This window comes from Cololabis saira, chromosome 20 (assembly GCF_033807715.1).
Source record: "Cololabis saira isolate AMF1-May2022 chromosome 20, fColSai1.1, whole genome shotgun sequence".
NCBI lineage: Eukaryota > Metazoa > Chordata > Actinopteri > Beloniformes > Belonidae > Cololabis > Cololabis saira.
Window position 1 is genome coordinate 3,701,180 of NC_084606.1, and position 71,486 is coordinate 3,772,665.

General features: G+C 35.9%; 1 protein-coding gene across 1 annotated transcript; it reads left to right on the top strand.

Annotated features, from left to right (window-relative positions):
* The first annotated feature begins 3,479 nt into the window (after positions 1–3,479).
* LOC133420403 (arfaptin-1-like) lies at positions 3,480–52,761 on the top strand. The gene is made up of 8 exons (XM_061710093.1): positions 3,480–3,588; positions 14,220–14,315; positions 20,645–20,729; positions 34,919–35,034; positions 38,229–38,450; positions 40,059–40,216; positions 41,419–41,593; positions 52,110–52,761. The coding sequence occupies exons 2-8, from the start codon at positions 14,241–14,243 to the stop codon at positions 52,263–52,265; spliced, it is 987 nt and encodes a 328-aa protein (XP_061566077.1). The 5' UTR covers positions 3,480–3,588; positions 14,220–14,240; the 3' UTR covers positions 52,266–52,761.
* Positions 52,762–71,486: the final 18,725 nt, after the last annotated feature.

Sequence of the window (71,486 nt, forward strand, 5' to 3'; positions counted from 1 at the left end):
ACCAAGGCAAGGTTTGATCATACATTACAGCAAATTAAAGATTTTCAAGTATCTCATTTCTTAGTAGTGAATACAGTTCTGCTGCAGCATATGCATCCAAAGGAGCATCCCAGCCATTTTCATCCATAAGGAGAATGCAAAGCTCAAAAATTGTTTCATCACAGGGGTACTGCCCTTTTGGGGTGCATTCCTCCTTGCAAATAGCTACCGTATTGGCCCGAATATAAGACGACCCTGATTGTAAGACGACCCCCTTTTTCAAGACTCAAATTTGAAAAACAGACTTTTTAAACACCAAATTAAATTTTTATACAGAAAATAATTACAGTACATAATCTTAAACAAATATTATAACAATATATTCGAGAGAAAAAGCATGTTATTTTGCCTCATTCAAATCATGATCTTGAAGTTTGCATCATAACTTCTTCGACACACTTTTCTCCAGATTGTTGCTACGTTTCTCCTTTTCTGTTATCTCTTCTGTTATTTTCTTCTCTTTTCTTTCTTACCGCTATTTTTTATGTTTCTTATTCATGCTACTGCTATTTTTATTTTTCTTCTTGGTGACTAGGGGTTTGCTTTAGCCTGGGGAGTAAATTTCAGCATTCGCTTTAAAGATATCTGGCGCCATCTAGCGGTGTTAATGGGTATAATGTCTAGACTCCGAATGTAAGACGACCCCCACTTTTTCAGTCTTATTTCAATGCAAAAAACACCGTCTTATATTCGGGACAATACGGTATTTCCTCCTCCAGAACAGGCTGGAGTTTGTCCTCTCCTGCATACAGCTGTGGCATGCTGAACATGAGAACAGGGCGTCCTCCACGCATCCCATGTGCACGCCTTGGTCTGATTTGGTGGGTATTCCATGTTCTTACAGCCTCATCCAGTTCATCCTGCATGACAATAAAATTCAATTAAAACTCAAATTAAAAAGGATAGTATATTTTAACAATCTAGACTGGTACGCACTGGAGAAGCCATCCTTATGTCACACTGGGTTTTTTCACTTTTACATCAACAATATGTTTGAAGACACTGCTACAGGAAACTTTTTGTGCACACCTAAATAGTGTGATGGGCCTCTAACTGTGCAGGCATTTGTACAACCAGTAGGTGTCGCTGATAAGACCCGTGTGTACACGTTGCCATGACAATACAAAACATTTTTGATTTTCAGCAGCATGCGGATTCTCTGATTGTATGAATGTTTGTCATTTTGATTCATAAACAGAATACCGTAAATAATCATGTCTTTTATTTAGCAATTACCTGGATAAGGTTGAGGAAGCAGAACCGCATCAAGTTTTTGTCCAATAAGTCACCTGTGAAATATCCATCATCTCTGAGGGCCTGAAAAATGTCCATCCAAAATTGCACACTCTGTTTACGCAAGATCCCCCACCATGACTCTATCCGCTGATTGGCCATGCTGCATCCGTAAATAAAGCTTCCATCTCCCGCATAATGGTCCTGGTGATTCCTCCGCAAGAACAGCTGCATTTCTCTGACATGCCCATTTTCCGTACCTGGGTGCGCTCGGACCCTCTGTGGAGCCTCCGATGTGTGTCACTGTTACGTGCCACAGAGGTAGGATTTTCTGTGGCTCTGCATTTCTCTTCCACCTTCTCCTCCCCTCCCTACCACTCATTCTCTGCAGGTGAGGTCCATAACCAGCAGCCATTCACCACCCATCTCCCATTGGCCAGCCTCTGGTTCCCTGTCTCTGCCCTCCACCAATCATCTCCACCTGTGCCCTCCTCCAATCAACTCCACCTGTGCCCTCCTCCAATCAACTCCACCTGTGCCCTATAAAAGGGCTGTTTGCCAGTTCCTGCTGGCTCTCTCTCATAGCAAGTTGATGGTTGCTTGCTTGCTTGCTAGAGTCCAGAAGCACATCCTGCTGTTATTGCTATTATTCTGCTTCATAGTCTGGTGTATATGCCCTGCCTTGGGACAGGTAAGACGGGGGCCCCTATACACAGGCATCACGTAGTAGAATCTATGTTTAGTCACATTAGGTAAGGGATGGTTGCCACTACTGTATTTTTGTCCCACTGGTTAGTGTAGTTAGGCAGACAGGCTTTTGGTTTCCTTATTAGACAGTTAGATAGAACTGTGTTCATCCTTAGCTGCTTATTTGTTATTTTGGCAACATCCACGTCCCCTGGCAGTGGCATACTTTTGTTTTGTTACTTGGTACACTTGTAAATATTGTAAATATCTTGCTGGAGTGAAAGTAAAATCAAGCACACCAGTTAAAAATCCTGTGTTGTCTCTGTTATTTGCACCTTTTTATGCTTGGGTTCCCTACTGGTTTAAATGTCATGCTATGTGACCCTTGGTCCCAACACCTGTACATGGCCTGACCAGGGGTTTCGTAACAGTCACTGTGTTTATAAAGTAGTCTGCGATTACTTTTGGGTCACTGTTTGTGTAATATGCTTCCATCCACATTATGTGACGGCTAAATCCGTCAATGCAGCCATTAATTCCAATGCCATACGGCTTCAGTTTGTCGTAAGAATCCATATGCCACAGTGCGTTGGGCCCCCTGCTGTTGTACTGCCGACGTCGGAGACGCCGCGCTCGCCGGAGCTCCACTCCCTCTGGATCCAAAATCTTCATGATCATCCTCATTGTTTCCTGAGAAACAACAAAACCTCTTTGAATGGCACGCAGATGTAACCACCGATAGCCTTGCAGTCGACCACTACCAGTCAGCTCCTCTTCCACAAAAGACATAATTTCTTCCAAGTCTGTGGTTCCTTCTTCGAAATAGACACAGTCGTTTGCACAATCGCTTTAAAGTCATTATACTGATAATAATTCCATGCTGATGTGCCAAAAGGTGAAGTATTTCCTTATTTGTGAAACCGATACCAAAATATAACTTCACAAAATGCTCAATATTCCTCATTTTAACACAGGGAGAAGACTGCTCAGAGTTCTCATAAATTACGACTTTATTCTCGTAATTTTACGACTTTATTCTCGTAATTTCAATTTTTTTTTGTCTTAGTTTGGCCCTAATACTCCGTCGTACTAATACTCTTCCATGAATTTAAATGTAATATGAAAAGAAAGGAAAAAAAAAAAAAAAAAAAAGGGGATTCTTGTAAGGAACAAATACAAAAAACAGAAAAACAAGGTGCTCTAAGAATTAAAAGGTGCATATGAATAACAAAATAAATTAAGCATTTAAATCCACTTAATGGGGCTTAGAAAAGGAGAGGAATTATTAAATTAGAATAACAAATAACGAGCTATGTTTATACTCTTCCGTATAAATTGATATTTGTCCATAAATGAACGAACCTGGCGCTGTCCCCGCCCCCGCGGGGCGGCCCGGGACCAACATCGAGCGTCCCCGCCCACAAGACGCTTCCGGGAGTTTTGATCTTTCTGACTTTTGACTTTAAAGCAACTTTTTACAAAACGGTTTAAAAGTCACTTTTGCAGCGTTTGGTCAGGAGGAGCTGGCGGAGGAACCGGAGAACTAGAGACGGAGAGGAAGGAGAGACGACGGGAATAAAAGGAGGAAGAAGAGGAAGAGGAGGATCAGTTTGATCAACAGCTGTGAAGGTAAAACTAGACTGTCCGCTCGATTCTGTCCCCGCTTTAGGATTAAAACACCTTTTTGAGGATTAAAACACCTTTTCAAGGATTAAAACACCTTTTCAAGGATTAAAACACTTTTTCAAGGATTAAAACATATTTTCAAAGAAAAATTTCGAGAATTAAAACAACTTTTCAAGGATTAAAACACCTTTTCAAGGATTAAAACACCTTTTCAAGGATTAAAACACCTTTTTCAAGGATTAAAACACCTTTTTCAAGGATTAAAACACCTTTTCAAGGATTAAAACACCTTTTCAAGGAATAAAACCCCTTTTCAAGGATTATAACATATTTTCAAGGATTAAAACCCCTTTTCAAGGATTAAAACACCTTTTCAAGGAATAAAACCCCTTTTCAAGGATTATAACATATTTTCAAGGATTAAAACACCTTTTTCAAGGATTAAAACACCTTTTTCAAGGATTAAAACACCTTTTTCAAGGATTAAAACACCTTTTTCAAGGATTAAAACCCCTTTCTTTTCGAGGATTAAAACTATTTTTCAAGGATTAAAACACCTTTTCAAGGATTAAAACACCTTTCTTTTCAAGGATTAAAACCCCTTTTCAAGGATTAAAACACCTTTTCAAGGAATAAAACCCCTTTTCAAGGATTATAACATATTTTCAAGGATTAAAACCCCTTTTCAAGGATTAAAACACCTTTTCAAGGAATAAAACCCCTTTTCAAGGATTATAACATATTTTCAAGGATTAAAACACCTTTTTCAAGGATTAAAACACCTTTTTCAAGGATTATAACATATTTTCAAGGATTTAAACACCTTTTCAAAGATTAAAACACCTTTTCAAGGATTAAAACACCTTTTTCAAGGATTAAAACCCCTTTCTTTTCGAGGATTAAAACAATTTTTCAAGGATTAAAACAACTTTTCAAGGATTAAAACACCTTTTTCAAGGATTAAAACATATTTTCAAGGATTAAAACACCTTTTTCAAGGATTAAAACCACCTTTTCAAGGATTAAAACACCTTTTTCAAGGATTAAAACCACCTTTTCAAGGATTAAAACACCTTTTCAAGGATTATAACATATTTTCAAAGATTAAAACATCTTTTCAAAGAAAAATTTCGAGAATTAAAACAACTTTTCAAAGATTAAAATACCCTTTTCAAGGATTAAAATACATTTTCAAGGATTAAAATACATTTTCAAGGATTAAAATACATTTTCAAGGATTACAACACCTTTTCAAGGATTAAAACACCTTTTCCAAATATTAAAACCCCTTTTCAAAGAAAAATTTCGAGAATTAAAACAACTTTTCAAGGATTAAAACACATTTTCAAAGATTAAAACCTCTTTTTCAAGGATTAAAATGTCCTTTTCAAGGATTAAAACACTTTTTCAAAGAAAAAGTTCGAGAATTCAAACAATTTTTCAAGGATTAAAACACATTTTCAAGGATTAAAACACCTTTTCAAAGATTAAAACATCTTTTCAAAGAACATTTTCGAGAATTAAAACAACTTTTCAAGGATTAAAACACCTTTTCAAAGATTTTTCAATGGGCCAAACTGACAATTTTAAAAGAAAAACCTCCAAATATGAAGCCCAGCCATCCTGAACTGTTGAACTAAATCCTTCCTGGAGGATTCTACGACATTTCTGCAGAATAAACGATTCCAGTTCATCCAAACTTCGTTGATTCCGCCCAGATTAAAATCTCCAGATTAAAACCTACAGGTAAAACCTGCAGATTAAAACCTCAACTAGATTAAAACCTCCAGATTAAAACCTCCAGATTAAAACCTGCAGATTAAAACCTGCAGATTAAAACCTCCAGATTAAAACCTGCAGATTAAAACCTCAACTAGATTAAAACCTCAACTAGATTAAAACCTGCAGGTTAAAACCTCCAGATTAAAACCTGCAGATTAAAACCTGCAGATTAAAACCTCCAGATTAAAACCTGCAGATTAAAACCTCCAGATTAAAACCTGCAGATTAAAACCTCCAGATTAAAACCTGCAGATTAAAACCTGCAGATTAAAACCTCAACTAGATTAAAACCTCCAGATTAAAACCTCAACCAGATTAAAACCTCCAGATTAAAACCTCTAGATTAAAACCTGCAGATTAAAACCTCCAGATTAAAACCTGCAGATTAAAACCTCCAGATTAAAACCTCAACTAGATTAAAACCTGCAGATTAAAACCTCCAGATTAAAACCTCAACTAGATTAAAACCTCCAGATTAAAACCTCCAGATTAAAACCTCCAGATTAAAACCTCCAGATTAAAACCTCCAGATTAAAACCTCTAGATTAAAACCTGCAGATTAAAACCTCAAATAGATTAAAACCTCTAGATTAAAACCTCCAGATTAAAACCTCAACTAGATTAAAACCTCCAGATTAAAACCTCCAGATTAAAACCTCAACTAGATTAAAACCTGCAGATTAAAACCTGCAGATTAAAACCTGCAGATTAAAACCTGCAGATTAAAACCTGCAGATTAAAACCTCCAGATTAAAACCTGCAGATTAAAACCTCCAGATTAAAACCTAAACCAGATTAAAACCTCCAGATTAAAACCTCCAGATTAAAACCTCAACCAGATTAAAACCTGCAGATTAAAACCTCCAGATTAAAACCTCCAGATTAAAACCTGCAGATTAAAACCTCCAGATTAAAACCTCAACCAGATTAAAACCTCCAGATTAAAACCTGCAGATTAAAACCTCAACTAGATTAAAACCTGCAGATTAAAACCTGCAGATTAAAACCTCCAGATTAAAACCTGCAGATTAAAACCTCCAGATTAAAACCTAAACCAGATTAAAACCTCCAGATTAAAACCTGCAGATTAAAACCTCCAGATTAAAACCTAAACCAGATTAAAACCTCCAGATTAAAACCTCCAGATTAAAACCTAAACCAGATTAAAACCTCCAGATTAAAACCTGCAGATTAAAACCTGCAGATTAAAACCTGCAGATTAAAACCTCAACTAGATTAAAACCTCCAGATTAAAACCTGCAGATTAAAACCTCCAGATTAAAACCTGCAGATTAAAACCTCCAGGTAAAGAGAGGCTGCAGTTCCTCTTCTAATCGCTGGATTTCAGAAGTGACTCCATCTCTTGACTTTGAGGATAAAATGTCCAAGTTTGCAGCAGAAGTGTGTGTGTGTGTGTGTGTGTGTGTGTGTGTGTGTGTGTGTGTGTGTGTGTGTGTGTGTGTGTGTGTGTGTGTGTGTGTGTGTATATATATATTTTTATTTATTTATTTTTTCATACATGCACATATATGTATGTATATATATTTTATTTTATTTTTCATATATATATATATATATGTGTGTATGTATGAAAAAGAAAATTATTTATATATATATATATATATATATATATATATACTTTTTTTTGACTGCTATATTATGGTGAAGAGGCTCCGAGGCGTGATGAGCAATATTCTTGTTTTCTTCGTGAGATAATTATTTTCCTCTGCAGCTACAAATAGAGTTAATATTTTTTCCTCAACAAACTAGTTTTATTATTTCTTCGTTTTTTCCGCTGCTTGGGCCATGACACCAGCTTCTGCTGAGCTCTGGATGGGTTACCATGGTAACGGGATACCAGCTTCTGCTGAGCTCTGGATGGGTTACCATGGTAACGGGTTACCAGCTTCTGCTGAGCTCTGCTCCACGCCCCGCCCCGCTTTGTATCCACTACGAATGGGGAAGGAGGGGGAAGTGACGTATGCCGTAAAGCAGTCAAAGCCGTAAAAATGTGTAGTTTTTTAGTTTGGCAGGGTTCCTACCATGCACCTCAAAGTTACATAGTCCAGTGAAGGAGATACAGACCCCTCAGACCATGACAGAGGAGAAATTAAACCTGTTGGAAGTTGATGTTCCATCACAATAACTCTGGAAATATTATATTAAGGTGGAAAAGTTACGTAGTGTCGCTTTAAAGAAAACTCCCAGACCCTAGTGGTCTGTAGAGGACCTGCAGGTCTGGATCTGGACCCTGGTGGTCTGTAGAGGACCTGCAGGTCTGGATCTGGACCCTAGTGGTCTGTAGAGGACCTGCAGGTCTGGATCTGGACCCTGGTGGTCTGTAGAGGACCTGCAGGTCTGGATCTGGACCCTAGTGGTCTGTAGAGGACCTGCAGGTCTGGATCTGGACCCTGGTGGTCTGTAGAGGACCTGCAGGTCTGGATCTGGACCCTAGTGGTCTGTAGAGGACCTGCAGGTCTGGATCTGGACCCTAGTGGTCTGTAGAGGACCTGCAGGTCTGGATCTGGACCCTAGTGGTCTGTAGAGGACCTGCAGGAGGGGAAAAAAGAGGAAAAAAGAAGAAAAAAAAGAGGAAAAAAGAGGAAAAAAGGAAAAAAAGAGGAAAAAAAGAAGAAAAAAGGAAAAGAGAAAAAAAGGAAAAAAAAGAGGAAAAAAGAAGAAAAAAGAGGAAAAAAGGGGAAAAATAGGAAAGAAAGAGGAAAAAAAGAGAAAAAAGAGGAAAAAATAAGGAAAAAAAGAGGAAAAAAAGAGGAAAAAAAGAAGAAGAAAAAATAAGAAAAAAGAGGAAAAAAAGGAAAAAAATAAGGAAAAAAAGAGGGAAAAAAAATAGAAAAAATAGAGGGGAAAAAAGGAAAAAAGAAGGAAAAAAGAAGGAAAAAAAGAGGAAAAAAATAGAGGGGAAAAAAAGGAAAAAAGAAGGAAAAAAGAAGAAAAAAAAGGAAAAAAAGAGGAAAAAATACCCTAGTGGTCTGTAGAGGACCTACAGGTCTGGAGTTTTTAACCCTTGTTCTGTCTTTGGGTCAAAATGACCCGATTCTTCTTTCCTTCTTTCCTCCTGCTCTCTCCTTCCTTCTTCCTTTCCTCTTTTCCTCCTTTACTCATTTTTCTTCCTACCTCCCTTTCGTCATTCGTTCCTTCCTTGTTTCTTCCCTTCCTTACTCCCTTTCCTACTTCCTTTCTCCCTTCCTTCTTTCCTTCCTTCCTTACTCCCTTTCCTATTTCCTTCCTTATGCCCTTCTTTTCTTCGTTCTTCATTCCTTCCTTCTTTCCTTACTCCCTTTCCTACTTCCTTCCTTCTTTCCTTTTCTCCTTTCTCCCTTCCTTCCTTACTCCCTTTCCTACTTCCTTTCTCCCTTCCTTCTTTCCTCCCTTCCTTACTCCCTTTCCTACTTCCTTCCTTCTTTCCTTCTTTTCTCCTTTCTCCCTTCCTTCCTTACTCCCTTTCCTTCCATCTTTTCCCCCTTCCTTCATTCCTTCCTTCTTTCCACCCTTCCTTACTCCCTTTCCTACTTCTTTCCTTCTTTTCTCCTTCCTTCCTTCCTTCCTTCCTTCCTTCCTTCCTTCCTTCCTTCCTTCCTTCCTTCCTTCCTTCCTTCCTTCCTTCCTTCCTTCCTTCCTTCCTTCCTTCCTTCCTTCCTTCTTTTCTTCCTTCCTTCCTTCCTTCCTTCCTTCCTTCCTTCCTTCCTTCCTTCCTTCCTTCCTTCCTTCCTTCCTTCCTTCCTACTTCCTTCCTTCCTTCCTTCTTTCCTTTTCTCCTTCCTTCCTTCTTTCCTTCCTTCCTTCCTTCCTTCCTTCCTTCTTTTCTCCCTTCCTTCTTTTCTTCCTTCCTTCCTTCCTTCCTTCCTTCTTTCCTTTTCTCCTTCCTTCCTTCCTTCCTTACTCCCTTTCCTATTTCCTTCCTTATGCCCTTCTTTTCTTCGTTCTTCATTCCTTCCTTCTTTCCTTACTCCCTTTCCTAGTTCCTTCCTTCTTTCCTTCTTTTCTCCTTTCTCCCTTCCTTCCTTACTCCCTTTCCTACTTCTTTCCTTCTTTTCTCCTTCCTTCCTTCCTTCCTTCCTTCCTTCTCCTTCCTTCCTTCCTTCCTTCCTTCCTTCCTTCCTTCCTTCCTTCCTTCCTTCCTTCCTTCTTTTCTCCCTTCCTTCTTTCCTTCCTTCCTTCCTTCCTTCCTTCCTTCCTTCCTTCCTTCCTTCCTACTTCCTTCCTTCCTTCCTTCCTTCTTTCCTTTTCTCCTTCCTTCCTTCTTTCCTTCCTTCCTTCCTTCCTTCCTTCCTTCCTTCCTTCCTTCCTTCCTACTTCCTTCCTTCCTTCCTTCTTTCCTTTTCTCCTTCCTTCCTTCCTTCCTTCCTTCCTACTTCCTTCCTTCCTTCCTTCTTTCCTTTTCTCCTTCCTTCCTTCCTTCCTTCCTTCCTTCCTTCCTTCCTTCCTTCCTTCCTTCCTTCCTTCCTTCCTTCCTTCTTTCCTTTTCTCCTTCCTTCCTTCCTTCCTTCCTTCCTTCCTTCCTTCCTTCCTTCCTTCCTACTTCCTTCCTTCCTTCCTTCTTTCCTTTTCTCCTTCCTTCCTTCCTTCCTTCCTTCCTTCCTTCCTTCCTTCCTTCCTACTTCCTTCCTTCCTTCCTTCTTTCCTTTTCTCCTTCCTTCCTTCTTTCCTTCCTTCCTTCCTTCCTTCCTTCCTTCCTTCCTTCTTTTCTCCCTTCCTTCTTTTCTTCCTTCCTTCCTTCCTTCCTTCTTTCCTTTTCTCCTTCCTTCCTTCCTTCCTTACTCCCTTTCCTATTTCCTTCCTTATGCCCTTCTTTTCTTCGTTCTTCATTCCTTCCTTCTTTCCTTACTCCCTTTCCTAGTTCCTTCCTTCTTTCCTTCTTTTCTCCTTTCTCCCTTCCTTCCTTACTCCCTTTCCTACTTCTTTCCTTCTTTTCTCCTTCCTTCCTTCCTTCCTTCCTTCCTTCCTTCCTTCCTTCCTTCCTTCCTTCCTTCCTTCCTTCCTTCCTTCCTTCTTTTCTCCCTTCCTTCTTTCCTTCCTTCCTTCCTTCCTTCCTTCCTTCCTTCCTTCCTACTTCCTTCCTTCCTTCCTTCCTTCTTTCCTTTTCTCCTTCCTTCCTTCTTTCCTTCCTTCCTTCCTTCCTTCCTTCCTTCCTTCCTTCCTTCCTTCCTTCCTTCCTTCCTACTTCCTTCCTTCCTTCCTTCTTTCCTTTTCTCCTTCCTTCCTTCCTTCCTTCCTTCCTTCCTACTTCCTTCCTTCCTTCCTTCTTTCCTTTTCTCCTTCCTTCCTTCCTTCCTTCCTTCCTTCCTTCCTTCCTTCCTTCCTTCCTTCCTTCCTTCCTTCCTTCCTTCTTTCCTTTTCTCCTTCCTTCCTTCCTTCCTTCCTTCCTTCCTTCCTTCCTTCCTTCCTTCCTTCCTTCCTTCCTACTTCCTTCCTTCCTTCCTTCTTTCCTTTTCTCCTTCCTTCCTTCCTTCCTTCCTTCCTTCCTTCCTACTTCCTTCCTTCCTTCCTTCTTTCCTTTTCTCCTTCCTTCCTTCTTTCCTTCCTTCCTTCCTTCCTTCCTTCCTTCCTTCTTTTCTCCCTTCCTTCTTTTCTTCCTTCCTTCCTTCCTTCCTTCTTTCCTTTTCTCCTTCCTTCCTTCCTTCCTTACTCCCTTTCCTATTTCCTTCCTTATGCCCTTCTTTTCTTCGTTCTTCATTCCTTCCTTCTTTCCTTACTCCCTTTCCTAGTTCCTTCCTTCTTTCCTTCTTTTCTCCTTTCTCCCTTCCTTCCTTACTCCCTTTCCTACTTCTTTCCTTCTTTTCTCCTTCCTTCCTTCCTTCCTTCCTTCCTTCCTTCCTTCCTTCCTTCCTTCCTTCCTTCCTTCCTTCCTTTCTCCCTTCCTTCTTTCCTTCCTTCCTTCCTTCCTTCCTTCCTTCCTTCCTTCCTTCCTTCCTACTTCCTTCCTTCCTTCCTTCTTTCCTTTTCTCCTTCCTTCCTTCTTTCCTTCCTTCCTTCCTTCCTTCCTTCCTTCCTTCCTTCCTTCCTTCCTACTTCCTTCCTTCCTTCCTTCTTTCCTTTTCTCCTTCCTTCCTTCCTTCCTTCCTTCCTTCCTTCCTTCCTACTTCCTTCCTTCCTTCCTTCTTTCCTTTTCTCCTTCCTTCCTTCCTTCCTTCCTTCCTTCCTTCCTTCCTTCCTTCTTTCCTTTTCTCCTTCCTTCCTTCCTTCCTTCCTTCCTTCCTTCCTTCCTTCCTTCCTACTTCCTTCCTTCCTTCTTTCCTTTTCTCCTTCCTTCCTTCCTTCCTTCCTTCTTTCCTTTTCTCCTTCCTTCCTTCCTTCCTTCCTTCCTTCCTTCCTTCCTTCCTTCCTACTTCCTTCCTTCCTTCCTTCTTTCCTTTTCTCCTTCCTTCCTTCCTTCCTTCCTTCCTTCCTTCCTTCCTTCCTTCCTTCCTTCCTTCCTTCCTTCCTACTTCCTTCCTTCCTTCCTTCTTTCCTTTTCTCCTTCCTTCCTTCCTTCCTTCCTTCCTTCCTTCCTTCCTTCCTTCTTTCCTTTTCTCCTTCCTTCCTTCCTTCCTTCCTTCCTTCCTTCCTTCCTTCCTTCCTTCCTTCCTTCCTTCCTTCCTTCCTTCCTTCCTTCCTTCCTTCCTTCCTTCCTTCCTTCCTTCTCTCCTCCCTTGACCACAGACATCACCAGGGTTAAACAGAATGATAAAAACCACAGTAGTTTATTTTACATGAGTGTTGTTTCAGCTTCCTCTTCCTCCAGACGTACAGATGACTATTGTTTGGTACAGATGACTATTGTTTAGTCAGGAAGTTATTTTTATTTAATATCACGGGTTAAAGTGCAGTTTGTGGATTTAATCTGTGAGGACGGTTGGGCTGATTCCAGTTAACTGGTAAGAGAACAAAGTTCACCGTTTCCCTTAAACACTCTGCACTTTGCTCCTGCTGGATTAGTGCGGTTTATAAAACGTCCAGGGTTTGGTGTCGGACTGGAACGCTAACACGTTAATGATTATAATAATTACAATGATGTCACGTCTTTATTTGTTGCTGCCGCTCTCTTCTTTAGTTTGGTTTACACCAGGGGTCGTCAACCCAAAATGTTTTAGAGCCATATTGGACCAAAAACACAAAAAACTAATATGTCTGGAGCCGCAAAAAATGAAAAGTCTTGTATCAGCCTTAGAATGAAGAAACACATGCTGCATGTTTCTATATTAGTTAGAACTGGGGGAAGATTTTTTTTTCATTATGCACTTTGAGAAAAAAGTCAATGTCGAGAAAAAAGTCAAAATTTTGAGAAAAAGTCGAAATGTCAAGATTAATAAGGAAAGGAAACAGGAAGAAAAAAAGAGAAAAAAGGAAAAAAAGAAGAAAAATAAAAAAAGGAAAGAAGATAAAAAAGAAAAAAAAAGAAAAAGAAAAAAAGAGAAAAATAGAAAAAAGAGAAAAAATTGAAAAAAGAAAAAGAGAAGAAAAAAAGAAAAGAAGACAAATAGGAAAAATAGAAAAAAAAAGAAAAAAAAAAGGTAAAACATTTTTGAAAAAGCTCCAGGAGCCACTAGGGCGGCGCTAGAGAGCCGCATGCGGCTCTAGAGCCGCGGGTTGCCGACCCCTGGTTTAGATAGTGGCTGTTGTTTTCCAGGTTTCAGGATGATTTAAAGTTGTTTTCCAGGTTTCAGGATGATTTAAAGACGTCCATGTGGTTTGTTTTTGTGAAACAAGCCGAGCCCTCATTCATGGTGTAAGAAGTGGATGTTGTGTGTGAGACCGACCACTAGGGGGAGCTGGAGTCACCAGTAGGACACATGGGAGTCTCAGAGGATCTGTGTTTGTGTGTGTGTGTATATATGTATATATATATATATATATATATATATATATATACACACACACATACAGTACTGGAGTTGTAAAATAAATCAGGGGGGATGGTGGATTTGATCATCTGGGGACAGATAATTTGTGCTGATTACAAATAATATAATATATTACAAATAATAGCAGTGACCAAAACAGCTGCAGAAATACTGCAGGAATGACATAGCAGCAGTTAAATGCAGCCTTCTGTAAGCTTTAAATATCCACTGGGCTTACATCAAATACATCAAAACACAACAATAAAAAACACTTTTCTGAACTTATCAATATGACTCTGTCCTTCACAGGATAAGTAACATGGATCACTGCAAAAACTCACAATCTTAACAAGAATATTTGTCTTATTTCTAGTTAAAATGTCTCATTTTAGTAAAAAAATCTAATTACACTTAAAACAAGAGTCATCACTGGAAAAAACAACAATTTTCACCTGTTTCAAGTAGATTTTCACTTGAAATAAGTAGAAAAATCTGCATGTAGAACAAGATTTTTTTGCTTGTAATAAGAAGATAAATCTTGTCCCACTGGCAGATTTTCCTACTTATTTCAAGTGAAAATTTACTTGAAACAGGTGAAAATTGTCAAATAAGTTATTTTTCTGGTGATGACTCTAAATGTTGAAATATCAGTAAAACCACATTCATTGATGAAATGACATAAGGGGTGAAAGGGGGGATGGCAGTTTTACAGGGGGGATGATTTGGACAGTTTTTATTTCAGGGGGGGATGATTTTGATATATGTATATAGTATTGAGACCTACACCTATGATGAAAATTACAGGCCTCTCATCTTTTTAAGTGGATAATTTGCACAACTGCTGACTGACTGTATATATTTGTCTATAGTAGTAGAAAAGGATAGTAGTCTAATTTTCTGAGCCAATTTTTCTATTAAACATCAGGTAAAACCGTAATAAACGGAGGCCACATAGCTGTCTGCATTGACTGCACGGATACTGGTGGTCTGAATGCTTGTTTTTGTCCTCAGCAGAGAGAAAAGAAGAGGAGGATGATGGAGGAATCAGAGCCACGAGGGGACGATGCTGAGGTGACAGACGGCACCGAGGAAGATTCTCCTCCAGAGGTGAGGGGTAGGGATGGGCGGTGTGGACTAAAAAATGGGCATTTATCACGATAACGATAAAAATCACGATAAAAAAATACCAATTTATCTCCATCTTTTAACTATAAATCTATCTCCACATTCAGTCTTTGGAGCCAAAACACTGCTCTAAAAGATACTAAATACTAAACTACACCAATTACATTGAATTAATAAAAACCAATTAAATTAGTCCACCTGTACTGCAAAACTAATGACTCAAATGAAACAAGTTTGAAATGTTAGAACAGATTCAACATTTATTCAAAAGGCTTAAACAGTGGGATAACTGTGCAAACAGCAAAAGTAACATTGTCCTTCAAGTTTTCTTAGCTTATAAAATCACAAAGTAGAAAAAAATACAACCTGATAAATAAAGAAACAGGACAAATAAATAAAGGTTCACTGAAAATAAAATCCAATCAGTGATGACCTCTTCTAATATAAATAAAATGTGCAAATTAACCACAAATTAGATACTATTGCAATTGTTTTCCTAATAGTCAAACATTATATCAAAATGTAACAACCATTTCCTTCTGTTTTTACAGACTCTGCACATATTAGATGATGTTTGCTCCTCGTCTCTCTTTATAAATCCAAACCAGTTCCGGATAATTGAGCTGGAGCCTCGTTTAACGACGAGCTCCTCGCTCTCAGAGCCGCCATGTTTGTTACACAAAAACATCATCAACGGGAATTTATCCTTTTTACCGTGAGATACAAATTCTTACTGTGGGGATTTTTTTGACGGTTTATCGTGAACGGTAAAATATCACCCATTCCTGGTGAGGGGGGTAAAAACCTGAGCTTTACAGCTCCGTTACTTCTCTGTGGTTCACATCACTGGTCAATGAAATAACTGAAATTCATTTAAAGCTGCAAGCAGCGATGAACGGTCCTCCACCCTTGTGCAGGTTCAGGCTGCAGTGGAAGCTTGTATGACTTGATGTAGATTCTTCAGAACTGGACATTTAGTGGATGAAACCACCCACGACTCTCTATATAAAACTATTCAAAAGATATTGGAGAAAATAGGAACTATCACATATGGACCAATCAGATGAGGGGGGGGGACTAATGTGCACCAAGGTGAAGGACTCAAAACCGAGTCCGATGACTAGGCCTGTGTTAAAAAAATCGTTTTTTTTCCGATTCTAAATCGATTCTCATATTAATTCCTAAAAATCGATTCTTATGTCTAAAGAATGATTTTTATATTTTTTTTTATTTTTATTTTTTTCTCTAAGCTAAGCTTCAGTAAGCTAAAATGATTTCTTCACTGCATGAACTGTTGCAATTTCTTTCTTTTTTGCACTTTAAATGGATATTGAAAGGCCTGTTTGAGTTATTTATTTCTTAGTTATTTCACAATAATTATTGTTATTACTAGTTACTAGTTATTTTACAGTCATATAATTCAGGCAACAGCTCAAAAAACATTTTAAATAACACTAAGCCAAATCAATATCGAATCGAATCAAATCATGATAATCGATTCTGAATATTAAGAATCGGAATCGAATCGATTCTTGACATTTGAATCGATACCCAGCCCTACCGATGACACCACCCACATGTCTTTATCACAACCCGTTCAAAAGTTGTGGCAGAAAATAGGAACTATCAGATATGGACCAATCACATGAAGGGGGGGCGCGCTTTTTGGTGTCTATCGTCGCCACGGTAACGCTTTTGAAAGAGAAAAGTAATGTGTGTGGTCGCAGGATGGAGACGCACATTTTGATGTATAACACACCTGGGTGCACGTTACAGTTTGGGCTGAATTAATTGCTGAAGAAATGGCATAAATTGCTCCAAAATGACACAATTAATTCAAAATGTTCAAAATGGCCGACTTCCTGTTCGATTTCGTCCATGGCGCCAAGAGACTTTTCTTTAAGTTGCGACATGATACAGGTGTGTACCGATTTTCGTTCATGTACGTCAAACCGTATTGTGGGGCTTGAGGCACAAAGTTTTCCGGGGGGCGCTGTTGAGCCGTTAGGCCACGGCCATTAATGCAAACCATTAAATATCACATTTATCACCAGGCCTGGTTTGCATGCCAAATTTGGTGACTTTTGGGGAACTATCAAATATGGACCAATCAGATGAAGGGGGGGTGCGCTTTTTGCCGTATATCGTCGCCACGGTAACGCTTTTGAAAGAGAAAAGTAATGTGCATCGTCGCAGGATGGAGACGCACATTTTGATGTATAACACACCTGGGTGCACGTTACAGTTTGGGCTGAATTAATTGCTGAAGAAATGGCATAAATTGCGCCAAAATGACACTATTAATTCAAAATGGCCGACTTCCTGTTCAGTTTCGGCCATGGCGCCAAGAGACTTTTCTTTAAGTTGTGACATGATACAGGTGTGTACCGATTTTCGTGCATGTACGTCAAACCGTATTGTGGGGCTTGAAGCACAAAGTTTTCTAGGGGGCGCTGTTGAGCCGTTAGGCCACGCCCATTAATGCAAACCATTAAATATCACATTTATGTCCAGGCCTGGCTTGCATGAAAAATTGTGACTTTTGGGGCACGTTTAGGGGGAAAAAATGCCCTGATTTAGTCAGAAGGAAAACAATTCCTGCAGATACAACAGGGTTATTTCTAACCCTGATATAAGTTAAATAAGTGACTTCAGCTGATGCTGAAACTACTCTGGTCTGTGAAACACCAAGTTCCCCGGAGGATAAATCAAACCAGACATAGTAAATCCAGGTGTTTTGGAGTGAATCTTCTTCTCTCAGAGCTGGTGTAAGAACCGGGGACGGAGCAGTTAATGTAACCTTTAGAAAGAACAAACGTGGAGCTTTCTCTGCGTCACCACGGTAACCACGGTAACCTCAGTGAGGATTAATCTGTGGAACACTGAGATACAGTTAACATGTGGAGCAGTTATTACAATTCAAAAGACCTAGAAATACAAATGATTAATACTTATAAAACAAAGGTGTAATACACATAAGCATGTGTATATGTGTATATATATTTATATATGTGGGTCAATGACGAATAAGGATTTTCAACAGGTTAATTTTAAAATAATAAAAAAAGAATATCTATTGCAGTAGTTCAAACATTAAGAATGTTGTGTACACATAAATTCATATAAAAATGTTTAATTGAGTTTTTTGTCAAGATGAATTGGCACTAGCCTTAAAAAAAGGTCATGGTGCAACCATGATTCATATTAAAATAAATTAATTTCCTTAACATCTTTTTTTTTACAAGTTTTCAGTATTATATTATACAAAAATGGTTGTTTTGTTAATAGTTGTTCCACATGATATTTCATAAAAAGGACGTCAGTCAAACTTTGTTTGTGTATTATGATGGAAATATAAATAAAAATGTGTTACAATCTTACACACTACAAGACACTTCAGAAATCATGCCAGATAGAAGAAGATTGATTTAAAATATTTAGAGTGATTTAAAAAAAACAAGAGTCATGGTCGGACGGTCGCACCACATGACATTTTGACGCTTAAAACAACAACAAAATCCCAAATAACTCGTATTTTTTGTAAAATTCAAGTGAGTCCATATGTGGGACAGGTAGTACATATATATGATATTTTTTATCCATTTAAACCTTTTTTAAATTGAAAAAAAAATCTGTTTTTCAGAAAATATAGGCGCCATTGACCTATATATATATATATATATATATATATATATATATATATATATATATATATATATATATATATATATATATATATAGGTCAATGACGCCTATGTATGTGTATGTGTGTGTGTGTATTCTGTATGGAATGATATTTAGTAATGACATGTGGAATATACTGTATACTGTAGTTATTTTGTTTATACTCGGGCAACTTCTCATGGATTTATTTATGTATTTTGTTTCATTTTCTAAATCCTAAATGCACTAGTTTATAAAAGCTACCTTTTTTTTGTGAAAAGCGTAGGCGTCATAAGTTTATTAGGCTTCAGTCTGCACCTATTTACCATTTACACTGACGAGGCTCGTGTCGCATTCAGGAGCAGCTGGAAATTTGAGCTTCAAGCAGGAAATGATGCTGAATCTTTCTCTCTCTCGGCTCCAAGTTTCAACAGGATATAACAGGGGTTGGCAACGTGTGGCTCTAGAGCTCTTTAGCGCCGCCCTGGTGGCTCCTGGAGCTTTTTCAAAAATATTTGACCTTTTTTTTCCTTTTTTTCTTCTTTTTTTCTCCTTTTTTCCTTTTTTTCTTTTTTCTTCCTATTTACTTTCCTTTTTAATCTCGACATTTCGACTTTTTTCTCAAAATTTCAACTTTTTTCTCGACATTTCGACTTTTTCTCAAGATTGTACTTCAACATTAATCGTGACATTTCCACTTTTTTCTCAAAATCTTTCAACTTTTTTCTCGACATTTCGACTTTTTTCTCGACATTTCAACTTTTTTCTGGAGATTGGGGGCCGTGGCCCCCCCTGGCCCCCCCCTGGTGGCACCCCTGGGTCTAGTCCAGTCTCCACCCACCTTGTACTTGGAGACGCTCCACTTGCGAGCCACTTACTTCAACATTAATCGTGACATTTCCACTTTTTTCTCGAAATCTTTACTTTTTTCTTGACATTTCGACTTTTTTCTCAAGATTGTACTTCAACATTAATCTCAACATTTCGACTTTTTTCATGAAATTTTGACTTTTTTCATGAAATTTTGACTATTTCCTCAACATTTCGACTTTTTTCTCAACATTTCAACTTTTTTCTCTAAATTTCAACTTTTTTCTTGACATTTCGACTTTTTCTCAAGTTTGTACTTCAACATTAATCGTGACATTTCGACTTTTTTCTCGACATTTCGACTTTTTTCATGAAATTTTGACTTTTTTCATGAAATTTTGACTATTTCCTCAACATTTCGACTTTTTTCTCAACATTTCAACTTTTTTCTCTAAATTTCAACTTTTTTCTTGACATTTCGACTTTTTCTCAAGTTTGTACTTCAACATTAATCGTGACATTTCGACTTTTTTCTCGACATTTCGACTTTTTTCATGAAATTTTGACTTTTTTCTCAACATTTCAACTTTTTTCTCTAAATTTCAACTTTTTTCTTGACATTTCGACTTTTTCTCAAGTTTGTACTTCAACATTAATCGTGACATTTCGACTATTTCCTCAACATTTCGACTTTTTTCTTAACATTTCGACTTTTTCTCAAAATTTCAACTTTTTTCACGAAATTTCGACTTTTTCTCAAGATTGTACTTCAACATTAATCTTCAACATTTCGACTTTTTTTCTCCTTTTTTCCTTTTTTTCTTTTTTCTTTTTTACTTTCCTTTTTAATCTCGACATTTTGACTTTTTTCTCAAAATTTCAACTTTTTTGTCAACATTTCGACTTTTTTCTCGACATTTCGACTTTTTTCTCGACATTTTGACTTTTTTTCTCGACATTTCAACATTTTTCTCGACATTTCGACTTTTTTCTCGACATTTCCACTTTTTTCTCGACATTTTGACTTTTTTTCTCGACATTTCAACATTTTTCTCGACATTTCTACTTTTTTCTCGACATTTCCACTTTTTTCTCGACATTTTCACTTTTTTTCTCGACATTTTCACTTTTTTTCTCGACATTTTCACTTTTTTTTCTCGACATTTTGACTTTTTTTCTCGACATTTTCACTTTTTTTCTCGACATTTGACTTTTTTTCTCGACATTTCGACTTTTTTTCTCGACATTTCGACTTTTTTTCTCGACATTTCAACTTTTTTCTCGACATTTCGACTTTTTCCCTCAACATTTCCACTTTTTTCTCGACATTTCCACTTTTTTCTCGACATTTCCACTTTTTTTTCTCAACATTTCGACTTTTTCCTCAAAGTGCATAATGAAAAAAAAAATCTTCCCCCAGTTCTAACTAATATAGAAACATGCAGCATGTGTTGTCTTCATTCTAAGGCTTATACAAGACTTTTTATTTTTTGCGGCTCCAGACATATTAGTTTTTTGTGTTTTTGGTCCAATATGGCTTTGCCGACCCCTGGGATATAATGACTGAGACGGTGTGGAAGTGTTGACTTCTCAGCTCTGATTTGAGTGAATTTAACGTGATAAAAACTTGAATGTAGCTCTTATATTATATCGTGATCAAATCTAGCTCGACTTTTAATCTTTGAATAAACTTCTGTCACCACTGAGCTCATCCAGCCTGTTGTTTTGTTGCATTGGGAGGAAAATCAGTCCTCCATTGGTCTGTGTTTGAGCTCAGGCAAAAAACTAAAGTTTTATCCTGTTTTTGATGTTAAATTTTCCTGCATCGCTCCTTACAGGAAGTGGGCAGTGAGTCCAACGACGGCGGAGCCCGACCGGCTGAGGCTACGCTGGAGGTTGCCATGGAAACGGAGCAGAGCGAAGGTCAGGCCCGGTTCTACGAGGGAGCATCAGCATCAGCATCAGCATCAGCATTACACCCTCAGTTTATGAAAAGACGAAAAGAAAACATTCTGGATTCATTACAAATCAACTGAAATATTGCAAGCCTTTTATTATTTTAATATTGCTTCAACATTAATCTCTACATTTCCACTTTTTTTCCCGACATTTTGACTTTTTTTCTCGACATTTCGACTTTTTTTCTCGACATTTCAACATTTTACCATTTTTCTCGACATTTCCACTTTTTTTCTCGACATTTCAACATTTTAACATTTTTCTCGACATTTCGACTTTTTTTCTCGACATTTCAACATTTTAACATTTTTCTCGTCATTTCCACTTTTTTTCCCGACATTTTGACTTTTTTTCTTGACATTTCGACTTTTTTGATCGAAATGATCATGGTTTACAGTTTAAGAAAACTCAAATATCCTATCTCAAAAAATTAGAATATCATGAAAAGTAAACTAGTAGGGTATTCAACTAATCACTTGAATAGTGCTGGGGATCGATTCAAATGTCAAGAATCGATTCGATTCAGATTCTTAAGATTCAGAATCGATTATCAAGATTTGATCCGATCTGATTCTGATATTGATTTGGGTTACTGTTAATAAAACAGTTTTTTCAGCTGTTGCATGAATTATATGACTGTAGTTCTGCAACATATTAATAATATTATAACTGTATATTGAGATTCAACTTCAAGTATTGCAGCTAATGATGCTGTAATACATCGTGGGTCAGAATTATCAAACAGATCCAGGGAGGAAACAGAGACGATGAAATCAGTTTTATTTTTTCCCACATTCCGTTTTTATTTGTTCCATTTTCGGTCTATTTTGGTTTTAAATTTTTGAGCATTTGGTTTTTACCATTTTTTGCAAATGTAACCCCAAGACAGTATATAAAGTAATGAAATATAGACAATTTATGCAATTATAACCTAACACTTTAATGTTTTCATACCTTTAAACATATTTAAAGGCAAAAACATGGCACCAGTTATTCTCGTGTCCAACAAAACATTCCTTTTTTGGGGATAAACAAAAAAATAACCAAAAGTTGTAATGATGAAAAAAAAGGTTGAGATTAATGTTGAAGTACAATCTCGAGAAAAAAGTCGAAATGTCGAGAAAAAAGTGGAAATGTCGAGAAAAAAGTAAAGATTTCGAGAAAAAAGTGGAAATGTCACGATTAATGTTGAAGTAAGTGGCTCGCAGGTGGAGCGTCTCCAAGTACAAGGTGGTGGAGACTGGACTAGACCCAGGGGTGCCACCAGGGGGGGGCCAGGGGGGGCCACGGCCCCCAATCTCCAGAAAAAAGTCGAAATGTCGAGAAAAAAGTCGAAAGGTCGAGAAAAAAGTCGAAAGGTCGAGAAAAAAGTCAAAATTTAGAGAAAAAAGTCAAAATGTTGAGAAAAAAGTCAAAATTTAGAGAAAAAAGTCAAAATGTTGAGAAAAAAATAAAAATTTAGAGAAAAAAGTCTAAATGTTGAGAAAAAAGTCGAAATGTCGAGAAAAAAGTAGAAATGTCGAGAAAAAAGTCGAAATGTCGAGAAAAAAGTCGAAATGTCGAGAAAAAAGTCGAAATGTCGAGAAAAAAGTAAATGTCGAGAAAAAAGTTGAAATGTCGAGAAAAAAGTCGAAATGTCGAGAAAAAAGTGGAAATGTCACGATTAATGTTGAAGTAAGTGGCTCGCAAGTGGAGCGTCTCCAAGTACAAGGTGGTGGAGACTGGACTAGACCCAGGGGTGCCACCAGGGGGGGGCCAGGGGGGGCCACGGCCCCAATCTCAAGAAAAAAGTCGAAATGTCGAGAAAAAAGTCAAAATTTAGAGAAAAAAGTTTAAATGTCGAGAAAAAAGTCTAAATGTCGAGAAAAAAGTGGAAATGTCACGATTAATGTTGGAGTACAATCTTGAGAAAAAGTGGAAATGTCGAGAAAAAAGTGGAAATGTCGAGAAAAAAGTTGAAATGTCGCGAAAAAAATGGAAATGTTGAGAAAAAAGCCGAAATGTTGAGGAAATAGTCAAAATTTTATGAAAAAAGTTGAAATGTTGAGATTAATGTTGAAGTACAATCTCGAGGAAAAAGTCGAAATGTTAAAGTAAAAATTTAGAGAAAAAAGTGGAAATGTTGAGATTAATGTTGAAGTACAATCTCGAGGAAAAAGTCGAAATGTCGAGAAAAAAGTCGAAGTTTACAGAAAAAAGTGGAAATGTCACGATTAATGTTGAAGTAAGTGGCTCGCAAGTGGAGCGTCTCCAAGTACAAGGTGGGTGGAGACTGGACTAGACCCAGGGGTGCCACCAGGGAGGGGCCAGGGGGGGCCACGGCCCCCAATCTCCAGAAAAAAGTCGAAATGTCTAGAAAAAAGTCAATGTCGAGAAAAAAGTCGAAATGTCGAGAAAAAAGTAAAAATTTCGAGAAAAAAGTCAAAATTTCGAGAAAAAAGTTGAAATGTCGAGAAAAAAGTAAAAATTTCGAGAAAAAAGTCGAAATGTCACGATTAATGTTGAAGTACAATCTTGAGAAAAAGTCAAAATGTCAAGAAAAAAGTCGAAATTTAGAGAAAAAAGTCAATGTTGAGGAAATAGTCAAAATTTCAGGAAAAAAGTCGAAATGTTGACATTAATGTTGAAGTACAATCTCGAGAAAAAAGTTGAAATGTTGAGAAAAAAGTGGAAATTTAGAGAAAAAAGTAGAAATTTAGAGAAAAAAGTGGAAATGTCACGATTAATGTTGAAGTAAGTGGCTCGCAAGTGGAGCGTCTCCAAGTACAAGGTGGGTGGAGACTGGACTAGACCCAGGGGTGCCACCAGGGGGGGGCCAGGGGGGGCCACGGCCCCCAATCTCCAGAAAAAAGTCAAAATGTCGAGAAAAAAGTGGAAATGTCGAGAAAAAAGTGGAAATGTCGAGAAAAAAGTGGAAATGTCGAGAAAAAAGTAAAAATGTCGAGAAAAAAGTCGAAATGTCGAGAAAAAAGTCGAAATGTCGAGAAAAAAGTCGAAATGTCGAGAAAAAAGTCGAAATGTCGAGGAAAAAAGTTGAAATGTCGAGAAAAAAGTCGAAATGTCGAGAAAAAAGTCAAAATTTAGAGAAAAAAGTCTGTCGAGAAAAATGTTGAGAAAAAAGTCTAAATGTCGAGAAAAAAGTCTAAATGTCGAGAAAAAAGTGGAAATGTCACGATTAATGTTGAAGTACAATCTTGAGAAAAAGTCGAAATGAAGAAAAATCGAGAAAAAAGTCAAAATTTTGAGAAAAAAGTCAAAATGTCAAGAAAAAAGTCAAAATTTAGAGAAAAAAGTGGAAATGTCGAGAAAAAATTAAAAATTTCGAGTAAAAAGTGTAAATGTCACGATTAATGTTGAAGTAAGTGGCTCGCAAGTGGAGCGTCTCCAAGTACAAGGTGGGTGGAGACTGGACTAGACCCAGGGGTGCCACCAGGGGGGGGCCAGGGGGGGCCACGGCCCCCAATCTCCAGAAAAAAGCCGAAATGTCGAGAAGAAAGTTGAAATGTCGAGAAAAAAGTAAATATTTTGAGAAAAAAGTGGAAATGTCACGATTAATGTTGAAGTACAATCTTGAGAAAAAGTTGAAATGTCAAGAAAAAAGTCGAAATTTAGAGAAAAAAGTCGAAATGTCGAGAAAAAAGTTGAAATTTAGAGGAAAAAAGTCGAAATGTCGAGAAAAAAGTTGAAATGTCGAGAAAAAAATCTAAATGTCGAGAAAAAAGTCGAAATGTCACGATTAATGTTGAAGTACAATCTTGAGAAAATGTCAAAATGTTAAGAAAAGTCAAAATTTAGAGAAAAAAGTCAAAATGTTGAGAAAAAAGTCGAAATGTTGAGAAAAAAGTCTAAATGTTGAGAAAAAAGTCAAAATGTTGAGAAAAAAGTAAAAATTTCGAGTAAAAAGTGGAAATGTCACGATTAATGTTGAAGTACAATCTCGAGAAAAAAGTCTAAATGTCGAGAAAAAAGTCTAAATGTCGAGAAAAAAGTACAATCTTGAGAAAATGTCAAAATGTTAAGAAAAGTCAAAATTTTGAGAAAAAAGTCTAAATGTTGAGAAAAAAGTTGAAATGTCGAGAAAAAAGTCAATGTTGAGGAAATAGTCAAAATGTCATGAAAAAAGTCGAAATGTTGAGATTAATGTTGAAGTACAATCTCGAGAAAAAAGTCAAAATGTCGAGAAAAAAGCCGAAATGTCGAGAAAAAAGTCAAAATTTAGAGAAAAAAGTCAAAATGTTGAGGAAAAAGTCAAAATTTTGAGAAAAAAGTAGAAATGTTGAGGAAAAAGTGTAAATGTCGCGATTAATGTTGAAGTAAGTGGCTCGCAAGTGGAGCGTCTCCAAGTACAAGGTGGGTGGAGACTGGACTAGACCCAGGGGTGCCACCAGGGGGGGGCCAGGGGGGGCCAAGGCCCCCAATCTCCAGAAAAAAGTGGAAATTTTGAGAAAAAAGTCAAATGTTGAGAAAAAATTCAAAATGTCGAGAAAAAAGTCAAAATTTAGAGAAAAAAGTCAAAATTTAGAGAAAAAAGTCAATGTCGAGAAAAAAGTTGAAATCTCGAGAAAAAAGTCTAAATGTCGAGAAAAAAGTACAATCTTGAGAAAATGTCAAAATGTTAAGAAAAGTCAAAATTTCGAGAAAAAAGTCTAAATGTTGAGAAAAAAGTCGAAATTTAGAGAAAAAAGTCGAAATGTCACGATTAATGTTGAAGTAAGTGGCTCGCAAGTGGAGCGTCTCCAAGTACAAGGTGGGTGGAGACGGGACTAGACCCAGGGGTGCCACCAGGGGGGGGCCAGGGGGGGCCACGGCCCCCAATCTCCAGAAAAAAGTGGAAATGTCGAGAAAAAAGTCGAAATGTCGAGAAAAAAGTCGAAATGTTGAGGAAATAGTCGAAATGTCGAGGAAAAAAGTCGAAATTTCGAGAAAAAAGTCGAAATGTTGAGGAAATAGTCGAAATGTCGAGGAAAAAAGTCGAAATTTCGAGAAAAAAGTCGAAATGTTGAGAAAAAAGTCTAAATGTCGAGAAAAAAGTCGAAATGTCGAGAAAAAAGTTAAATTTCGAGAAAAAAGTCGAAATGTCGAGAAAAAAGTCGAAATATCGAGAAAAAAGTCGAAATGTCGAGAAAAAAGTCGAAATGACGAGAAAAAAGTCGAAATGTCGAGAAAAAAGTCAAAATTTAGAGAAAAAAGTCGAAATGTTGAGAAAAAAGTCAAAATGTAGAGAAAAAAGTCGAAATGTTGAGAAAAAAGTCGAAATGTCGAGAAAAAAGTCGAAATGTCGAGAAAAAAGTCGAAATGTCGAGAAAAAAGTCGAAATGTCGAGAAAAAAGTCAAAATGTCGAGAAAAAAGTCAAAATTTAGAGAAAAAAGTCGAAATGTTGAGAAAAAAGTCGAAATGTCGAGAAAAAGTCGAAATGTCGAGAAAAAAGTCAAAATGTCCAGAAAAAAGTCAAAATGTTGAGAAAAAAGTCGAAATGTTAAGAAAAAAGTCGAAATGTCGAGAAAAAAGTCAAAATTTAGAGAAAAAAGTCGAAATGTCAAGAAAAAAGTCGAAATTTAGAGGAAAAAAGTCAATGTTGAGATTAATGTTGAAGTACAATCTCGAGAAAAAAGTCGAAATGTCGAGAAAAAGTCAAAATTTCGAGAAAAAAGTCGAAATGTTGAGATAAAAGTCGTAATGTCGAGAAAAAAGTCGAAATGTTGAGAAAAAAGTCGTAATGTTGAGAAAAAAGTCGAAATGTCGAGAAAAAAGTCGAAATGTCGAGAAAAAAGTCTAAATGTCGAGAAAAAAGTCTAAATGTCGAGAAAAAAGTCTAAATGTCGAGAAAAAAGTCAAAATGTTGAGAAAAAAGTCGAAATGTCGAGAAAAAAGTCGAAATGTCGAGAAAATAGTCGAAATGTCGAGAAAAAAGTCTAAATGTCGAGAAAAAAGTCTAAATGTCGAGAAAAAAGTCGAAATGTCGAGAGAAAAGTCGAAATGTTGAGAAAAAAGTGTAAATGTCGAGAAAAAAGTCGAAATGTCGAGAAAATAGTCGAAATGTCGAGAAAAAAGTCTAAATGTCGAGAAAAAAGTCTAAATGTCGAGAAAAAAGTCGAAATGTCGAGAGAAAAGTCGAAATGTTGAGAAAAAAGTGTAAATGTCGAGAAAAAAGTCGAAATGTCGAGAAAATAGTCGAAATGTCGAGAAAAAAGTCTAAATGTCGAGAAAAAAGTCTAAATGTCGAGAAAAAAGTCTAAATGTCGAGAAAAAAGTCGAAATGTCGAGAAAAAAGTCGAAATGTCGAGAGAAAAGTCGAAATGTCGAGAGAAAAGTCTAGATGTCAAGAAAAAAGTTGAAATGTCGAGAGAAAAGTCGAAATGTCTGGAAAAAAATCGAAATGTTGAGAAAAAAGTGTAAATGTCGAGAAAAAAGTGTAAATGTCACGATTAATGTTGAAGTAAGTGGCTCGCAAGTGGAGCGTCTCCAAGTACAAGGTGGGTGGAGACTGGACTAGACCCAGGGGTGCCACCGGGGGGGGGCCAGGGGGGGCCACGGCCCCCAATCTCCAGAAAAAAGTCGAAATGTCGAGAAAAAAGTAAAAATTTCGAGAAAAAAGTCAATGTCGAGAAAAAAGTCAAAATGTCGAAATATCGAGAAAAAAGTCGAAATGTTGAGATTAACGTTGAAGTACAATCTTGAGAAAAAGTCAAAATGTCAAGAAAAAAGTCGAAATGTCGAGGAAAAAAGTCCAAATGTCGAGAAAAAAGTCGAAATGTTGAGAAAAAAGTCCAAATGTCGAGAAAAAAGTCGAAATGTCGAGAAAAAAGTCGAAATGTCGAGAAAAAAGTCGAAATGTTGAGAAAAAAGTCTAAATGTCGAGAAAAAAGTCTAAATGTCGAGAAAAAAGTCTAAATGTCGAGAGAAAAGTCTAAATGTCGAGAAAAAAGTCTAAATGTCGAGAAAAAAGTCGAAATGTCGAGAAAAAAGTCGTAATGTTGAGGAAATAGTCGAAATGTCGAGAGAAAAGTCTAAATGTCGAGAAAAAAGTCGAAATGTCGAGGAAAAAAGTCAAAATTTCGAGAAAAAAGTCGAAATGTCGAGAAAAAAGTCAAAATGTCGAGAAAAAAGTCGAAATGTCGAGAAAAAAGTCGTAATGTTGAGGAAATAGTCGAAATGTCGAGAGAAAAGTCTAAATGTCGAGAAAAAAGTCTAAATGTCGAGAAAAAAGTCTAAATGTCGAGAAAAAAGTCAAAATTTCGAGAAAAAAGTCAAAATGTCGAGAAAAAAGTCAAAATGTCGAGAAAAAAGTCTAAATGTCGAGAGAAAAGTCTAAATGTCGAGAAAAAAGTTGAAATGTCGAGAGAAAAGTCGAAATGTCGAGAAAAAAGTCGAAATGTCGAGAAAAAAGTCGAAATGTCGAGAAAAAAGTAAATGTCGAGAAAAAAGTTGAAATGTCGAGAAAAAAGTCTAAATGTCGAGAAAAAAGTCTAAATGTCGAGAGAAAAGTCGAAATGTCGAGAGAAAAGTCTAGATGTCAAGAAAAAAGTTGAAATGTCGAGAGAAAAGTCGAAATGTCACAATTAATGTTGAAGTAAGTGGCTCGCAAGTGGAGCGTCTCCAAGTACAAGGTGGGTGGAGACTGGACTAGACCCAGGGGTGCCACCAGGGGGGGGCCAGGGGGGGCCACGGCCCCCAATCTCCAGAAAAAAGTTGAAATGTCGAGAAAAAAGTAAAAATTTTGAGAAAAAAGTGGAAATGTCACGATTAATGTTGAAGTACAATCTTGAGAAAAAGTTGAAATGTCGAGAAGAAAGTCGAAATGTCTGGAAAAAAAATCGAAATGTCTAGAAAAAAGTAAAAATTTCGAGAAAAAAGTGGAAATGTCGAGAAAAAAGTAAAAATTTCGAGAAAAAAGTGGAAATGTTGAGGAAAAAGTCAAAATTTAGAGAAAAAAGTTGAAATGTTGAGAAAAAAGTCGAAATGTCGAGAAAAAAGTGGAAATGTCGAGAAAAAAGTGGAAATGTCGAGAAAAAAGTGGAAATGTCGAGAAAAAAGTGGAAATGTCACGATTAATGTTGAAGTACAATCTCGAGGAAAAAGTCTAAATGTCTAGAAAAAAGTAAAAATTTCGAGAAAAAAGTGGAAATTTTGAGTAAAAAGTCAAAATTTAGAGAAAAAAGTTGAAATTTCGAGAAAAAAGTGGAAATGTCGAGAAAAAAGTGGAAATGTCGAGAAAAAAGTGGAAATGTCACGATTAATGTTGAAGTAAGTGGCTCGCAAGTGGAGCGTCTCCAAGTACAAGGTGGTGGAGACTGGACTAGACCCAGGGGTGCCACCAGGGGGGGGCCAGGGGGGGCCACGGCCCCCAATCTCCAGAAAAAAGTCAAAATGTCGAGAAAAAAGTGGAAATGTCACGATTAATGTTGAAGTACAATCTTGAGAAAAAGTTGAAATGTCAAGAAAAAAGTCGAAATTTAGAGAAAAAAGTCGAAATGTCGAGAAAAAAGTTGAAATTTAGAGAAAAAAGTCGAAATGTCGAGAAAAAAGTTGAAATGTCGAGAAAAAAGTCAAAATGTCGAGAAAAAACTGGAAATGTTGAGAAAAAAGCCGAAATGTTAAGAAAAAAGTCAACATTTAGAGAAATAAGTCAAAATGTTCAGAAAAAAGTCGAAATGTCGAGAAAAAAGTCGAAATGTGGAGGAAAAAAGTGGAAATGTCGAGAAAAAAGTCGAAATGTTGAGGAAATAGTCAAAATTTCATGAAAAAAGTCGAAATGTTGAGATTAATGTTGAAGTACAATCTTGAGAAAAAAGTCAAAATGTTGAAAAAAAAGTAGAAATTTAGAGAAAAAAGTGGAAATGTTGAGAAAAAAGTGGAAATGTTGAGAAAAAAGTGGAAATGTCGAGAAAAAAGTAAAAATTTAGAGAAAAAAGTGGAAATGTCACGATTAATGTTGAAGTAAGTGGCTCGCAAGTGGAGCGTCTCCAAGTACAAGGTGGGTGGAGACTGGACTAGACCCAGGGGTGCCACCAGGGGGGGGCCAGGGGGGGCCACGGCCCCCAATCTCCAGAAAAAAGTTGAAATGTCGAGAAAAAAGTAAAAATTTCGAGAAAAAAGTAAAAACGTCGAGAAAAAAGTCGAAATGTCGAAATATCGAGAAAAAAGTCGAAATGTTGAGATTAACGTTGAAGTACAATCTTGAGAAAAAGTCAAAATGTCAAGAAAAAAGTCGAAATGTCGAGGAAAAAAGTCAAAAATTAGAGAAAAAAGTCGAAATGTTGAGGAAATAGTCAAAATTTCATGAAAAAAGTGGAAATTTCACGATTAATGTTGAAGTACAATCTTGAGAAAAAGTCGAAATGTCGAGAAAAAAATAGAAATTTGAAGAAAAAAGTGGAAATTTAGAGAATAAAGTTGAAATGTTGAGAAAACAGTCGAAATGTTGAGGAAAAAGTCAAAATTTAGAGAAAAAAGTGGAAATGTCGAGAAAAAAGTGGAAATGTCGAGAAAAAAGTCAAAATTTAGAGAAAAAAGTGGAAATGTTGAGAAAAAAGTCGAAATGTTGAGGAAAAAGTCAAAATTTCGAGAAAAAAGTGGAAATGTCGAGAAAAAAGTAAAAATTTCGAGAAAAAAGTAAAAATGTCGAGAAAAAAGTCGAAATGTCGAAATATCGAGAAAAAAGTCGAAATGTTGAGGAAAAAGTCAAAATTTAGAGAAAAAAGTGGAAATGTCGAGAAAAAAGTAAAAATTTCGAGAAAAAAGTAAAAATGTCGAGAAAAAAGTCGAAATGTCGAAATATCGAGAAAAAAGTCGAAATGTTGAGAAAAAAGTAAAAATTTCGAGAAAAAAGTAAAAATGTCGAGAAAAAAGTCGAAATGTCGAGGAAAAAGTCAAAATTTCGAGAAAAAAGTGGAAATGTCGAGAAAAAAGTAAAAATTTCGAGAAAAAAGTAAAAATGTCGAGAAAAAAGTCGAAATGTCGAAATATCGAGAAAAAAGTCGAAATGTTGAGGAAAAAGTCAAAATTTAGAGAAAAAAGTGGAAATGTCGAGAAAAAAGTTGAAATTTAGAGAAAAAAGTTGAAATGTCGAGAAAAAAGTGGAAATGTCACGATTAATGTTGAAGTAAGTGGCTCGCAAGTGGAGCGTCTCCAAGTACAAGGTGGGTGGAGACTGGACTAGACCCAGGGGTGCCACCAGGGGGGGGCCAGGGGGGGCCACGGCCCCCAATCTCCAGAAAAAAGTCGAAATGTCGAGAAAAAAGTTGAAATGTCGAGAAAAAAGTAAATATTTTGAGAAAAAAGTGGAAATGTCACGATTAATGTTGAAGTACAATCTTGAGAAAAAGTTGAAATGTCAAGAAAAAAGTCGAAATTTAGAGAAAAAAGTCGAAATGTCGAGAAAAAAGTTGAAATTTAGAGAAAAAAGTCGAAATGTCGAGAAAAAAGTCAAAATGTCGAGAAAAAACTGGAAATGTTGAGAAAAAAGCCGAAATGTTGAGGAAAAAATCTAAATGTCGAGAAAAAAGTTGAAACGTCACGATTAACGTTGAAGTACAATCTTGAGAAAATGTCAAAATGTTAAGAAAAGTCAAAATTTAGAGAAAAAAGTCGAAATGTTGAGAAAAAAGTCGAAATGTCGAGAAAAAAGTCGAAATGTCGAGAAAAAAGTCGAAATGTCGAGAAAAAGTCAAAATTTCATGAAAAAAGTCGAAATGTTGAGAAAAAAGTCGTAATGTTGAGGAAAAAAGTCAAAATTTCGAGAAAAAAGTCGAAATGTTGAGAAAAAAGTCTAAATGTCGAGAAAAAAGTCTAAATGTCGAGAAAAAAGTCTAAATGTCGAGAGAAAAGTCTAAATGTCGAGAGAAAAGTCGAAATGTCGAGAAAAAAATCGAAATGTTGAGAGAAAAGTCGAAATTTCGAGAAAAAAGTCGAAATGTCGAGAAAATAGTCGAAATGTCTAGAAAAAAGTAAAAATTTCGAGAAAAAAGTGGAAATGTTGAGGAAAAAGTTGAAATTTAGAGAAAAAAGTCAAAATGTCGAGAAAAAACTGGAAATGTTGAGAAAAAAGCCGAAATGTTGAGGAAAAAATCTAAATGTCGAGAAAAAAGTCGAAATGTCGAGAAAAAAGTAAAAATTTCGAGTAAAAAGTGGAAATGTCACGATTAACGTTGAAGTACAATCTTGAGAAAATGTCAAAATGTTAAGAAAAGTCAAAATTTAGAGAAAAAAGTCAAAATGTTGAGAAAAAAGTCGAAATGTTGAGAAAAAAGTCGAAATGTCGAGAAAAAAGTCGAAATCTCGAGAAAAAAGTCTAAATGTCGAGAAAAAATTCCAATCTTGAGAAAATGTCAAAATGTTAAGAAAAGTCAAAATTTAGAGAAAAAAGTGGAAATGTTGAGAAAAAGGTGGAAATGTCACGATTAATGTTGAAGTAAGTGGCTCGCAAGTGGAGCGTCTCCAAGTACAAGGTGGGTGGAGACTGGACTAGACCCAGGGGTGCCACCAGGGGGGGGCCAGGGGGGGCCACGGCCCCCAATCTCCAGAAAAAAGTCGAAATATCGAGAAAAAAGTCAAAATGTCGAGAAAAAAGTCGAAATGTTGAGAAAAAAGTCAAAATGTCGAGAAAAAAGTCGAAATGTCGAGAAAAAAGTCGAAATGTTGAGGAAATAGTCAAAATTTCATGAAAAAAGTCGAAATGTTGAGATTAATGTCGAAGTACAATCTCGAGAAAAAACTCGAAATTTCAAGAAAAAATTAAAAATTTCGAGTAAAAAGTTGAAATGTTGAGATTAATGTTGAAGTAAGTGGCTCGCAAGTGGAGCGTCTCCAAGTACAAGGTGGGTGGAGACTGGACTAGACCCAGGGGTGCCACCAGGGGGGGGCCAGGGGGGGCCACGGCCCCCAATCTCCAGAAAAAAGTCAATGGCGAGAAAAAAGTCAATGGCGAGAAAAAAAGTCGAAATGTCGAGAAAAAAGTAAAAATTTAGAGAAAAAAGTCGAAATGTCGAGGAAAAAGTCAAAATTTAGAGATAAAAAGTCGAAATGTCGAGAAAAAAGTTGAAATGTCGAGAAAAAAGTCGAAATTTCGAGAAAAAAGTTGAAATGTCACGATTAATGTTGACGTACAATCTTGAGAAAAAGTCAAAATGTCGAGGAAAAAGTCGAAATGTCGACAAAAAAGTTGAAATGTCGAGAAAAAAGTGGAAATGTCACGATTAATGTTGAAGTACAATCTCGAGAAAAAAGTCAATGTTGAGGAAAAAGTCAAAATTTAGAGAAAAAAGTGGAAATGTTGAGAAAAAAGTGGAAATGTCACGATTAATGTTGAAGTACAATCTCGAGAAAAAAGTGGAAATGTCGAGAAAAAAGTGGAAATGTCACGATTAATGTTGAAGTACAATCTCGAGAAAAAAGTGGAAATGTCGAGAAAAAAGTGGAAATGTCACAATTAATGTTGAAGTAAGTGGCTCGCAAGTGGAGCGTCTCCAAGTACAAGGTGGGTGGAGACTGGACTAGACCCAGGGGTGCCACCAGGGGGGGGTCAGGGGGGGCCACGGCCCCCAATCTCCAGAAAAAAGTCAATGGCGAGAAAAAAGTCAAAATGTCGAGAAAAAAGTCAAAATTTAGGGAAAAAAGTCGAAATGTCACGATTAATGTTGAAGTACAATCTTGAGAAAAAGTCGAAATGTTGAGAAAAAAGTCGAAATGTTGAGAAAAAAGTCAAAATGTCGAGAAAAAAGTCAAAATGTCGAGAAAAAAGTCAAAATGTCGAGAAAAAAGTCGAAATGTTGAGAAAAAAAGTCGAAATCTTGAGAAAAAAAGTCTAAATGTTGAGGAAATAGTCAAAATTTCAGGAAAAAAGTCGAAATGTTGAGATTAGTTGGTTTGATTTTGTTTTGCTGTTTATAAATCTTTTTTTTTACTTGGTCTGAGGAAATATTCTAATTTTTTGAGATAGGATACTTGAGTTTTCTTAAGCTGTAAGCCATGATCAGCAATATTAGAATAATAAAAGGCTTGCAATATTTCAGTTGATTTGTAATGAATCCAGAATGTATGACATTTTTGCATTACAGAAAATAAAGAAGTTTATCAAAATATTCTAATTTTCTGAGACAGTCCTGTATGTCTGTTTCTAACGGTTGCTACAGCCAGTTTGACCACCAGGTGTCAGTAATTGTCACCTATTGTAACTTTGACAGAGAATGGCGTTTTTTGAACTGTTAATTAGTGATGCACCGAAATAAAAATCTTTGGCCGAAACCGAAAATAATAATAAACACTTGGCCGAATACCGAACATGGTTCTTCAGCAGTTTTTCATTTATTTTGCCAATTTTTTCACCATTGCATAAATCAAATAAATTTGATTTAGGCATGCTTTTAAAAGAAAAAAATCTTTTACAAAATTACAAGGTAGAAAACATTTATTGAACATAAAAAACTGAACATTTTTTAATTTCCCAGCATTTCTTAAATATTCCAGCAGACATTATACCAGCAAAGAACAATAACTTCAAATAAATAAATTAGCAAAATACATTTTTTGGCCATCTTTGAGCTTACGTTAGGCTTAACTGACTGAACATTGTAACATAGGCCTTAAAACAATAAAAATGCATTAAAGCGCTCAGGGTTTTTTATCATTTCAAATGATAAATCAAACTTGTAGCTGAAAGACTTTGCAGATGTTTCCCCTCTAGATATTTGAGCAGAACATTCATTGCAAACAGCCATTCTTGTATTATTCTTTGCCACTCTAAAATACTTCCACACTGCTGACATGTTTGCACCACTTCACTCCACGCTCTTCCACGTTTGATTTCCTCATCTAAACGCACCTGTAATAGATTGATTTATGTTGTTTTGGTTCCACCTGCTGGTGAATGTTGGTAAAATTCTATTGTGGTTAGTTTTTGGTTGGCCAACTATTTATGTTTGTGGTGCAACAGTTACGGAGCGGCCAGTCTATTTATTTTACAACGCCGTTATTGATTGTTCGGTTTTTTTCCCACTTATTCCACCGAACACCGAAAGTGTTTTTTTGCCATTTTGGGCCGAACAATTTCGGTTACTGAACAATCGGTGCATCACTACTGTTAATAGAACAAGCGAGTTCTACTCGGCACTGACCCCTGACCCCTGACCCCTGACCTCTGACCTCTGACCTCCAGAGCTCCCAGGGACGTCACCTCCATCCAAAGGAGAGCCGGTGGTCGTCCAGGGCAACCAGAGCTCGGCCAGCGAGACGTTTCAGAGGGTTCGCAGGTGGAGCGTCTCCAAGTACAAGGTGGGTGGAGGCTGGACTAGACCCAGGGGGGGGTGCACGGCCTCACCAGGGGGGGGCCAGGGGGGGCCACGGCCCCCACTACACATTTACTGGCCACCCCCACTGGCCCAGATTTAAAAAAAATTAATAAATAAATAAATAAAATAAAAATAAATAAATAAATAAATACACTTGCCGGTCACGTAGATTCTATCGTCAGTTATGCGTTTCATCCCAGATCATTTTCATTCATTTTCATTGTTTCTTTAAGCATTTCTGAGCCTAATAATATGATATAAATATATAAAAGAAATACGTTATATTAAAATATATATTATATATATATTATATATTAAAAATGCATATATATATATATATATATATATATATATATATATATATATATATATGTATATGTATATGTATGTATATGCAGACAAATTAGAAAGTTAAAAGAAAAAGTATTTCTAAGCCTAATAATAATAATAAAAAATATATATATATATATAATAATATAATATATATATATATATATATATATATATATATATATATATATATATATATATATATATATATATATATACAAAAATAATTATATATATTATTAATAAACCAAATATATGATTTATTAAAATATATATAAAAAAATGCATATATATATATATATATATATATATATATATATATATATGCATGCCTTTAGGTTTTCTTTTACTAAGAGTTTACTTTCTTTACTAACTATTTACTAACTATGATTAACGATAATGACATTAGGGCATTTCTTTTTACTCTTTTTTTTTTTTTCTTATTTGACTATTTCATTGGAATATTTTTATTTTCTTAGCTTTTGTGTGTCTTTTGATTCTTTTTGTGGTCCATGTTTTTATTTCCTTTTAATTGTGAAGGACTTCAGTCGACCCTGGATGTTTTTAAAAGTGCTGTACGAATAAATATTGATTGATAAATATGCAAAGCGCTGTCATTTAGGACTAAAAACCTTCTTTTTAGCATTTTATCACTAAACAATGCTGCAGTTTTTTTCCTAGTTTCCTAGTTTTTAATTGTTTTATTCTCTTTTTACCATGTCTTGACTTTTTATCCTTTTATCTCTTATCTTGATTGTATTTCTGCTTTCTTTTTTACTATCAAACTGTAGCACTTTGAGATTGGCAGTAATGTAAAGAGCATCATAAATAAAATGTATTATTATTATTATTATTATGTAGCGCAGGTAAACTCAGAGAAGAAGTTTACATTTGTTTACGATATATTCTCCTTCAGGTATGAAAGTCAGACTTGAATACGCTCGTTATTGACGAGATTATAAATCAATAGAAGAGAAATGACTTGAGAATGATGTTATTTATCCAAGAGACTGATTCTGCAGAGCATTTAACCCTTGGGCTGTGATGGAAGGGAGGAAGGAAGGAAAGAAGGAAGGAATGAAGGAAGTAGGAAAGGGAGTAAGGAAGAGAGAAAAGATGGAAGGGAGGGAGAAAGAAGGAAAGAAGGAAGGAAGGAAAGGAGAAAAGAAGGAAAGGAGAAAAGATGGAAGGAAGGAAGGGGGAAAAAATGGAAGGAAGGAAAGAACTGAGAAAAGAAGGAAAGAAGGGAGAAAAGATGGAGAGAAGGGAGAAAGGAGAAAAGAAGGAAGGAAGTAGGAAAGGGAGCAAGGAAGGGAGAAAAGATGGAAGGGGGAAAGGAAGGAAAGAAGGGAGGGAGGAAGGAATGGAGAAAATAAGAAAATAAGGAAGGAAAAGCAAAGAATGTAATAAAGGAACGAATGACGAAAGGGAGGAAGGAAGAAAAAGGAGTAAAGGAGGAGAAAAAAGGAGGAAAAGAGGAAAGGGAGAAGGAAGGAGAGAGTATGTCAGGAGGAAAGAAGGAAAGAAGAATTGGGTCATTTTGACCCGAAGACAGAACAAGGGTTAAGTCAGATGCATCAGAATCATCTCCACCTGCTGCCGTTACGTCCTCCTTTATTCCCTGCAGGAATTTCAACTTTAAAAGCCTTTTTTCTGCAGCTCTGGTGAAATAATGTCCGGTTTCATTCTGGAGACTTATGGTGAATAATTGTTTTCCTGTTTCTTCTCAATAGTTTATATGACTGGAAGAATTCAGGCATAATAAAAAAATAAAGAAATATATCAGGAAATTGTGCTTCACTTGGTAAAATTGAACGTATGGTTCTTATAACATCTTATTTATGTCAATTGTGTCCTTTTAAAAGCAGGATTCTACTCATGTAAATGTTAGAAATTAAGCAAGTAATATTTTTTTTCCCCACCTTGAAATCAATGATTTATTTAGTTTATAAAAGTTTTAGTTCATAATATGTCGATATATAGATTTATAGTAATTTTATGTATATAATTGGAGGTAAATATATGAACCAGTGTATATAGCATATCTATTCTTATATAGTTATTCAAGTATATTGTTATACCATTGCTGTCTATTGTTCTCTATTATATTATAGTATTATAGTAAAGTAATTATAATGTAATACTATGCATTATAATTACTTCTATTATTACATACATTTTTCCTTTTTTTCTTTTTTTTCCTTTTTTTTCTTTTTTCCTTTTTCTCTTTTTTCTTTCCATTTTCTTGATTTCGACTTTTTTCTCGAGATTGTTTTTTCTCGACTTTTTTCTCGACATTTCGTCTTTTTTCTCAACATTTCGACTTTTTTCTCGACATTTTGACATTTTTCACGAAATTTCGACTTTTTTCTCAACATTTCGACTTTTTTCTCGACATTTTGACATTTTTCACGAAATTTCGACTTTTTTCTCAACATTTCGACTTTTTTCTCGACATTTCAACTTTTTTCTCCACATTTTTCTCGACATTTCGACTTTTTTCACGAAATCTCGACTTTTCTCTCGACATTTCGACATTTTTCTCGAGATTATTCTTCAACATTAATCTCGACATTTCGACTTTTCTCTCGACAGTTTTCTCGAAATTTCAACTTTTTTCTCGACATTTCGACTTTTTTCTCAAAGTGCATAATGAATAAAAAAAATCTTCCCCCAGTTCTAACTAATATAGAAACATGCAGCATGTGTTGCCTTCATTCTAAGGCTTATACAAAACTTTTCATTTTTTTGCGGCTCCAGACATATTAGTTTTTTGTGTTTTTGGTCCAATATGGCTCTAAAACATTTGCCGACCCCTGGTCTAAGCCGTGTCTCCGTCTCCCTCAGAGAACCCGGCAGGCTCTGTCTGAGAAACTGGGCCGTGGCTCTCGGACGGTGGATTTGGACCTGCAGCCGCGCCTGGATCTGCTCAAAGACGACCAGCAGCGCTACGGTCACATGACCAAGCTGGCCCAGCTGCTGGCCGGCCAGCTGACGGAGTTCAGCGTTACCCAGAAGGCCCTGGGGGACGCCTTCACCGAGCTGAGCATGAAGACACCGCCCCTGCACGTAAGTGGCCAACGAGGCGGTGGTGTGGCGCGTCGCTTCCGGTATAGAGGGAACATGCATGACGTCACAGATGCAACTTCACTGCGGGTTTCACCACTGAGTGTCAGAAAGACCGAGTGTCGGAAAGACCGAGTGTCGGAAAGACCGAGTGTCGGAAAGACCGAGTGTCGGAAAGACCGAGTGTCGGAAAGACCGAGTGTCGGAAAGACCGGGTGGCAGCGTAAACTTTCAGTTTGAGCCACTTCAAAACATCTAAAATGGAAAGAGCTGTTTTGCGATCGACTGAACTCATAGATTTAGCAAGAAATCGGAGTTATCGTTTTACAGACTGCCGAAAAATAAGCTTAAGAGAGACAAATGGATCGCTGCAATTCACAGAAACAACTGGATTCCAGACACCGAAACGTGGATTTGTGGTTCCCATTTTGTATCAGGTAATGTTGGATTTTTGGGTAGCTAACGTTAAACGGTCAAATCATAAAGTTCAGTGTCCTCATCACTTTAATTTCTACAACAAATCCTGCCTTGAAGTCGGACCAAGCGTCAAGACTTTTGTAAGCCTTCAAGCTTTGCTTCGTGTATTTCCTGGTGTAGAAATTAAGTACATATAAATATCAGGAAACTGGATTTGTGGCCAAATATTAATGTCCATGGACCACTGGTTCTTGGTAACTGTACCAAATATTAATGTCCATGGACCACTGGTTCTTGGTAACTGTACCAAATATTAATGTCCATGGACCACTGGTTCTTGGTAACTGTACCAAATATTAATGTCCATGGACCACTGGTTCTTGGTAACTGTACCAAATATTAATGTCCATGGACCACTGGTTCTTGGGGTAACTGTACCAAATATTAATGTCCATGGACCACTGGTTCTTGGTAACTGTACCAAATATTAATGTCCATGGACCACTGGTTCTTGGTAAATGTACCAAATATTAATGTCCATGGACCACTGGTTCTTGGTAACTGTACCAAATATTAATGTCCATGAACCACTGGTTCTTGGGGTAACTGTACCAAATATTAATGTCCATGGACCACTAGTTCTTGGTAACTGTACCAAATATTAATGTCCATGGACCACTGGTTCTTGGTAACTGTACCAAATATTAATGTCCATGGACCACTGGTTCTTGGTAACTGTACCAAATATTAATGTCCATGGACCACTGGTTCTTGGTAACTGTACCAAATATTAATGTCCATGAACCACTGGTTCTTGGTAACTGTACCAAATATTAATGTCCATGAACCACTGGTTCTTGGGGTAACTGTACCAAATATTAATGTCCATGGACCACTAGTTCTTGGTAACTGTACCAAATATTAATGTCCATGGACCACTGGTTCTTGGTAACTGTACCAAATATTAATGTCCATGGACCACTGGTTCTTGGTAACTGTACGGGTCACTGTCAAGTCCAACTGCCTTTAATTTAAGCCGATAATCAGCTGTTATCCCGTCTTTTCCACTAGTTGCAGACATTTTTGCTGATGTTTTACCACTCAGTCCCAGTAAGTGGGCTGGTCCAGTGGGGAACTGACGTCAATGCAGGCCCGTTGTTAAACTTCTCTTTTTGACCCGCGGCTCTTCGGCAGGTGGAGTTCGGCATGATCGCGGAGGCTCAGAAGTTCCTGTCCAAGAGCGGCGAGACTCTGACGGCGGCCATCAACGCCTTCACGTTTGACATGGACACCCTGGTGAACAAAACCATCGAAGACACCATGATCAACGCCAGGCAGTACGAGACGGCCAGGTGGGTGGAACGATGTCGGGTAGCTGCTCCAGCAGAGTCTCAGTCTGCTCCCAGATCTGCATCTGTACCTGGGGATTTATCATCTGGAGTGTTGGTACCTGGTTGACAGCGGTATAAACTTACAAAGTTACTTACAAAAAGACCCTGATCTGTCTGTGGAGACGTTATCTGCGCTATCACATCAGGGGAAGGACAGTTACGAGTCTCGTCAGAGGTAGAAGGTAAAAATAATGACTAAATATCGTCGTCAAAGACAACCGTAGTCCCACAGGGACCAGTTCTGGGGCTCCTAGACAACCGTAGTCGAAATTTATGCCATTCCTTCGGCAGTTAATACGACCCGAACTGTAACGTGCACCCAGGTGTGTTATACATCAAAACGTGCGTCTCCCTCCTGCGACAACACGCATTACTTTTCTCTTTCAAAAGCGTTACCGTGGCGACGCTAGACGCCAAAAAGCGCGCCCACCCTTCATCTGGTTCGTTCAGACAGAAAACCTTTTGTGCCTCAAGCCCCATAATACGGTTTGACGTACATGAACAAAAATCAGTACACACCTGTATCATGTTGCTACTTAAAGAAAAGTCTCTTGGCGCCATGGCCGAAACTGAACAGGAAATCGGCCATTTTGAACATTTTGAATTAATCGTGTAATTTTGGCGCAATTTATGCCATTCTTTCGGCAATTAATACGGCCAAAATATGCGTCTCCATCCTGCGACTACGCGCATTACTTTTCTCTTTCAAAAGTGTTACCGTGGGGACGCTAGACACCAAAAAGCGCGCCCCTCCTTCATCTGATTGGTCCATATTTGATAGTCCCCCAAAAGTCACCAAATTTGACATGCAAGCCAGGCCTGGCGATAAATTTGATATTTCATGGTTTGCATTAATGGGTGTGGCAAAATGGCTCAACAGCGCCCCCTAGAAAACTTTTTTCTGCTATAACTTTTGAATGGTTTGACATAGGAAGTCGTGGGTGGTGTCATGTCTGATATGCTTATGGGGGGCGGTGGCCGTGAGTGCGAGGGCCCGTTCATCGCTGCTTGCAGCTTTAATTTCATTTTGTAATCTACATTTTAGTCTCAACAGACTCCTAACGCGTCTGTTACCACGTTCGTTGACGACGATATTTAGTCCTAATTTTGGTAGACGACAGCATCTTTACCCGTCGGTGAGCGTTTCCGTCCCTGACCTCCAGGATGGAGTACGACGCCTACCGCGTGGACCTGGAGGAGCTGAACCTGGGGCCCCGCGACGCCGCCACGCTGCCCCGGCTGGAGGACGCCCAGAGCAGCTTCCAGGGCCAGAGGGACCGGTACCAGCAGGTCCGGGACGACCTCTCCGTCAAGGTCCGGCTGCTGGAGGAAAACAGGGTGAGGACCAAATAAAACCCCTAACAAACGTCCTTCAGGCAGGTTAACGGACATTCTTCCGTTGTTGAGAAATTTTGAGAAAAAAGACGAAATGTCGAGAAAAAAGACGAAATGTCGAGAAAAAAAATCTAAACTTTGAGAAAAAAGTTGAGAAAAAAGTCGAAATTTTGAGAAAGTCAAATTTTGATAAAAAAGTCAAAATTTGAAGAAAAAAGACGAAATGTTGAGAAAAAAAATCTAAATTTTGAGAAAAAATTCGAAATTTTAAGACAAAAGACCAAATGTTGAGAAAAAAGACGAAATGTCGAGAAAAAAGTCGAAATTTGAAGAAAAAAGTCGAAATGTCGAGAAAATAGTTGAAATGTCGAGAAAAAAATCTAAACTTTGAGAAAAAAGTTGAGAAAAAAGTCGAAATGTCGAGAAAAAAATCAAAATTTGAAGAAAAAAGACGAAATGTTGAGAAAAAAGTCGAAATGTCGAGAAAACAGTTGAAATGTCGAGGAAAAAAAATCTAAATTTTGAGAAAAAATTCAAAATTTTAAGAAAAAAGACCAAATGTTGAGAAAAAAGACGAAATGTCGAGAAAAAAAATCAAGATTTCGAGAAAAAAGTTGAGAAAATTTGAAATTTGAAGAAAAAAGACCAAATGTTGAGAACAGTTTGTGGGCGACGGTGTCCGTCCCCCCGTACAGTTTACAGTTTGATTGGACTTAAACATCTCTGGGACATTTATAACAGTTAATAAATGTCAGTTAATAAGAGTCATTAAATAAAAACAACCTGATGAAACTGGACAAAAGCCACAGATCTCCTGAGTGGACACATGTCCACCTGTAGACAGGTGTCCTCATGTCCACCTGTAGACAGGTGTCCTCATGTCCACCTGTAGACAGGTGTCCTCATGTCCACCTGTAGACAGGTGTCCTCATGTCCACCTGTAGACAGGTGTCCTCATGTCCACCTGTAGACAGGTGTCCTCATGTCCACCTGTAGACAGGTGTCCTCATGTCCACCTGTAGACAGGTGTCCTCATGTCCACCTGTAGACAGGTGTCCTCATGTCCACCTGTAGACAGGTGTCCTCATGTCCACCTGTAGACAGGTGTCCTCATGTCCACCTGTAGACAGGTGTCCTCATGTCCACCTGTAGACAGGTGTCCTCATGTCCACCTGTAGACAGGTGTCCTCATGTCCACCTGTAGACAGGTGTCCTCATGTCCACCTGTAGACAGGTGTCCTCATGTCCACCTGTAGACAGGTGTCCTCATGTCCACCTGTAGACAGGTGTCCTCATGTCCACCTGTAGACAGGTGTTCTGGTCTGTGGCTTCTCGTTTCTTAAGTCGAAATGTCGAGAAAAAAGTTGAAATATCGAGAAAAAAATCAAAATTTTGAGAAAAAAGTTGAGAAAAGTCAAAATTTTGAGAACGTCAAATTTTGAGAAAAAAGTCAAAATTTGAAGAAAAAAGACGAAATGTTGAGAAAAAAGTCGAAATGTCGAGAAAACAGTTGAAATGCCGAGAAAACATTTTTAAATGTTGTGAAAAAAGTCGAAATTTTAAGAAAAAAGACGAAATGTTGAGAAAAAAGACGAAATGTTGAGAAAAAATTCGAAATTTTAAGAAAAAAGATCAAATGTTGAGAAAAAAGACGAAATGTCGAGAAAAAAGTTGAAATGTCGAGAAAAAAATCAAAATTTTGAGAAAAAAGTTGAGAAAAAAGTCGAAATTTTGAGAAAAAAGTCAAAATTTGAAGAAAAAAGACCAAATGTTGAGAAAAAAAGTCGAAATGTCGAGAAGACAGTTGAAATGTCGAGAAAAAAAATCTACATTTTGAGAAAAAAGTTGAGAAAAAAGTCGAAATTTTGAGAAAAAAGTTGAAATTTTAAGAAAAAAGTCGAAATTTTAAGAAAAAAGACGAAATGTCGAGAAAAAAATCAAAATGTCGAGAAAACAGTTGAAATGTCGATAAAAAAAAAACTAAACTTTGAGAGAAAAAAGTTGAGAAAAGTCAAAATTTTGAGAAAAAAAATCGAAATTTTAAGAAAAAAGACCAAATGTTGAGAAAAAAGTCGAAATGTCGAGAAAAAAAATCTAAACTTTGAGAAAAAAGTTGAGAAAAAAGTCAAAATTTTTAGAAAGTCAAAATTTGAAGAAAAAAGACGAAATGTTGAGAAAAAAGTCGAAATGTCGAGAAAACAGTTGAAATGTTCAAAATTTTGAGAAAAGTTGTGAAAAAAGTCAAAATTTTGAGAAAAAATTCGAAATTTTAAGGAAAAAGACCAAATGTTGAGAAAAAAATCAAAATTTTGAGAAGAAATTTGAGAAAAGTCGAAATTTTGAGAAAGTCAAATTTTGAGAAAAAAGTCAAAATTTGAAGAAAAAAGACGAAATGTTGAGAAAAAAGATGAAATGTTGAGAAAAAAAATCTACATTTTGAGAAAAAAGTCGAAATTTTAAGAAAAAAGACCAAATGTTGAGAAAAAAGATGAAATGTTGAGAAAAAAGTCGAAATGTCTAGAAAAAAATCAAAATTTTGAGAAAAAAGTTGAGAAAAGTCGAAATTTTGAGAAAGTCAAATTTTGAGAAAAAAGTCAAAATTTGAAGAAAAAAGACGAAATGTTGAGAAAAAATACGAAATGTCGAGAAAAAAGTTGAAATGTCGAGAAAAAATTTGAAATGTCGAGAAAAAAATCAAAATTTTGAGAAAAAAGTTGAGAAAAGTCGAAATTTTGAGAAAAAATTCGAAATTTGAAGAAAAAAGACGAAATGTTGAGAAAAAAGTCGAAATGTCGAGAAAACAGTTGAAATGTCAAGAAAAAAAATCTAAATTTTGAGAAAAAAGTCAAATTTTGAGAAAGAATTCGAAATTTTAAGAAAAAAGACCGAATTTTGAGAAAACAGTTGAAATGTCGAGAAAAAAAATCTAAATTTTGAGAAAAAATTTGAAATTTTAAGAAAAAAGACGAAATGTCGAGAAAAAAATCTAAATTTTGAGAAAAAAGTTGAGAAAATTCGAAATTTGAAGAAAAAAGACCAAATGTTGAGAACAGTTTGTGGGCGACGGTGTCCGTCCCCCCGTACAGTTTACAGTTTGATTGGACTTAAACATCTCTGGGACATTTATAACAGTTAATAAATGTCAGTTAATAAGAGTCATTAAATAAAAACAACCTGATGAAACTGGACAAAAGCCACAGATCTCCTGAGTGGACACATGTCCACCTGTAGACAGGTGTCCTCATGTCCACCTGTAGACAGGTGTCCTCATGTCCACCTGTAGACAGGTGTCCTCATGTCCACCTGTAGACAGGTGTCCTCATGTCCACCTGTAGACAGGTGTCCTCATGTCCACCTGTAGACAGGTGTCCTCATGTCCACCTGTAGACAGGTGTCCTCATGTCCACCTGTAGACAGGTGTCCTCATGTCCACCTGTAGACAGGTGTTCTGGTCTGTGGCTTCTCGTTTCTTAAGTCGAAATGTCGAGAAAAAAGTTGAAATATCGAGAAAAAAATCAAAATTTTGAGAAAAAAGTTGAGAAAAGTCAAAATTTTGAGAACGTCAAATTTTGAGAAAAAAGTCAAAATTTGAAGAAAAAAGTCGAAATGTCGAGAAAACAGTTGAAATGTCAAGAAAAAAAATCTAAATTTTGAGAAAAAAGTCAAATTTTGAGAAAGAATTCGAAATTTTAAGAAAAAAGACCGAATTTTGAGAAAACAGTTGAAATGTCGAGAAAAAAAATCTAAATTTTGAGAAAAAATTTGAAATTTTAAGAAAAAAGACGAAATGTCGAGAAAAAAATCTAAATTTTGAGAAAAAAGTTGAGAAAATTCGAAATTTGAAGAAAAAAGACCAAATGTTGAGAACAGTTTGTGGGCGACGGTGTCCGTCCCCCCGTACAGTTTACAGTTTGATTGGACTTAAACATCTCTGGGACATTTATAACAGTTAATAAATGTCAGTTAATAAGAGTCATTAAATAAAAACAACCTGATGAAACTGGACAAAAGCCACGGATCTTCTGAGTGTCCTCATGTCCACCTGTAGACAGGTGTCCTCATGTCCACCTGTAGACAGGTGTCCTCATGTCCACCTGTAGACAGGTGTCCTCATGTCCACCTGTAGACAGGTGTCCTCATGTCCACCTGTAGACAGGTGTCCTCATGTCCACCTGTAGACAGGTGTCCTCATGTCCACCTGTAGACAGGTGTCCTCATGTCCACCTGTAGACAGGTGTCCTCATGTCCACCTGTAGACAGGTGTCCTGGTCTGTGGGCTTCTCGTTTCTTAAGTCGAAATTTTGAGAAAGTCAAATTTTGAGAAAAAAGTTGAAATTTGAAGAAAAAAGTCGAAATGTCGAGAAAGAAAATCTAAATTTTGAGAAAAAAGTTGAGAAAAAAGTCGAAATTTTAAGAAAAGAGACCAAATGTTGAGAAAAAAGAAGAAATGTCGAGAAAAAAGTCGAAATGTCGAGAAAGAAAATCTAAATTTTGAGAAAAAAGTTGAGAAAAAAATCAAAATTTTGAGAAAAAAGACGAAATGTCGAGAAAAAAAATCTAAATTTTGAGAAAAAAGTTGAGAAAAAAGTAGAAATTTTGAGAAAAAAGACGAAATGTCGAGAAAAAAGACGAAATGTCGAGAAAAAAGTTGAAATGTCGAGAAAAAGTTGAAATGTCGAGAAAAAAAATCTAAATTTTGAGAAAAAAAGTTGAGAAAAAATTCAAAATTTGAGAAAAAAGTCAAAATTTTAAGAAAAAGACGAAATGTTGAGAAAAAAGTCGAAATGTCGAGAAAGCAGTTGAAATGCTGAGAAAAAAAATATAAATTTTGAGAAAAAAGTTGTGAAAAAAGTCGAAATTTTGAGAAAAAATTCGAAATTTTAAGAAAAAAGTCGAAATGTCGAGAAAAAAGTTGAAATGTCGAGAAAAAAAATCTAAATTTTGAGAAAAAAGTTGAGAAAAAAGTCGAAATTTTAAGAAAAAAGACGAAATGTCGAGAAAAAAGTTGAAATGTCGAGAAAAAATTTGAAATGTCGAGAAAAAAATCAAAATTTTGAGAAAAAAGTTGAGAAAAGTCGAAATTTTGAGTCAAATTTTGAGAAAAAAGTCAATTTGAAGAAAAAAGACGAAATGTTGAGAAAAAAGTCGAAATGTCGAGAAAAAAAATCTAAATTTTGAGAAAAAAGTTGAGAAAAAAGTCGAAATTTTAAGAAAAAAGACGAAATGTCGAGAAAAAAGTTGAAATGTCGAGAAAAAATTTGAAATGTCGAGAAAAAAATCAAAATTTTGAGAAAAAAATAGAAATTTTAAGAAAAAAGACCAAATGTTGAGAAAAAAGACGAAATGTCGAGAAAAAAGTTGAAATGTCGAGAAAAAAGTTGAAATGTCGAGAAAAAAAATCTAAATTTTGAGAAAAAAGTTGAGAAAAGAGTCGAAATTTTGAGAAAGTCAAATTTTGAGAAAAAAGTCAATTTGAAGAAAAAAGACGAAATGTTGAGAAAAAAGTCAAAATGTCGAGAAAAAATTTGAAATGTCGAGAAAAAAATCAAAATTTTGAGAAAAAAGTTGAGAAAAGTCGAAATTTTGAGTCAAATTTTGAGAAAAAAGTCAAAATTTTGAGAAAAAAATAGAAATTTTAAGAAAAAAGACGAAATGTCGAGAAAAAAGTTGAGAAAAGAGTCGAAATTTTGAGAAAGTCAAATTTTGAGAAAAAAGTCAATTTGAAGAAAAAAGACGAAATGTTGAGAAAAAAGTCAAAATGTCGAGAAAAAATTTGAAATGTCGAGAAAAAAATCAAAATTTTGAGAAAAAAGTTGAGAAAAGTCGAAATTTTGAGTCAAATTTTGAGAAAAAAGTCAAAATTTTGAGAAAAAAATAGAAATTTTAAGAAAAAAGACCAAATGTCGAGAAAAAAGTTGAAATGTCGAGAAAAAAAATCTAAATTTTGAGAAAAAAGTTGAGAAAAGAGTCGAAATTTTGAGAAAGTCAAATTTTGAGAAAAAAGTCAAAATTTGAAGAAAAAAGACGAAATGTTGAGGAAAAAGTCAAAATGTCGAGAAAAAAAATCGAAATTTTGAGAAAAAATTCGAAATGTTGAGAAAAAAGTCAAAATGTCGAGAAAACAATCAAGATTTTGAGAAAAAAGTTGAGAAAATTTGAAATTTGAAGAAAAAAGACCAAATTTTGAGAAAAAAGTCGAAATGTCGAGAAAAAAGTCGAAATGTCGAGAAAAAAGTCGAAATGTCGAGAAAAAAATCTAAACTTTGAGAAAAAATTCGAAATTTTAAGAAAAAAGTTGAGAAAAAAGTCGAAATTTTGAGAACAAAATCGAAATTTTAATAAAAAAGACCAAATGTTTAGAAAAAAGTTGAAATGTCGAGAAAAAATTCGAAATTTTAAGAAAAAAGACCAAATGTTGAGAAAAAAGTTGTGAAAAAAGTCGAAATTTTGAGAAAAAATTCGAAATTTTAAGAAAAAAGTCGAAATGTCGAGAAAAAAGTTGAAATGTCGAGAAAAAAAATCTAAATTTTGAGAAAAAAGTTGAGAAAAAAGTCGAAATTTTAAGAAAAAAGACGAAATGTCGAGAAAAAAGTTGAAATGTCGAGAAAAAATTTGAAATGTCGAGAAAAAAATCAAAATTTTGAGAAAAAAGTTGAGAAAAGTCGAAATTTTGAGTCAAATTTTGAGAAAAAAGTCAATTTGAAGAAAAAAGACGAAATGTTGAGAAAAAAGTCGAAATGTCGAGAAAAAAAATCTAAATTTTGAGAAAAAAGTTGAGAAAAAAGTCGAAATTTTAAGAAAAAAGACGAAATGTCGAGAAAAAAGTTGAAATGTCGAGAAAAAATTTGAAATGTCGAGAAAAAAATCAAAATTTTGAGAAAAAAGTTGAGAAAAGTCGAAATTTTGAGTCAAATTTTGAGAAAAAAGTCAAAATTTTGAGAAAAAAATAGAAATTTTAAGAAAAAAGACCAAATGTTGAGAAAAAAGACGAAATGTCGAGAAAAAAGTTGAAATGTCGAGAAAAAAGTTGAAATGTCGAGAAAAAAAATCTAAATTTTGAGAAAAAAGTTGAGAAAAGAGTCGAAATTTTGAGAAAGTCAAATTTTGAGAAAAAAGTCAATTTGAAGAAAAAAGACGAAATGTTGAGAAAAAAGTCAAAATGTCGAGAAAAAATTTGAAATGTCGAGAAAAAAATCAAAATTTTGAGAAAAAAGTTGAGAAAAGTCGAAATTTTGAGTCAAATTTTGAGAAAAAAGTCAAAATTTTGAGAAAAAAATAGAAATTTTAAGAAAAAAGACGAAATGTCGAGAAAAAAGTTGAGAAAAGAGTCGAAATTTTGAGAAAGTCAAATTTTGAGAAAAAAGTCAATTTGAAGAAAAAAGACGAAATGTTGAGAAAAAAGTCAAAATGTCGAGAAAAAATTTGAAATGTCGAGAAAAAAATCAAAATTTTGAGAAAAAAGTTGAGAAAAGTCGAAATTTTGAGTCAAATTTTGAGAAAAAAGTCAAAATTTTGAGAAAAAAATAGAAATTTTAAGAAAAAAGACCAAATGTCGAGAAAAAAGTTGAAATGTCGAGAAAAAAGTTGAAATGTCGAGAAAAAAAATCTAAATTTTGAGAAAAAAGTTGAGAAAAGAGTCGAAATTTTGAGAAAGTCAAATTTTGAGAAAAAAGTCAAAATTTGAAGAAAAAAGACGAAATGTTGAGGAAAAAGTCAAAATGTCGAGAAAAAAAATCGAAATTTTGAGAAAAAATTCGAAATGTTGAGAAAAAAGTCAAAATGTCGAGAAAACAATCAAGATTTTGAGAAAAAAGTTGAGAAAATTTGAAATTTGAAGAAAAAAGACCAAATTTTGAGAAAAAAGTCGAAATGTCGAGAAAAAAGTCGAAATGTCGAGAAAAAAGTCGAAATGTCGAGAAAAAAATCTAAACTTTGAGAAAAAATTCGAAATTTTAAGAAAAAAGTTGAGAAAAAAGTCGAAATTTTGAGAACAAAATCGAAATTTTAATAAAAAAGACCAAATGTTTAGAAAAAAGTTGAAATGTCGAGAAAAAAGATCTAAATTTTGAGGAAAAAGTCAAAATGTTGAGAAAAAAGTTGAAATGTCGAGAAAAAAGATCTAAATTTTGAGAAAAAATTCGAAATTTTAAGAAAAAAGTTGAGAAAATTCGAAATTTGAAGAAAAAAGACCAAATGTTGAGAAAAAAGACGAAATTTCGAGAAAAAAATCTAAATTTTGAGAAAAAAGTTGAGAAAAGTCGAAATTTTGAGAAAGTCAAATGTTGAGAAAAAAGTCGAAATTTGAAGAAAAAAGACGAAATGTTGAGAAAACAGTTGAAATGTCGAGAAAAAAAATCTAAACTTTGAGAGAAAAAAGTTGAGAAAAGTCAAAATTTTGAGAAAAAAAATCGAAATTTTAAGAAAAAAGACCAAATGTTGAGAAAAAAGTCGAAATGTCGAGAAAACAGTTGAAATGTCGAGAAAAAAGTCGAAATGTCGAGAAAACAGTTGAAATGTCGAGAAAAAAAATCTAAACTTTGAGAAAAAAGTCGAAATTTTGAGAAAAAAGTCGAAATGTCGAGAAAACAGTTGAAATGCAGAGAAAAAAATTATAAATTTTGAGAAAAAAATTCGAAATTTTAAGAAAAAAGACCAAATGTTGAGAAAAAAGACGAAATGTCGAGAAAAAAGTTGAAATGTCGAGAAAAAAAATCTAAATTTTGAGAAAAAAGTTGAGAAAAGTCGAAATTTTGAGAAAAAATTCGAAATTTTAAGAAAAAAGACCGAATTTTGAGAAAACAGTTGAAATGTCGAGAAAACAGTTGAAATGTCGAGAAAAAAAATCTAAATTTTGAGAAAAAAGTTGAGAAAAAAGTTGAAATTTTGAGAAAAAAGTCAAAATTTGAAGAAAAAAGACGAAATTTTGAGAAAAAAGTTGAAATGTCGAGAAAAAAAATCTAAACTTTGAGAAAAAAGTCGAAATTTTTAGAAAAAAGTCGAAATTTGAAGAAAAAAGACGAAAAGTTGAGAAAAAAGTTGAAATGTCGAGGAAAAAAATCAAAATTTTGAGAAAAAAGTCGAAATTTGAAGAAAAAAGACGAAGTGTTGAGAAAAAAGATCAAATGTTGAGAAAAAAGACGAAATGTCGAGAAAAAAGTCGAAATGTCGAGAAAAAAAATCTAAACTTTGAGAAAAAAGTTGAGAAAAAAGTCGAAATTTTGAGAAAGTAAAATTTTGAGAAAAAAGTCAAAATTTGAAGAAAAAAGACGAAGTGTTGAGAAAAAAGATCAAATGTTGAGAAAAAAGACGAAATGTCGAAGAAAAAAAATCAAAATTTTGAGAAAAAAGTCGAAATTTGAAGAAAAAAGACGAAGTGTTGAGAAAAAAGATCAAATGTTGAGAAAAAAGACGAAATGTCGAGAAAACAGTTGAAATGCCGAGAAAAAAAATCTAAATGTTGTAAAAAAGGCGAAATTTTGAGAAAAAATTCGAAATTTTAAGAAAAAAGACCAAATGTCGAGAAAAAAGTTGAAATGCAGAGAAAAAAAATCTAAATTTTGAGAAAAAAGTCAAAATTTGAAGAAAAAAGACGAAATGTCGAGAAAACAGTTGAAATGCCGAGAAAAAAAATCTAAAAGTTGTGAAAAAAGTCAAAATTTTGAGAAAAAAATCGAAATTTTAAGAAAAAAGACCAAATGTTGAGAAAAAAGTCCAAATGTTGAGAAAAAAGTCGAAATGTCGAAAACAAAGTCGAAATGTCGAGAAAACAGTTGAAATGTCGAGAAAAAAAATTTAAATGTTGTGAAAAAAGTCGAAATTTTAAGAAAAAAGACCAAATGTTGAGAAAACAGTTGAAATGTCGAGAGAAAAAATCTAAATTTTGAGAAAAAAGTTGAGAAAAAAGTTGAAATGTCGAGAAAAAAGTTGAAATGTCGAGAAAAAATTTGAAATGTCGAGAAAAAAATCAAAATTTTGAGAAAAAAGTTGAGAAAAGTCGAAATTTTGAGAGTCAAATTTTGAGAAAAAAGTTGAGAAAAAAGTCCGAATGTTGAGAAAACAGTTGAAATTTTAAGAAAAAAGACGAAATGTTGAGAAAAAAGTCGAAATGTTGAGAAAAAAGTCGAAATGTCGAGAAAACAGTTGAAATGTCGAGAAAAAAATCTAAATTTTGAGAAAAGAAGTTGAGAAAAGTCAAAATTTTGAGAAAAAAATCAAAATTTGAAGAAAAAAGTCGAAATTTTGAGAAAAAATTCGAAATTTTAAGAAAAAAGATCAAATGTTGAGAAAAAAGTTAAAATGTCGAGAAAAAAAATCTAAATTTTGAGAAAAAATTCGAAATTTTAAGAAAAAAATCAAATGTCCACCTGTAGACAGGTGTCCTGGTCCTCATGTCCACCTGGTGTTCTGGTCTGTGGCTTCTCGTTTCTTAATGGAAAGGAACCAACAAATGCGTCCAAATGTAACCCGTCGTGGACTTGGAAAAACACTTTTCTAAAGTTGTTTTTCCGTGTCCCTGCAGGTCAAAGTCCTCCACAACCAGCTGTGGCTTCTCCAGAGCGCCGTTGCAGCCAACAGTTTGTCCTGCCACAGTTTCCTGGAGCGAAACCTGCAGGAGGCCGTGGAGAAACTGGACGGCGTGGGCGAGGACGCCCCCTCCTGGCTGGAGGAGAGTTGACAGGACAGTCCGGTGGACGTGGGTTCGGAGGAGCAACGGTTGGACGTGACGGCTAAACCGCCGCCTGAAAAGATGTTTATGGACATTTGTTTAGTACCGAGGAAGGCTGGGAGGAAGTAACTTATTTTGGATGTTGAACGGGTTTCCAGGTTCTGGTTTCATTCATGCAGGGCTGAAAACAACCAGGGAAATTAAAGTGTGTCTGAAAAGTCTTCACAATGACCTGATACAAATACACGCTTAGGTTTTCCAGCCTCCGCCTCAGTTTGTTGAGCGTAAATCCATCGAATCTTTTCTGGAGCACTGAGGCCACGTTTCCACGTAGCCAAAAACGGATATTTCCCCCTCTACGTTTATAAAAATCCCATAATTTCCAGGAACCTGCATAAATAGCTGTTAAGGTGCTATGAGCAGCCAAACCTACAGGGGGCAGTGTAACGAGAAGATAAAGTCATGCTAGCCAATCAGAATCCTGGAAAAAAACATCAACAAATGACATGAGTTACTCGAGTTTTTCTCGATATTTCGTTTTTTTTTTTCACAAAATTTCGACTTTTTTCACAAAATTTCGACTCTTTTCTCAAAATTTCGACTCTTCTCAAAATTTCGACTTGTTTCTCAAAATTCCAACTTTTTTCTCAAAATTTCGTCTTTTTTCAGAAAAATGTTCGACTTTTTTCACAAAATTTTGACTTTTTTCACAAAATTTTGACTTTTTTCACAAAATTTTGACTTTTTTCACAAAATTTTGACTTTTTTCACAAAATTTTGACTTTTTTCACAAAATTTTGACTTTTTTCACAAAATTTCGACTTTTTTCTCAAAATTTCGACTTTTTTCTCAACTTTTTTCTCAAAATTTCGACTTAAAAACGGATATTTCCCCCTCTACGTTTTGAAAAATCCCATAATTTCCAGGAACCAGCATAAATATCTGTTAAGGTGCTATGAGCATCCAAACCTACAGGGGGCAGTGTAACGAGAAGATAAAGTCATGCTAGCCAATCAGAATCCTGGAAAAAAACATCAACAAATGACACGAGTAACTTCCAGTTACTTCCAAGATGAACGAGAGTCTTTGGTTTGGAGTGACAGAGAAGTGGAGTTACTTTTAAGTGTGACTTTAGAATATAAAACAGGTAAAATACAAGAAAATATTGACGGTTACAAACTAATTGTAAACACAGGTCGCACTCATGACGCTGGTGACGTTTCTGTCTCATAATGTGACGTTCTGAAGCCTAAATGTCCATTTCTCTCCGTTTACAAGCAAACGTGAAGACAGAGTTTTTGAAAATCTCCACTTTGGCCGGAGTTTTCAGGAATGATGGTTTTTAGTGACTTTGAGCTTCGTTTTTGTGTAAATGAACGGCCAAAACGCATGAAAACGCCAGCGTTTTTGCTACGTGGAAACGGGGCCTAACTCGCTCCGAACTTCACGAATCTGCAGCCGTTATTTCAGAGTCTACAGGGGCCGAAACTCCTTTTATCTGACCTCCTGTTGACAACCCACCGTCGTTCACTGAATATAACCTTTGCAACAAAAGCTGAAAGTTGAACCCAGAGGGCTTTAAAAGGGTTTGTATTTGCAGCAGAGATCTGTAACGAGGTGTAATCTACATAAATCTTATCCTGCACGAGACCAAAGACACGCTTGACCTCTAACTTTACCTCGCTGGCAACAGGTTTACTTTCAGGGCTGATTTTATTGGCTGCTGGTGGTTTCCTCTACTGGTTCACAAAGGCAATACTTTCAATCAAACCAGTCATACATTGCCATTACGGGTTTGGTTTATTTTGTGCTTTCAGGATACAGATCATCTAGAGCAGGGCTCGTCAACCCACAGCTCTTTAGCGCCGCCCTAGTGGCTCCTGGAGCTTTTTCAAAAATGTTTGACCTTTTTTTTCCTTTTTTCTTCTTTTTTTTCCTCATTTTCTCTTTTTTCTTTTCTTTCTTTTTTCCTTTTTTCTTCCTATTTCCTTTCCTTTTTAATCTCGACATTTCGACTTTTTTCTCGACATTTCCACTTTTTAATCTCGACATTTCCACTTTTTTCTCGACATTTTGACTTTTTTCTCAAATATTTGACTTTTTTCTCGACATTTCCACTTTTTTCTTGAAGTGCATAATGAAAAAGAAATCTTCCCCCAGTTATAACTAATATAGAAACATGCAGCTGGAGCTTTTTCAAAAATGTTTGACCCTTTTTTTTCCTTTTTTCTTCTTTTTTCCCTCTTTATTTTCTCTTTTTTTCCTTTTCTTTTTTTTCTTTTTATTCTTTTTTCTTCTTTTTTCCTTTTTTCTTCCTTTTTCCTTTCCTTTTTAATCTCGATATTTCGACTTTTTTTTTTTACATTTCCACTTTTTTTTCGACATTTCCACTTTTTTCTCGTCATTAATCTCGACATTTTGACTTTTTTCTCTAAATTTGGACTTTTTTCTCGAAGTGCATCATGAAAAAATAAATCTTCCCCCAGTTATAACTAACATAGAAACATGCAGCATGTGTTTCTTCATTCTAATTCTGATACAAGACTTTTTTTTTGTGGCTCCAGATATATTTGTTTTTGGTGTTTTTGGTCCAATACGGCTCTAAAACATGTTGGGTTTCCGACCCCTGATCTAGAGACACGAGTCAGATGAAAATCATCCCCTGGTTAATCCAGAAATGCACCGATGGAGGAAACATGCAGGAACACATTAATGATGGTTTACGTGCAAACATTCATAGAGAAAAGAAAAGACAAAACCAAGAACTACTGAAAAAATATAGAAATGAAATTAAAAAAATATATAACCCTGCATTTCCTATAGAGCTGATGTGTAGAATATTACATTTTCTTTATACACTTCCTGATTGGTGACTTTCAAGATATTCAATAAACTGTCCCCATAACTTAAAGAAACTCTGTATTGAAGGTTAACTTCTCCACGGCTAGAATGTTAAAGACTTTTAAACCGATGTTTAACTCTGGAGGTTCAGTCTCTTCCAGGAAGTTGCTATACAGTGTTTAACCTGAATTAAGCACAAAATGATAATGTTTTTATTGCACCGGACACTCCTAACTCACCTGAAATAGTCCTAGCATAAAAACCCGCGGGCAGACGGCAGTTTGATAGAGATAATATCAGATACTGTAATAAAGTGTAATAAAGTTCCTTCTTCTTGGCTACATTTAATACAGAAATCAGGATTATTGTTATCAAAGAGATGTAACAGAGGAGTAATGTAAATTAAATTAAATTGTAATAGTTTCAATCTAATGCTATCTTGTATTCATTCTGTTTGTTGTATGAAAGTTTTGACTGTATCTTTAAAGAAACACCTTCAACCCGGTCCACGTCTTATTTACCTTTCTTTGTCACACTATTTGTTTTTGTTGGTTTTTTTCTATTCACTTCATTAAAAACTGTTGCTGGAAATGAATGTTTGACTTTTAACAATCGTGATGTTTACGGGGGAAGGAAGGAAGGAAGGAAGGAAGGAAGGAAGGAAGGAAGGAAGGAAGGAAGGAAGGAAGGAAGGAAGGAAGGAAGGAAGGAAGGAAGGAAGGAAGGAAGGAAGGAAGGAAGGAAGGAAGGAAGGAAGGAAGGAAGGAAGGAAGGAAGGAAGGAAGGAAGGAAGGAAGGAAGGAAGGAAGGAAGAAAAGAGGAAGGAAGGAAGAATGAAAAGAGGAAGGGAAGGAAGGAAGAATGAAAAGAAGGAAAGAAAGAAGGAAGGAAGGAAGGAGGGAAGGAGGGAAGGAAGGAAGAAAAGAGGAAGGGAAGAAGGAAGGAAGGAGGGAAGGAAGGAAGGGAGAAAAGAAGAAGGAAGGAAGGAAGGAAGGAAGGAAGGAAGGGACGAAGGAAGGAAGAATGAAAAGAAGGAAAGAAAGAAGGAAGGAAGGGAGAAAAGAAAGAAAAGAAAGAAAGGAGAAAAGAAGGATGGAAGGAAGAGAGGAAAGAAGGAAGGAAGGAAGGAAGGAAGGAAGGGATGGAGGAAGGAAGGAAGGAAGGAGGGAAGGAGGGAAGGAAGGAAGGAAGAAAAGAGGAAGGGAAGAAGGAAGGAAGGAAGGAGGGAAGGAGGGAAGGAAGGAAGGGAGAAAAGAGGAAGGGAAGAAGGAAGGAAGGAAGGAAGGAAGCAAGGAAGGGACGAAGGAAGGAAGAATGAAAAGAAGGAAAGAAAGAAGGAAGGAAGGGAGAAAAGAAAGATGGAAGGAAGGAAGGAAGGAAGGAAGGAAGGAAGGAAGGAAGAAGAGGAAGGGAAGGAAGGAAGGGAGAAAAGAAAGATGGAAGGAAGGAAGGAAGGAAGGAAGGGACGAAGGAAGGAAGAAAAGAAGGAAAGAAAGAAGGAAGGAAGGGAGAAAAGAAAGAAAAGAAAGAAAGGAGAAAAGAAGGATGGAAGGAAGAGAGGAAAGAAGGAAGGAAGGAAGGAAGAATGAAAAGAAGGAAGGAAGGAAGGAAGAATGAAAAGAAGGAAGGAAGGAAGGAAGAATGAAAAGAAGGAAGGAAGGAAGGAAGAATGAAAAGAAGGAAGGAAGGAAGGAAGAATGAAAAGAAGGAAGGAAGGAAGGAAGGAAGGAAGAGAGAATTAGGGTTTTGACCTTAGAATTTGACGTGAACGCAGCACAAGGGTTAAGTTTTCATTTAAAACCAAAGTTTAATAAGAGCTATCTGGTCATTTATTCGGTCTCAGTGTCTTTAAATAGTTGAGACCAGGTATTTGCTGAAAACTGAAAGTTTTATGCCGATAATGGCGTTTTGTTTGTTACTAAAATGATGTTTGGTGCCAGTTTTTCAGGCTGCATATTAGTAGTAATATAATATATATATATATAATATATATATAACCCAAATATGATTAGTTCTCAGAGTTAATTTAAATGCCAAATTCTAATAGTTGTCAGAAAACACTGCACTGCAACTGTCTGGTGAAACCTTTAATCCACAGATTAGATCTCACTTCCACCTATTTGTTCTTTTTTCATTTATATGACCCTTTTTCCATCATTTTCTTTCAGACTTCAGCTGTTTCCGATTATTTCCAGAGTCCGGCTCCAAACAATAAACAGATTCCTGCACTTTATTCACGATGCTTTTCCTCAGTTGATAAATAAATATGTGATAAAGTATAAGAACTTCATTTCCATAATCTTGATTTTGGTGCCACTGGTTAAGTTTTGGAAGCGAGCTGCTTTTTTTCCTCATTGTTGCCTCATTGTTAATCTAAAACCTGATTTTGTTAAATATTTCTTATCAATAAGTTAACGTTTGAACGGCTCTTTTGGAGACTTTTTAACGTGCAAACTTTTTTTTTTTTTTTTTTTTTTTTTTTTTTCCTTCTCAGTTTACCTCAAAAACACCAAATACAGGACTGTTTTAGAAAATTAGAATATTGTGATTTTCTGTAATGCAATTAAAAAAAAAAAAATGTCATACATTCTGGATTCATTACAAATCAACTGAAATATTGCAAGCCTTTTATTATTTTAATATTGCTGATCATGGCTTACAGCTTAAGAAAACTCAAATATCCTATCTCAAAAAATTTGAATATTCTGGGAATCTTAATCTTAAACTGTAAACCATAATCAGCAATATTAAAATAATAAAAGGCTTGCAATATTTCAGTTTATTTGTAATGCATAACAGAAAATAAAGAACATTATCATAATATTCAAATTTTCTGAGACAGTCTGAGACTTTTTAACATGCAAACTTTTTTTTTTCCCTAGTCAGTTTACCTCAAAAACACCAAATATAACAGGGACACTATGATTTTTGTGCAATATCATAACATATACATATACATGTGTATTAATTGCACGTGTTGTGTCACTTTCATGTTTGGTAGTAATATCCTCCACACATTCCTCTCATCCACTACTTACTTTCACTTTCATGTGAACTATTTTTACCATGTGGTCCTGAATGTGAATGGTAAACCGTTGGTTCACAGGAAGAGCGTGAATGTTAGGTGTTTTTCCTCCAACTGATGATGACGCCACGTCTCCTTTCTCTCAGATGTTAATTAAAAAAAAATGCAAATCTCAACTGCAGGCTCATAATTAGCTCAAACTCAACTTCCATTGGAAAAAAAGCTTTTAAGGAGCCGTGGCAGAGTCCAAGTCCTCGAATGCAGAGCGGCTCCGAATCCTCGCCAGATTTGTGGCAAATTAACCGATGAATCGCTGCGTTTACTTGGGAAGTTTAATTAAACCCTCCACCACCTTCTCTCCTATTGGGCGCAGGCAGGCGCGGCGTTTGCCGTGGTTTTTTTTTTTTTTAAATAAAAAAACGACGCAAATAAAAAAGCCACAACGGAAGTGAATTACCGGGGACTATTTTTGCTGATGCACCGGTGTTGCACATTAAAAATAACACGTAGCGACGTTGAACACTAACCTTTTCACTTATTTTCTCGTTCGTTGTTCTTCTTATTCCTCGCTCTTCTTATTTCTTCCTTTTCTCTTACGTCCTCTTCATCTTCTTCTTCTCCTCTCACGTAAAAACCCTGGTGCATCAGCAAAAATAGTCCCCGGTAATTCACTTCTGTTGTGGTTTTTTTATTTGCGTTTTTTTTAATTGGCAGCGGTGATTATTTTATTTGCAGCGGTGATTATTTTATTTGCAGCGGGGTTTCTTTATATTTGCAGCGTTTATTTTATTTGCAGCGTTTATTTTATTTGCAGCGTTTATTTTATTTGCAGCGTTTCTTTATATTTGCAGCGTTTATTTTATTTGCAGCGTTTCTTTATATTTGCAGCGTTTATTTTATTTGCAGCGTTTATTTTATTTGCAGCGTTTCTTTATATTTGCTAAGCGTTTATTTTATTTGCAGCAGCGTTTGTTTCTGTTTGCAGCGTTACTTTTATTTTTAGCAATGGCGGGTTTCGGCCACCGTACCTTTCACATACAGAGCGCAAAGCGGCGGTGGGCGCGGCGCAATCTGCTGCTTTCTATGACTGTGTTTCCATGCATCAATAACCCTTTTAAAACCCGAATATTAGCAATAATCCCAATTTGCACGGCCATGTAAACACCAATAACCCCTTTGAATAACCAGAATTTGCTCATATTCCGGTTTTTAAAAACCCCAATATGAGCCCTGGGTTACTCCTTTTAAAACCCGAATATTGGGTCATGTAAACGGATAAAAGAATATCCCCATCAAACGGAACAGGAATCTGTTTTCTGCACATGCTCTGTTCACAAGGAATCCTGGTCTTTTGAGTCCAGGAAGTTCTTATAAACACGGAGAAACCAAGACCAGGAGGAGACTAATCACTTCATAAATGTAATGAAGGATATGAACATTTCTGCATTTGTAGACGGTAGAAAGTACCGGGATAGAAGATTTACAAGAAGGTGAGAGAAAAGTTGAAGCAGCATTTGTTTTGAATTTGGATCCAGGAAGAAGAAGCAGAAATGACGGGAATTGTGTCATGATGTTCTCAGTGCGTCGCTGGTTTGATCCAGATATCCTGAATGATTAATTACCATGTAAACGGAATATTCAGAATGTTTCAGTAACAGGAATATTAGCAATAACCCGGATATTGACTGCATGTAAACGTAGTGACTGTAAAAGCAGCAGAACAAATGTTTTTTTGAGAGCGCTCGTGCGCCCCCACGTTGCGCCCTGGACAGTCGTCCATATTGCCTATAAGTGTCGTGCCAAAAAGTGATTCCCTGCCAGAATCTGATTTTGGGAGCGCGCACAGCAGCCCGTTGAGCGATAGTGCTAAAACGTCCAATTTTCAGATTATGAAGCTCAAGAATGAGATCAAGTCATATTTAGGCAGGAACAAACTTTCATTAACTGTATTTGGACTTCAATAAAAATAAATTGGTGTTAAATATCTCTAAAACAAAAAGCATATTTGGTTCCAGACATGCATTAGTAAATGATCCTCAACATAATCTCAAACAACCAACAGTTAAAACAACACTTAAAAGTATCATGTGTATTTCAGTTACAGGGGTTAAATTGTGGAGTAGCTTACCAGATAATCTTAAACAAAGTAAAAACATCATACAGTTTAAAAACAGTTAACCAACAAGATTGAAGGATAAGATGCAAGAGAGAGAATGATGGAATTATGCAGGTAATAATTACTGATCTTTTTGTCCTTGTTTTAATCAGGACTATTTATTATTTATTTTTCCTTTTTTCTTTCTTACTGTATCTTTGTTGTTACATATATTTTTCTTTTTGTGTTTTGTGTTTGCTTCTTTTTTGGGTGGAAATGCTAGAAAGCATTTGTTATAGAAAGTTTAAATAATAATAATGTGAAGGTTAAAGGGTAGGCATTTATAAGCTCAGAGCTTCAGCCTACTCCTTTTCGATCCAAATGATTACACGACATGTTATGAATGAGTGTACCATATTGAGCACATGATCAAAATAAAAAAAAAAAAAAAAACTACTGTCAGTTGATGGAACACAAATTGAGCAAGTTAACAAGATCAAGTTACTTGGAGTTTGTTGAGCCATATACTCTGAACCAAGTAATTAAGGCTCTAGTGTTGTCCCATCTGGACTATTGCCTAATTATTTGGTCATCTGCAGGCACCAAAGATATTAATAAACTTCAAACTGCACAGAACAAAGCAGCTAGGATTGCTTTAGATTGTTCACTGCATGCAAATATCTTAAAAATGCATCAGCATTTATCACGGCTGTTGGTCGTAGACAGATTAAAATTAAGTCTCCTTACTTTCATGAGGAATTTGATTAATAGTAAAAAACCACAATATTTCACAGATCAGATAGTTTCACTAGAAATGTCAATAAATATCCAACCAGACAATCGTGTTATAATTTACTGGCACCTAAACCAAGAACAAACTTGTTAAAACACTGTTTTATTCAGAGCTATCACAGGATGGAACACATTACCTTATAACATCAAAAATATTACATCAAAATACAGTTTTAAAAAGGTAGCAAAATACTTTTTACATAAAATTCAATGAGTAACAAATATATCACATGCTATAATTTATTACAGGAATGTATTTGTGGGTTATACTTGGTGGTATTTTAATGACTGTATGATGCATTCTTTGTACCAATATTGTATTTTAGACAGAAAGTTTGCTGTTTGTGATTATGATGACTCTGTGTTACAGTGACCTGTAACAGTGATACATGTGTGTATGTGTGGACTATGTTCTGTTAAATTTGCACTGGGGACCCCAGGAAGAATATTAGAACTGATGTTCCGACATCAGCTGATGGGGATCCTATAAATAAACCAATAATCAAAAACAAAATTAATTTTTGGCAGGTGAAAATGCCTATTTTGTGTTGTAATGGTCCTTTAAAAGAGTTAAAAGCAATCCTGTGAGCTCTAGTGTTTGTATTATGAAGCTGAAGAATGAGATCAAGTCATATTTAGCATATCAACAACCTTTCATTAACTGTATTTGGCCTTCAATCAATTTTGTGCAGGTAAAAAGACCCATTTTCAGGGGAGAACTCAGATTCTGGCAGAAATCTCTTTTTAGAACGGCACTTTTCACTGTTTGGCTTCAGGTTTTTCTCCCACTAGGAGAGTTTTTACCTGCCATTGTTTATGTTTAGGTAATAATTGTTCGGGGGTCGTTCTGGTCTCTGGAAAGTCTTTCAAATCCACTGCTGAGCGTAACTGTTGACTCAGAATGAAGTGTGGGAATTCCCTGAAACTCAGCTAGAGCGAAGCTGCACACACGTACTGCAGCTTCTTGGGGTTTCCAAAGGAAATCAGGTAAGCTTTCACTTTCCTTTATTTGGCACATATAATCTTAGAGTAAAACGTCTCAAACTGATGGCCTCAGGTAATAATATGAGAATAAAGTAGTAAAATTATGAGAATAAAGTCATAATATTATGAGAATAAAGTTATAATATTTTAAGAATAAAGTGGTGAAATTACGAGAATAAAGTCGTAATATTAAATATATTATAAATATATAAATATAACTTCACAAGATGCTCAATATTTAACATTTTAACACAAGGAGAAGAAGTTGTTCCTGTTAGAGTTCTCATAAATTATATTCTCATAATATTACGACTTTATTCTCGTAATATTACGACTTTATTCTCACAAATAACGACTTTATTCTGACTTTATGACTTTATGACTTTATTCTCCTAATATTACGATTTTATTCTCGTAATATTACGACTTTATTCTCGTAATATTACGACTTTATTCTCATATTACGACTTTATTCTCGTAATATTACGACTTTATTCTCGTAATATTACAACTTTATTCTCGTAATATTACGACTTTATTCTCGTAATATTACAACTTTATTCTCCTAATATTACGACTTTATTCTCCTAATATTACGACTTTATTCTCATAAATAACAACTTTATTCTCATAATATTACGATTTTATTCTCGTAATAATATTACTTTATTCTCTTAATTTCCATTTTTTTTTGTCTTAGTTTGGCCCTAATACTCCGTCGTATTTATACAATAAAAGACAGTATTTTTTTCTGTTTGTTAACAGCATAAACAGGTTTTAGTGTTTTTCCAAGGGCTCGGCTGCTTGAGCTTATCTGAGCTGCACATGCACGCAGGGTGGGCGTGGGAGAGAGAGGGAGAGAGACATAGGGAGTGAACGGCCCTCCCGCTCTCTCTCTAGCCTGATTTATGGTTCTGCGTTACACCAACGCAGAGCCTACGGCGTAGGTTACGCGGCGACGCGCACCGTACGGTGCGCGTCGCCGCGTAACCTACGCCGTAGGCTCTGCGTCGAGCTAACGCTGAACCATAAATCAGCCTTCTCTGTCTATACTGTACCTGCGCGTCCCCAGTCTGCGTCAGAGAGGCTTCAATAAGGACCGACTCGGGATCAAACCCGCTTTTATCCTCAGAAACCGGAGTTTTTTTCTATTTCTTCCACTAAACCGTCGTATCTGGATCCAGGATTCGGGATCAAGGATCCGCACCGGGATCCGGCTTCACTCCGGTGAGTCCTGAACAAGGATGATTATTTTATTTATAAGGGGTAATGTTCTGGGTCTCCAGAGCCTACAGACAACTTGATTTGATGATTTTATTTATTTATTTTTTTTTTATTTTGAGTTTTTTTATTTCGGTCCATTTGGATACAACATAATACAACATAAAAAAAAAAGGTCAAATATATTAAATGGCACCGAAAAGGTATAAGGCTTATTATAACTACCCTTTTATGAACCTCAACAGGAGGTTTTATACAAAACAAAACTAATAATTTGGGTTCAAAGTAACATTGAAAAAGAATGGATATATTGGACAAGTAACAAGCAAACAAAGACAAAAAAAAAAAATAAAGATGAAAACAAAACAAAAAAACATACTATAAATTGCAAGGAGTGATAAATTAAGTGGTTCTTGGCTAAAGACTGTACAGCGCGGAGAGCAGAGGTTAGAGTAGGGTGTGTAAAAAAAGTTTTCTTTTTTTTAACATATTTTCAACATTTCGAACATGCATGTTAAAAAAAGAATAAAAAATAAATACAAATATATATATATACATATACACATATATATATATATATATATATATATATATATATATATATATATATATATATATTACGAATCCACCAACATGTTCCAAACGGAGTAGGATTTAAGTAAAGTAAAGTTTCAATAAATTTACTTAAAAAACACACACACCTACTTTAATAACTATTCAGTACAGTTATATAATACTCAATTATATATAAATATAGTCAAAAACAAAACAATTCAAAGCAGACAAAAAGAAAACCAAACAAACGCCCAGCATTTAGTTGTAGTATGTAATAATAGGAGTAATTAGCAGAGGTGGAAAAAGTACTGAAAAATTGTAATTGAGTAAAAGTATCTTTACTTTGCTTAAATCCTACTCAAAGTAAAATTAAAAGTACTCATCTAAAAATGTACTTGAGTAAAAGTACAAAAGTACTTCATTTAAAATGTAATTTGAGTAAAAGTTACTTTCAGTTATTTAATGCAAAAAAAGGATGAGTCACAAATCAGATCCAGCACAAGTTGTTTTAATTAACATCAAGGCATATTAAAGTAAAACATCCACACTTGTAAAAGCTCAGCTGAGCTCAGTAACAATGATCCTTTTACTGCAGAACAGGACAAAAAGGACAGTCACAACCTGTACTGTAAAGTGCAAACTATTTTCAGTCATATTGTCCAACCGACAACATTAAAACCAGAATCAAAGTATTCAAACACAAAATAAAGTGCCCAATGCCGCAGGATCCTGCTATTCACAATAAACCAAAATAAAATGCCCACAAGATTTTCACCATACATTTTGTACTCAGTAACGTGAGGGGGTTCAAATGTAGCGAAGTAAAATACTTGGGTCAAAATGTACTTGAGTAAAAGTAAAAATTACATATTTCAAAAACTACTTAGAAAATTACAAATTACTCATAAAAAGTACTCAATTACAGTAACGTGAGTAAATGTAATTTGTTACTTTCCACCCCTGGTAATTATAATGTATAGTATTACATTATCATTACTTTACTATAATACTACAATATAATAGAGAACAATAGACAGCAGTGGTATAACAATATACTTGAATAACTAGATAAGAGTAGACATATACACTGGTTCATATATTTACCACCATGAGGTAAACTTCTCTCGGAATAGACGCTATAATATGAATTAAATTGATTTGAATTGAGTTGAATTGAATTGAAATCCTGTTTTGTTAACACGTGTAAACTATTCTTTAGTATGTTCTGAGGTTTTTCTTTACTTTCTGTTCCAGGTACTTTTTTGTTGCTTCCAATAATTATCTTACGTTGCTTATTACTGACTCTAGTTACATTTTCTCCATTTTGAAGCAGAATGTGGCGCTTATTTGTCATTACTGGTAAATAATATTTTACAGATAAATCATTCATTAAATGCTTTCAATATCAGCTTTATTACCTAATAGATTACCTAACATTTCATTGGCTTTTTCCCCCTTTTTCTACCCCCTTTTTTGTTGCTATTTTAGCATTTAGTAATTCCGTTTTTTAAGGTGGAACTAAAACATTGAAAGGTTGTAGTTTAAAGGCACTGCATGTAGTAATCGCTCCTCTGGTCGTACAGGGGAAAATTGCTGAGCTTATAATTACCGGTGGTCGGTCTTTTTTGCAACTTTCTCTTTATTGGTGATTTCAAGTTGTTTCCGACAATAAAGGAAGTAAAAATAAATAAATAAAATAATAAAAAAAGAGAACAAACAGGTTGACTTTGGGCATACATTAATAAAAATAAAACAGGATTTTACATTCACACAGTCAATGAGTGACATTCCCCAGAATATAACGTCCACCTTTCCCAGTATTTTATATTCAGCCTCTAATCTTAACCTTGTACTGTCTTTGGGTCAAAATGACCCAATTATTCTTTCCTTCTTTCCTCCTGCTCTCTCATTCCTTCTTCCTTTCCTCTTTTCCTCCTTTTTTACCCTCCTTTACTCCTTTTTCTTCCTACCTCCCTTTCATCATTCGTTCCTTTATTACCTTCTTTGCTTTTCCTTCCTTATTTTCTCCATTCCTTATTCCCTCCCTTCTTTCTTTCCTTTTCTCCCTTCTTTCCTCCATTTTCATACCTTTCTTCCTTACTCCCTTTCCTTCTTTTCTCCTTTCTTCCTTACTTCCTTCTTTCCTTATTTCCTTCCTTCCATCTTTTCTACCTTCCTTACTCCCTTTCCTTCTTTTCTCCTTTCTTCCTTACTTCCTTCTTTCCTTATTTCCTTCCTTCCATCTTTTCTACCTTCCTTACTCCCTTTCCTTCTTTTCTCCTTTCTTCCTTACTTCCTTCTTTCCTTCCTTCCATCTTTTCTACCTTCCTTACTCCCTTTCCTTCTTTTCTCCTTTCTTCCTTACTTCCTTCTTTCCTTATTTCCTTCCTTCCATCTTTTCTACCTTCCTTACTCCCTTTCCTTCTTTTCTCCTTTCTTCCTTACTTCCTTCTTTCCTTCCTTCCATCTTTTCTACCTTCCTTACTCCCTTTCCTTCTTTTTCCTTTCTTCCTTACTTCCTTCTTTCCTTCTTTCCTTCCTTCCATCTTTTCTACCTTCCTTCTTTCCTTCTTTCCTTCCTTCCATCTTTTCTACCTTCCTTACTCCCTTTCCTTCTTTTCTCCTTTCTTCCTTACTTCCTTCTTTCCTTCCTTCCATCTTTTCTACCTTCCTTACTCCCTTTCCTTCTTTTCTCGTTTCTTCCTTATTTCCTTCTTTCCTTCCTTCCATCTTTTCTACCTTCCATACTCCCTTTCCTTCTTTTCTCCTTTCTTCCTTACTTCCTTCTTTCGTTCCTTCCATCTTTTCTACCTTCCTTACTCCCTTTCCTTCTTTTTTCCTTTCTTCCTTACTTCCTTCTTTCCTTCTTTCTTTCCTTCCATCTTTTCTACCTTCCTTACTCCCTTTCCTTCTTTTTTCCTTTCTTCCTTACTTCCTTCTTTCCTTCTTTCCTTCCTTCCATCTTTTCTACCTTCCTTACTGCCTTTCCTTCTTTTTTCCTTTCTTCCTTACTTCCTTCTTTCCTTCTTTCCTTCCTTCCATCTTTTCTACCATCCTTACTCCCTTTCCTTCTTTTCTCCTTTCTCCCTTACTTCCTTCTTTCCTTCCTTCCATCTTTTCTACCTTCCTTACTCCCTTTCCTTCTTTTCTCCTTTCTTCCTTACTTCCTTCTTTCCTTCCTTCCATCTTTTTTCCCTTCCTTACTCCCTTTCCTACTTTCTTCCTTCTCTCCTCCTTTTCTCCTTTCTTCCTTCTTTCCTTCCATCTTTTCTACCTTCCTTACTCCCTTTCCTTCTTTTCTCCTTTCTTCCTTACTTCCTTCTTTCCTTCCTTCCATCTTTTCTACCTTCCTTACTCCCTTTCCTTCTTTTCTCGTTTCTTCCTTATTTCCTTCTTTCCTTCCTTCCATCTTTTCTACCTTCCTTACTCCCTTTCCTTCTTTTCTCCTTTCTTCCTTACTTCCTTCTTTCGTTCCTTCCATCTTTTCTACCTTCCTTACTCCCTTTCCTTCTTTTTTCCTTTCTTCCTTACTTCCTTCTTTCCTTCTTTCCTTCCTTCCATCTTTTCTACCTTCCTTACGGCCTTTCCTTCTTTTTTCCTTTCTTCCTTACTTCCTTCTTTCCTTCTTTCCTTCCTTCCATCTTTTCTACCTTCCTTACTCCCTTTCCTTCTTTTTTCCTTTCTTCCTTACTTCCTTCTTTCCTTCTTTCCTTCCTTCCATCTTTTCTCCCTTCCTTACTCCCGTTCCTACTTTCTTCCTTCTTTCCTCATTTTCTCCTTTCTTCCTTCTTTCCTTCCTTCCATCTTTTCTACCTTCCTTACTGCCTTTCCTTCTTTTTTCCTTTCTTCCTTACTTCCTTCTTTCCTTCTTTCCTTCCTTCCATCTTTTCTACCTTCCTTACTCCCTTTCCTTCTTTTTTCCTTTCTTCCTTACTTCCTTCTTTCCTTCTTTCCTTCCTTCCATCTTTTCTACCTTCCTTACTCCCTTTCCTTCTTTTTTCCTTTCTTCCTTACTTCCTTCTTTCCTTCTTTCCTTCCTTCCATCTTTTCTACCTTCCTTACTGCCTTTCCTTCTTTTTTCCTTTCTTCCTTACTTCCTTCTTTCCTTCTTTCCTTCCTTCCATCTTTTCTACCATCCTTACTCCCTTTCCTTCTTTTCTCCTTTCTCCCTTACTTCCTTCTTTCCTTCTTTCCTTCCTTCCATCTTTTCTACCTTCCTTACTCCCTTTCCTTCTTTTTTCCTTTCTTCCTTACTTCCTTCTTTCCTTCCTTCCATCTTTTCTCCCTTCCTTACTCCCTTTCCTTCTTTTCTCCTTTCTTCCTTACTTCCTTCTTTCCTTCCTTCCATCTTTTTTCCCTTCCTTACTCCCTTTCCTACTTTCTTCCTTCTCTCCTCCTTTTCTCCTTTCTTCCTTCTTTCCTTCCATCTTTTCTACCTTCCTTACTCCCTTTCCTTCTTTTCTCCTTTCTTCCTTACTTCCTTCTTTCCTTCCTTCCATCTTTTCTACCTTCCTTACTCCCTTTCCTTCTTTTCTCGTTTCTTCCTTATTTCCTTCTTTCCTTCCTTCCATCTTTTCTCCCTTCCTTACTTCCTTTTCTCCTTTCTTCCTTCTTTCCTTCCATCGTTTCTCCCTTCCTGACTCCCTTTCCTTCTTTTCTCCTTTCTTCCTTACTTCCTTCTTTCCTTCCTTCCATCTTTTCTACCTTCCTTACTCCCTTTCCTTCTTTTCTCATTTCTTCCTTATTTCCTTCTTTCCTTCCTTCCATCTTTTCTCCCTTCCTTACTCCCTTTTCTCCTTTCTTCCTTCTTTCCTCCTTTTCTCCTTTCTTCCTTCTTTCCTTCCATCGTTTCTCCCTTCCTTACTCCCTTTCCTTCTTTCCTTCTTTCCTTCCTTCCATCTTTTCTACCTTCCTTACTCCCTTTCCTTCTTTTCTCCTTTCTTCCTTACTTCCTTATTTCCTTCTTTCCTTCTTTCCATCTTTTCTCCCTTCCTTACTCCCTTTCCTACTTTCTTCCTTCTTACTTCCTTTCTTACTTTCTTCCTTCCTTCCTTCGTTTCTCCCTTCACCCTCCCTTGACCTAAAGACAGCACGAGGGTTAAGGAGAAGGTCAGGTTTTCCATCCTCATCTATTGTGTTCCAGTCGTCCTGTGATGGCGGATTTGTCTGCAGAACTTTATAAAGATATTTGTCCTGGACCATGAGTCCGTCTGGGATTTTATCCAGATACAGCGCAATAAAGGAAATGCAATATTTCAGGGGGGGGATGATTTGGACCGTTTTTATTTCAGGGGGGATGATTTGGACCGTTTTTATTTCAGGGGGGGATGATTTGGACCGTTTTTATTTCAGGGGGGATGATTTGGACCGTTTTTATTTCAGGGGGGATGATTTGGACCGTTTTTATTTCAGGGGGGGATGATTTGGACCGTTTTTATTTCAGGGGGGGATGATTTGGACCGTTTTTATTTCAGGGGGGATGATTTGGACCGTTTTTATTTCAGGGGGGGATGATTTGGACCGTTTTTATTTCAGGGGGGATGATTTGGACCGTTTTTATTTCAGGGGGGATGATTTGGACCGTTTTTATTTCAGGGGGGATGATTTGGACCGTTTTTATTTCAGGGGGGGATGATTTGGACCGTTTTTATTTCAGGGGGGGATGATTTGGACCGTTTTTATTTCAGGGGGGATGATTTGGACCGTTTTTATTTCAGGGGGGATGATTTGGACCGTTTTTATTTCAGGGGGGATGATTTGGACCGTTTTTATTTCAGGGGGGGATGATTTGGACCGTTTTTATTTCGGGGGGGATGATTTGGACCGTTTTTATTTCGGGGGGGATGATTTGGACCGTTTTTATTTCAGGGGGGGATGATTTGGACCGTTTTTATTTCAGGGGGGGATGATTTGGACCGTTTTTATTTCAGGGCGGATGATTTGGACCGTTTTTATTTCAGGGGGGGATGATTTGGACCGTTTTTATTTCAGGGGGGGATGATTTGGACCGTTTTTATTTCAGGGGGGATGATTTTTTTCTCTGCAGAGCTGTGTTTTCTTCCCCCCTCTCTTCCTCCGTGCTGAACTGCTGCTGTAATCCTCAAACTGAGGAGATCTGTCACTGCTGCAGAAAGTGTGGGGGCTATAATCTGTCAGCCTGCTCAGCAGCAAACATTCAGGCCTGGAAAACCCACAGAAATCACAAGACGGATGAAAAATGACTAAAAAGTTAAAAAAAAAGCTGTGACTCACATGCTGCTTGAATTAGTTTGTTCTGCGTCGGTCTTAGCGGTGGTTTCTCTGCAGACATCTCAACATAAACGGGGAAACGGTGACAGTTCTGTAACGTTTCAGGTTGAGGTTTTGCCAGGAAGAGAATCTGTTGTAAAAACCTTTGTTATTGGAACTAGGAATGGGTGATATTTTACCGTTCACGATTTACCGTCGAAGGAAGGAAGGAAGGAAGGAAGGAAGGAAGGAAGGAAGGAAGGAAGGAAGGAAGGAAGGAAGGAAGGAAGGAAGGAAGGAAGGAAGGAAGGAAGGAAGGAAGGAAGGAAGGAAGGAAGGAAGGAAGGAAGGAAGGAAGGAAGGAAGGAAGGAAGGAAGGAAGGAAGGAAGGAAGGAAGGAAGGAAGGAAGGAAGGAAGAAAGAAAGAAAGAAGGAAAGAAATGAGAAAGAAAGAAGGAAATGAGAAAGAAAGAAAGAAAGAGAAAGAAAGAAAGAAATGAGAAAGAAAGAAAGAAAGAAGGAAAGAAATGAGAAAGAAAGAAGGAAAGAAAGAAGGAAAGAAAGAAAGAAAGAAAGAAAGAAAGAAAGAAAGAAAGAAAGAAAGAAAGAAATGAGAAAGAAAGAAAGAAAGAAAGAAAGAAAGAAATGAGAAAGAAAGAAAGAAAGAAAGAAAGAAAGAAAGAAATGAGAAAGAAAGAAAGAAAGAAAGAAAGAAATGAGAAAGAAAGAAAGAAAGAAAGAAAGAAAGAAAGAAAGAAAGAAAGAAAGAAAGAAAGAAAGAAAGAAAGAAAGAAAGAATAGTTTTTTATTAATTCAGTGTAATTGGTGTAGTTTAGTAGTATTTAGTATCTTTTACAGCAGTGTTTTGGGGGCTCCAAAGACTGAATGTGGTGATAGATTTTTAGTTAAAAAGATGGAGTTGAATTGGTATTTTTTTTATCCTCATTTTTATCGTTATCGGGATAAATGCCAGAAATTATCGTGATAAATGTTTTACTCCGTACCGCCCAGCCCTAATTGGTACACAATAATCTTGCAGCGACCTCCTTTTAAATGAAAAAACAAAACTGAAAAACGGGGCGTTGCTTTAATTGCAGGGCGGTGATTATTAATGAGGTACGGTGGACTGTTGTGGACGGTAATTATTTAGTTTAGTTTAGTTTATTGGTCTTTACAATTTCCACAACACAAATAACCCAAAGTTTTATTTATTTTGGTATATATATTATATACCGTATTTTTGTGACCATTAGGCGCATATAAACGTCTTTTTTTTTTTTTTTTAAATGTGCCGCGCGCCCAATGATGCAATGCTCCTATTGTATTATATAAAGGCTGATTTATGGTTCCGCGTAGGGCTGGGCGATATATCGAAATTTTAATATATATCGATATATTTTCAAACGCGATATGGTACGAGACAATATCGTTTATATCTATTTAAAAAAAAAAAAAAAGATTTTGATATAGCTTATTTTGTGACAAATTG

Excerpts from the sequence above, each read along its gene's own strand:
- LOC133420403 (XM_061710093.1), top strand. The coding sequence starts at position 14,241 with ATGATGGAGGAATCAGAGCCACGAGGGGACGATGCTGAGGTGACAGAC. Across the intron at positions 20,730-34,918 it reads GGAAACGGAGCAGAGCGAAG|AGCTCCCAGGGACGTCACCT; the intron begins GTCAGGCCCGGT and ends TCTGACCTCCAG. Across the intron at positions 41,594-52,109 it reads GGCTGCTGGAGGAAAACAGG|GTCAAAGTCCTCCACAACCA; the intron begins GTGAGGACCAAA and ends GTGTCCCTGCAG.